Source organism: Lathyrus oleraceus, chromosome 5 (genome assembly GCF_024323335.1).
Source record: "Lathyrus oleraceus cultivar Zhongwan6 chromosome 5, CAAS_Psat_ZW6_1.0, whole genome shotgun sequence".
Lineage (NCBI taxonomy): Eukaryota > Viridiplantae > Streptophyta > Magnoliopsida > Fabales > Fabaceae > Lathyrus > Lathyrus oleraceus.
Genome location: NC_066583.1, coordinates 490,970,941 through 491,043,029, shown reverse-complemented (window position 1 = coordinate 491,043,029; position 72,089 = coordinate 490,970,941).

The window sequence follows — 72,089 nt, the reverse complement described above, 5'->3', positions numbered from 1 at the left end:
AAAAATTAATGAGAAATGAGGTGTATGACCAAAATGGTAAATGCACTCTTGCATGGCAAAAATGCACGTGAACAGTGCCTATGCAAGGTTCAAAATCACTTCAAATTATCTCATAAGCATCATGGAATTGGAATTAAGTTTCATGCACACTTAGTGATCATTTGCTCATAACTTCTCAACCCTTCATCAGATGCTCATGATCTTGGACTTTTTGAAAAGGGGAGAGAAAAATCTTCAACTTTCATGCTGATCACAATTTCATTGGAAGCTTCTTTGATGTTGGAAAGTCAAGTTGAATGTGGTCCAAAAACATGCCATTTTTGGAAACTTGGAATTACAGGTCACTTTCCATTTTTGGAAACTTTTTGTCTGACTTCAAAATCTTCAAGGTATCTGTTTGACATGATGAATAGACCTCTTATGTACATGAATGAAGTGTCTCAAACCATTTCTCCACCTCATAGCCCTCAGTTGATTGTACAGTTGACTTGTATGGGCCTTAGATGACCTGGAAATGCACTGATGACTTTGTGCCTCTACCACTTGGCAAAGTTGCTTCGAAATGACCCTTGGCTCATATAAGCTCTTTAGAACAACCATGTGGCCTTCATATCAAGGAAAGACTTGCTCTTTTGCACTGAGGAATTCTCTTGATGCCAATGCTGACTACCAAGATGCAATGCAATATGAAATGATGTATGACCTAAAGATGAAATTAATGCTTGAACGGGGGGTGCAAATTTTGAGGTGCTACAACAGTCATACTCAAAAATCTTATTTATTGAAGTACAAACATCTGAAACATCGGAATCAAGTTCAGCAAGTACATCAGAATCAAACACCATGTTTGGAATATCAGCAACATCATCAGAAAAATTAATTACATCATTGGGAATTAAAAAATCAGCAGGAACAACATTTGTAAATTCTTCAGCATCTTCAGGAAAGAGAGGATCAACATCTGCATTCTCAACAACCCCTTCAACAGACCTTTGAGCAGATAGGTCTTCAGCTTGGAGGATACCATCGTCAAGCAAGGCCTGGATACCCTGCTACTGCTTCACATAACCCCCACTCTGTGCAACACAACCCAAACAACCGCTCCCACAGCCGGGTGTAGCGGGGTATTCATTACCATTAGAGATATTGACTAAATCTAAGGTAAACCATACAAGTCGAGTCGCCACCGCACTTCTATTTATCCAAAGGAATGGTTAGAAAGCGAACAAAAACCTAAAAGTTTTAACAAAAAAAACTAGTAAAAGAATCAGAGATCTGGGTAAGGGGGTTGGTTATGTAATGGGAAGGTATTAGGCACCCAAAACATCCTAGGTACTCCTAGGGAGCCCTTTTCATATCTGTTGTAAGGTTGGTATTTTGTGAAAAATTGTTTGTGCAAACATGATTGAAGGGATGAGAAGAGAATATACAAGTTATTTACATTTTGTGTTTGGATGGATAAACCCATTGCCTACGTACCATCTTCAAAAAGATTAAGATCAAAACCTCTTAGTTCGGGGTAAAAATCTCAAAATAAGTTGGTGAATTGATTGGTCCAAAAGCCTTAACGTCTTTTGTTATCAAAGGGAGAAAACTCAACAAAAAACCACAAATCCACCATGTGAGGATAACTTTAATATACTAGTGAGGGGTTAACCCTATAATAAGCATGGAAGACTCATTGTCCATCACGAAGGATATATGTGAGTATTACATCTACCACAAGGATAACTCAAACCTAATAGCTAAAGGTTATGAGGAAATTTGATTAAGGTAGGGGCCATTGGAACCACAAAAATACATTTGAATGGGTTATGTTTACCAATTAGAAGTATGTACAAAATGGTCAAAGTTGACTTAAAGATTCAATTCAAAAGAAGTATTATGAGAAGAAAGTTTGAAAATCAAAAGCATAAGGCTTAGGTTTCTAATGTTGAAAACAAATGTTAAATGTTTGCACAAAAGTTTTGGCTTGGGTTAGAGTGGGGAGAAGAAGAAGAAGGGCTAGAGTCCTAAGCATACAAGAGGTGAGGGACAAAGAAACAAAACCACAATGGAGTTCCTCTCTTGAGATCATAGGGATGATCCAAGTAGCTCCCATCCTTTGGAATAAACAAGCATAATGATAATAGGCTCAAGCAACAATCAAAAAAGCCTCTTGAGAGATCCTCAATGTATCTTGTGTCTTTCACTTTGGATAAACATGGCAATTGTCCTTCAATTTGAGCTCTCATATAACTCCCTAGAACAAAAGCACACACATCAATAGTTCCATGAAGTAAATCAAGAATGGACAAGAGTGAGTTTAGAGATTTGGTCCTTCTAATCCATCTTCAACATTAAGGTCCTTTTACTCCAATTTTGCATATGGAAAGTCCTAGAAACTAAGTCCATTTGTCCATTTTTGCATTTGGTCCAACACAATCAAAACAAAACACAAGCACAATAGTATATACTGTAGCGGTGTATTCGTCACTTTATGATTTATTGATTAAACCAAAAGCAAAGCATACAAAGAATCGAGTCGCCACCGCACTTTTATTTATCCAAAGGACTGGCTAAAAAGCGAACAAAAGCCTAAGAAGTTTTACACATAGAAAACTAATGAAAAGATCAGAGATCGGGGTAAGGGGTAAATTACGCAATGGGAAGGTGTTAGGCACCCAAAACGTCCTAGGTACTCCTAGGGAGCCCTTTTCACACTTGTTGAATGAAAATGTTATTTGTTTATGAAATATTTATTGTGCAAACATGAATGGGATTATGAGAAAAGAATATACAAGTTATTATTTTTGTGTTTGAACGGATGAACCCGTTGCCTACGTACCTTTCCATGAAAAGGTAAAGGATCAAAACGCCGTAGTTCGGCTAAAAGATTTCCAAAGATTAGTGAATTCATTTTTAAACACAAGCCCTAAGGTTTTTCATTACCAATGGGAGAAAACTCAACCTGAATCAACAATCCACCATGCGAGGACAACTTCAACATACTAGTGAGGGGTTAACCCTATAATAAGTATGGAAGACTTACAATCAACTCACTAAGGACAAGGTAAGATTTACATCAACCACTATGATAATTGAAACCTATGGCTAATGTATGAAAACTTAACAAGAATGGCCAGAGCCATCAAAACAATTGAATGGGTGAGGTTAATTGATTATGAGTATTCACAAAAGGATGGTCAAAGTATGATTAAGATTCATTCAAAAGAAGTATTAACAAAAGTGAAGTTTGAAAATCAAGGACTTAAGGTCCAGGTTTCTAATTTGAAAAGACATGAAGATGTTTGCACAATATTTATCTCAAGTTTTGAAAACAATGTGTGAAAAGGAGTTTTGGAACAAGAAGGGATGAATGGATAATGGAGTGTAAAACTTCTCAGAAGGGTTCACCTCTTGAAATCATATAGAAGATGATTCAAGTGTGTCCTTTGGAATAGGCAAATAAGCAATAACAAATAAGCAACAAAACAGCTGGATGCCGGATGCCACTCAATGGACTTACACCAACCTCACAGACAAAGGTGGATACCGGATACCAATCAATGGATTTACACCAATCTCCTAAAACAAACAGGGATACCGGATGCCAATCACTGGACTTATTCCAATCTCCAACAGAACAAAACATGGATGTCAGATGCCAATCTATCTGGACTTATATTGACTTCCAACAGATGATCATAGGAAAAAAATGCCAACAACATGGACTTACAATTGAATCCTCACATACAACAAACCAAATGCACCAAGCAAAGAGGATATAAGTGGCCAATGAATGGTCTTATACTCAATCCCTTCCAAATCATAGGAACAATGGCCAATGAATGGACTTACAGTTGCTTCCTCAATGGGCAACCAAAAATGGATCACAAAGATATGAAATGATGATCATGCAATAATGAACAGTCAATGATGATAAATGCACAAAGGCAAACAAGCAAACATGTACAGCTGGATGAACCAACAAGCATTCAATGATTCAGTTAGCACACACTATACACAAGCAATTAGGCTCAAGCAAGGGTTAGACTTAAAAGTCAACTGGAATGGGGTAGATGTTGCTCTTAACCTTAACATTGAGAGTTAAGGTGAAGTAGATGAAAGGATGTGAGGGGTGTGCCTCATGCTCTTATCCCTGGTCAGGGAGAGCTTCAAATGATAGAAGGTGTGGGAGTTCAGAAAGTTGGAACTCTCTCCACAAGTTAATGACTCTATAGATCTTGGGTTAATATCCACAATGCTACAACATGTAATGTGAGCAAAGGGATGACACACAGACTAACAGGAGATGGATTACACATCTCTTTTATCTGTCAATTGCCTTATCAAAGGACTTTTCCTGCTTGGGGACAAAAGTAAACAATCACAAGCATTGCCTCTTAAGGAGGACTTCAGACAGTTGCCTGACCAAATAACAGGCCAGGTCTTCCAGACTACATGAAGAAGAGGATGTTATACCTCAATGCTTATGCTATCAAGCAAAGCAAAAGCAAGTTCACAAAGGAACTATATCAACTAATGTACCTGAAATCAATCCAACATAATCAGTATACAAGACACAAAGTCAAAACAAACAGATAAGAACCAACAGTCAACAGACAACCAATCAATCAATGCAATCATGTGCAAAGCACAAACTCAAATCAAATGAGCTAGAGGCATCCTACAAAACAAACCAAGTTAGTCCATAAAAAATCAAATAACCCAACTCAATCATTGTGAATTAATCTCCTTAAAGCCATGTAAGTCTTAACTTGAAAAACAAACTCAAACATGAGAAGTAGACCACTAGGACAAGGCCTAGGGTCAAAGAAGGAGAAATAAACCAAAACAGAACATGAAAATTGACCAAAATCAAGATTAATCAATCAAAAACAAGATCTAAGTGGTCTCATATCAAAAACATCAACCAATTTCATTTCATAAACAAATCATGTCAAAGCATGCAAGTTGGAATCACATTGGAGCAAACAGAATGATCACAAGCATATCAATACTAAAATGGCTCAATAAGTTCCAAGAAAAATCATGTCTAAACAGAACACATTGAATGAGCAACATACCAAAAATCATGGCAATAGGACAAGTATAAGCATGTCAACTAAATTCATCAAGTCATGGTAAGCATAAACAAGCTCAAACAAGACCACAAATGGTGCATCAACTTAAGGCAATCCTAAAACAGAAATGACATAAGATAAATGACCCAAACCAAAGCCACAACACACTTCAACATGTTAAGAAGCAATATACAAAATTTCAAGCTCATATGATAAGGCATAAGAATTTCACAAATCATCTAAGTTCAATACTCAACAAAAGTCCAATTATGACCAACCAGCAAAGAAAATCTCAAACAAATAGGAAGTGGATCCAAAATTCTACAAAAATTCATGGTTAAACTTAACATCCAGTAGTAACATCATGCAAAAATTCAGATCAATTAGCATTTAAATGACATGGTAAATAAAATCAGCAAGTTGGACAACAAATGGTGTGACACACATTGTCACACCTATATTGATCAGCTCATATCTCAACATCCAGAAAGGCTAAAAATACAAACTCAAAGCCACAAGATCAATCAAAGTGTCTAGATTAAGCATGTAAATTTTCAGAAGCATTGGATCAATCATCATCATTTCACAACCAAAATAGCAAGCAAGGTGCAAGAATGCATATGCAAACATAAACCCTAGGCAATTTAAAAATTCAACCAAGCACAAAATCTGTAAAAATAATCAAAAAAAAGAAGACTTCATGATGATCATTGTGCAAAATATTTTATGTGAATTGGACAAGTATTTTTTGAGTTATGAATTTTTTAATGAAGAAGAAAATTTAAAAAATGCATGATGAAGGCATGTGAACATGGATAGCATACAAGAGAAAAATGCAAAAGCCAAAAAAAGCAAATGCTCTGGTCCGGATTCGAACCGTGTGTGCATTCAAAAATGGCGCTCACTTAATGAAACGCGCCGTTTCATTAAGTGATGTGGCATGACGCTTAAATCTGAGCCAATCATATGGCCATGTGGAGATGATGTGGACCAATGCATGCATAGAAACAAGAAAACACATGCAAACTGAGCTTATGAAGATTAAATAGTTTCTGGAAATGCAAAACCCTAATGTTCATCGCGTGTTCATCATGTTCATCAATCACCAAGATCCAACATGCACAGAAATTCATGAAACATATATCATTGGAACCGTCCTTCAACATACATCACATATCCAGCATCAATTTCATCTAATTCAAGCTATATCGAACGGATCGAGCAAAACAAGTTCAGCATGCCAAAATTCAAATCAACATAACTAATTCAATACAACATGAAAATTCACGATCTAAAGTTCATTATAATCAGCAATGGAGGATCTACAAGATGCACCTAACAATTTCAAGAATTATGAGTATCGAATTCTAACCTCAATGATGCAACAGAAATGAAATCGTGCTTCTCAGGCTTGGAAAGGTTGAAACAGAAGTTCCACAACACTTGAATGAATGAATGGATGAAGGATTTCAGCTCAACAATGCTTGATACGACTGGAATCTTCAACTGCCATGAGAGAGCACAAGCTTCACAGTCCAAGATTCATGCAGAATTCTTCACAATCTTGCTTCAATAAACTTCAATTATGCTTAGAAATGATGAACAGAACAAGAAGCATGCAAAAGATATGAAGAAACTCGATGGAAAAGTTGAGAGAAATTTGAGAGCAAAAGTTTAGATCTGAAATTTTGAAGTTGTTGTTGTGATTTTCTGTTAGGATTATGCTTAAATATCATCTGCTAATGAAGCTGCTTAATCAAGATTAGGATAATGCAAAAGGATTAGTGAAATGGAATGGTTCATGCAAATTGCCAAAATCACCCTTATGCTCATACGCCAATGGAACAGTGCTCGTGCTAGCTTGGAAATGCATTTCAAAATATGTTTTGAAGCAAATGTGATGGGTTGAAAATGAAGGCAATGTACAATTTTCAAATTCACACTTTCCCTCCAAAATTCAAATTAAGTTCAAGTGAAAAATGCAATAATTTTATGATGAGAATTGATGAAATGTGATGCATGATTATGATAGTAGAGATCAAGAGTGAAATGTCCCAAAAAGAACCACTTCAATTGGCCATTTGATGCAAAAGTTATGCCTTCTTGAAGTTCAAATTCCAATGACAATGATTTGATCATATCTCTTCAACCACACATGAGAAATGGATGTTCTTGGACTTTTTGGAAAGGTGAGAGCAAGATCTTCAACTTTCATGTTTGACAAAATTTCATTTGAAGCTTCCTTGGACATGTAATCTTGAGGAGAAAACCTTTCCATTTTTTGCAATTCCAAATTACAGGTCACTTACTATTTTTGGAAAGTTTTCATTTGACTTCAAATCCTTCAATGTTGATGTTTGAAATGTCAAATGAGACTTGTATGGACATGAATGAGGCCTTTCTAACCATCTCACACCTTCACATCCATGATTAAATGCATAGTTGACTTGTGTTGACTTTTTCGAGGGTTTCAGTTGACCTAGCTGGGCTCAGATGAATTTCAAGCCTCTACCACTTGAGATCTTGATTCAAAATGATGTTATGGTTCATATGAACTTCTTATGAATGATCATGGTGCCCAAATTCTCAAGAATGGCCACCATGTATTGCTCAATGGCTGCCTTTGACTGGTTTGACCTAATGTTGCTTCATCTGCAAGTAACAAGGTTAGATGACATATTTTTGTACTTTTGGTTAGTAAACAAATGAAAAGCAATGATATACAAATGCAAAACATGTTTGGTGATCAAGAACCACACTCAAAATATATCCCACCCACAAGGAAGGAGGTAAAGTGTACAATGATCCTTGAGGCAATGATATGATATGATATGATGCCATGAGGGATCTTAGGGACAAAATTGGGGTCTTACAGATGCCCCTATTTAAGGTCATTCTAGCCGGAGAAGTAAAGTTTAGAAATCTTCATCTCGGCGCGGTAGAATGGGCTTAAATAACAGTAATGAGACAAATTTTGGTCCCTAAGAGACCTCATGATGCAGATGTATGCATGCAAAAGACAAACTCTGTGAGGATATGGTTCACACAGAAGAAAAGACGATCCATCGGAGTAATACACTCACCAGGAACAGAGACTCTAACAAGACTCTTAGGGGGACTCTTATTGGGGATAAAAAGAGAAAAGAATGCGTGAGCAGGACACGACTCTGAGTTGGGAAGACAAAACTGACACAACGCGAACAAGACACGACTGAACTGGAGACCTCAACGAGAAACAAAGGACTCACACTGGGGATTAGAAGATTTCCAAAGGAAGATACATCCATTGGAAAGACACAAGTTGACTCCAACTATCCATAAAGGATACTTCGGATAAAAATCCGGACTCGGACCAGGAAAAGATTCACAAAGAATCTCTCTGCCGGGGAAACTGCATATATTGGGGAACACGCCAATACAGCAAAAGGGTAAAAATCACCACAAGCAACTTCCACTGGAGAAAATGTCTAACAAAGAGACTCTCCTGGGGAAAAGCAACAAGAATGAGGTGTTACCGGTATAAGGGTAACAAACTCAGGAAGAATGAATATCTAAGACCGGTATAAGGGTGAGAGATATCAATCAACCAAACATCTGAGAAAGACCTGAAAAGGTATAGCGACTCAGGAAAATCTGACTCCACAGGGGACCAAGGTCATAATAGGGAGCAGAAAGGAAGGAGCACCAGGGATACCGAAGTATATAATAGGCGACCGACCAAAGCGTGAATTGGTATATATGCCAAAACACTCATCATCCGAAAGGAGGGCTTGAAAAAGCGAATCGACTTACAGGATGGACATTCGAATCCACAACAGGAAAACGAATCTTACTCAACTGGGGACACAAACCCAAAGAGTGCATGAGATATAATATCCATTACCGTCAGAACGTGGATAGAATACTCGCATGAGATATATTATCTATTACCGTCAGAACATAGATAATAAACTCGCATGGTAAGAAACACCAGAGATACCAAGATATATAATAGGTGATCTACCGAAAACGTGAATTGGTATATATGCCAAAACACACATCATCCGAAACACAAACTGGTTAAAGGATGGATATTCGATTCTACAAAGAATACGAATCTTACTCTACTGGGGAATATCAACAAAGGACTCCAACCAAAGAGCGCACGAGACATATTATTCATTACCGTCAAAACGTGAATAATATACTCGAAATGAAAAGACACCAGAGATACCGAAGTATATAATAGGTGACCAACCAAAAAGAGAGACAATCGATACCAAGCATACAGGTAAACGAAAGACAACTCAAAGGGATAAATTGCAAGCATCCGGCAATTATCCAACAACAAAGAAATATTCGGTTCCACAAAGGAATAACGAATCTTAATCGACTAGGGAAACACAGAAGGCTTCAACTGAAGAGTGCATGAGATATATTATCCATTACCGTCAGAACGTGGATAACACACTCGCATGGAAGATTATCCACAACCGGTATAAAGGTTAACAAAGGATAAATCAACCGAAAAGAAAGGCATCGGGATACCAACACTAGGTATATAATGATGACCAATCAAAGGGAGCAACAACATTACCAACAAAAAGGTAAATGAAAGAAGACCCGCTGGGGATGAATTGCAAGCATCCGGCAATTACCCACAAAGACTAGCTGGGGACGCATTGATAAACAATCAATGATCCGGGGAACAAATCACTAGCATACGGTGAAAAGACCCACTAGCGACTTCAAAAGGGAAAACATTGCGAGCATATGGCAATGATCCAGAAGATAGCTGGGGATAAAATTGCTAGCAACCGGCAATTATCCACCTGTACCACAAGGCACAAACTCCGCTGAGGAGAAAATCACAGCAAAAGGATTTACAACTACCGAATACGGGGTAGTAGACCACAGACTCCACTGGGAATGGGGTGAATGAAGGCCAAATACTGAGCACTTATTCAACTTATTCCGCAGGGAAACGCAGACTCCGTTGGGGATGAACCACAACAGCACAAAATCCACCATCAATCAGAACGAACCACAAAGGTTACCTCTGATAGGGGAAAGGAGATAGGACTTATAACTACCGAATACGGGGTAGTAGCTATACTCTGGTGAGGATAAAAAAGATTAGGGTTTACATCCACCGAATACTGGGTAGAAAACCAACAACTCCGCATGGGGAATGAAAGAAACCACAAATCCGCACGGGAAACACAAATAGGGTATATAACAAACCACTAACTCTTGCCGAGGAATAAAAGGTATATAACCACCAATTCCATCAAAAGGGCAAGGAAAATAGGACTTACAACTACCGGTATAAGGGTAGAGGCCCGAAAAGATTCCACTGGGGGTAAAAGAATTATTGCCGGTTACTGGGCACTTCATTCATTTATTCCTCAGGGAAACACAAGAAACAGTTGACAAACGCCAACTTGGGAATAATCCGAAAAGACAGACTGAATCAAGACACGTCCTAATGAGGATATAACTCAAAAGGACTATCCATCCCAATATATGTTGGGAGGAAACGGAAGAAACCGTCGTCCGCGAGGATATATCTCAGTGGGGAACTGCAGAAGGAAAGACAGACACTTTCTGCTTATGGGGCTGACTCTATATAGAGAGATTAAACGCCCGACATCTGCTTAAGGAGATCTATAAAGAGATCTATATCACCCTTAGCAGGGAACAACAAAAGATATATGGCAAAATATGCAACATGAATATCTGAATGTTTTATGAATGTATGAATATGCGTGATTTATGTTTGATGAATGCTGACAAAACAGACATATCTAACACAAACAGGTCCAGGAATCAAACGCCCGGTATTATACTTCCAGGGGAAAACCAACTGGAAAGCCAATCTGCTGGAGATCCACATGCTAAAAAGCAAAGATCTGTGGGGAGGCAAAAGATCAGAGATATCAAGAAAAATATCACAAAAAATCTCTGAGTGATGGATCGTCAAACAACCCAGCCAGGGCACAGAAAGTCACAACAGGCCAAAACTGCCACAAAGATAAATCTGTTGGGGAAGAGGAGCAATCCCAAGGTATCTGCATGGGATTCCAGTATCAACTGGGAAACCAGAGCCCACTGTACAAACGAGAACTGCTACGAGAGCAAACCCGAAATGACTCCACTGGGGAACAACCCACTAAGGGAGAAAAGATCACACAAGTAGATTCCGCAACAAGCCACCCTACTTGGGGAGAACACACGTAACCAACCAATCACACAAGTAGATTCTGCCACATAAGCCACTCTACTTGGGATCAAAAGCGTCAGGAAATCAACCAAATCTCTAGATGATAGACCACCAACCGACCCTTCTGGGGAAACGGAGCTTTCAACAGGCAAAACTGCCACAACAACCATCCTGCAGACCAAGCTGAGGAAAATGGATGAAATACTGGGATATCAACCCAAACAACCACTAAATCTTCCGAAGAAACCCTGCTCTGCGGAAGGGAGTAAGCACTCTGATGGAGAGAAAACAACAACTCCGCAGACGACTTTGCCGGGGAGAAGGGTAAAGTACCGGGTGTCAACCCACCGACTTACCGAGTCTTCCAAAAGGAAAGCGACTGTGCTGAGGATAGAGACAACTCCGCTGGCGACTGCACTAGGGAGTGACGGGGTACCGGGGCTTCAAACCACTGACCACAAATCTTCCGAAAAGGAAGGCACCCATGCTGAGGAGAGACTACTGCTGGAGAAGAAACTGAGTCTTCAACAAACACTCTGCTCTGGGAATCAAAATCTCAACAGAAGCTCTGCTTAGGGAACAACCCTAACAATCTTTGCTTGGGGAGCAACCCCAACAACAAAATCTGGAGAAAAGGACACAGCCAAGCCAGGAATATGAACAAATGTCTTACCTGTTAGAAATCATGCCACCCTTGGGAGAGCACTGAGAAATTCTTAGGTATCCTTTTATCGTTGTGAATAGTCACTTTGTTTAAAACAACCATTTTGAAAAATTCTTTGTTTTAAAACAATGACATTTTATCAATTAAACATGCAAAACATTTGTTGAATCGAAACAAATAAGAGTGTAAGTAATTGGATAAAAAGCTCAAATTTATTTGATGGAATGATAGCCTGCAAATGGCAAGACTCCATAGATCTGTACAAATTTGAAATCAGTGATATATATTGGAAGAGGGCTACATTGAACATAATGATCCTTTCTCTACCAATTTGAATCTTGATGTATTCGAAGCTTCAGTTGACGACGAATCGAGAATCTCTGACGAACAGACAGCTGTGGAACAGAAAGTCTTGTCCGGATGCAGTTACTTGCCAAATCCCTAATTTTTGCCTAGATTTCCCCAGGGTGAGGTACTCAATCTAGCGGGATACAAATATTCTTTTTTCAAGTCTCTAATTTTCGCCTGGATTACCCTTGCAGGTTCTCCACCGAGACGCTCATTTTTGCCTAAGCCGCCCTTTCGGGTTTTCAACTTAGCGAGCTATTCTGTTTTTCTTTTGCATATACCTTTTTTTTTAGGCAAAGTATTTCTTGACTGCATCTGAATTCACAGGACGAGTGAAATCCTCCCCATCCATTGTTGTTAGAATAAAAGCACCGCCTGAAAAGGCTCTCTTAACAACATATGGACCCTCGTAGTTTGGAGTCCACTTGCCCCTGGAATCGGGCACGAAAGACAAGACTTTCTTGAGCACGAGGTCACCTTCTCGGAACACACGAGGCTTGACCTTCTTATCGAATGCTTTCTTCATTCTCTGCTGATATAACTGACCATGACACATGGCAGTCAACCTCTTCTCTTCACTCAAATTCAGCTGGTCGTAACGACTTTGAACCCATTCAGCCTCAACCAACTTGGCTTCCATCAAGACTCGCATTGATGGGATCTCCACCTCTACTGGGAGAACGACCTCCATGCCATAAACAAGAGAGAAAGGGGTTGCCCCTGTTGAAGTGCGTACAGACGTACGATATCCATGCAAAGCAAATGGCAGCATCTCATGCCAATCTTTGTATGTCACTGTCATCTTCTAGATAATCTTCTTGATATTTTTATTAGCAGCTTCAACAGCCCCATTCATCTTAGGTCTGTAGGGAGAGCAATTATGGTGTGCAATCTTGAACTCAGTGCACAACTCATCCATCATCTTATTATTCAGATTAGATCCATTATCAGTAATGATCTTATCTGGCACACCATAACGGAAAATCAGCTGGTTCTTGATAAACTTCATAACCACCTGTCTAGTCACATTCGCATACGAAGCGGCTTCGACCCATTTGGTGAAGTAATCAATTGCTACGACAATAAACCTATGTCCATTGGACGTTTTCGGCTCAATCATGTCGATCATGTCAATTCCCCACATAGAGAAAGGCCATGGTGATGAAATCACATTCAGAAGTGTCGGAGGAATATGAATCTTATCCGCATAAATCTGACATTTGTGACATTTCTTCACATATTTGCAGCAATCAGACTCCATTGTCAGCCAGTAGTAGCCTGCTCTCAACATCTTTCTAGCCATGGCATGTCCATTGGAATGAGTACCAAATGAACCCTCATGGACTTCAGTCATCAACAGGTTTGCTTCGTGTCTATCCACGCATCTGAGCAAAACCATATCAAAATTCCTCTTATACAGCACTTCACCACTGAGGTAGAAACTGCCTGACAACCTTCTAAAAGTTTTCCTATCTTTCACAGATGCCCCAGGCGGGTAGACCTGGTTCTGGAGGAAATTCTTGATATCAAAATACCAAGGCTTGTCATCTTTCACTTCTTCAATTGCAAATATGTGAGCTGGTCTATCCAAGCGCATCACAGTAATATTGAGGACATCATTCCACCGTCTGACTACAATCATGGAAGCCAGTGTAGCAAGAGCATCTGCCATCCGATTATCCTCTCGCGGAATATGATAAAATTAAACTTCTGTAAAGAACGTTGAAATCCTTCTTGCATAATCTCTGTACGGAATGAGACCAGGCTGATTCGTCTCCCATTCACCCTTGATCTGATTAACAACGAGGGCCGAATCACCATACACATCAAGATGCTTGATTCTCAAATCAATGCATTCTTCAAGTCCCATAATACAGGCCTCATACTCAGCCATATTATTCGTGCATTTGAAAGTTAGCCTTGCTGTAAACGGAATATGAGAACCTTGAGGAGTAATGATCACTGCCCCAATTCCATTTCCATACTGATTAACAGCGCCATCAAACACCATCGTCCATCTGGAACCAGGTTCCGGACCTTCATCAAGTGTAGGCTCATCACAATCTTTCATTTTCAAATACAGAATCTCCTCATCAGGGAAGTCATACTGAACAGACTGATGATCTTCAATCGGCTGGTGTGCTAAATGGTCAGCCAAGATACTACCTTTGATAGCTTTCTGAGCTCGATACTCGATATCATACTCAGACAACAACATCTGCCAACGGGCAATCCTCCCAGTTAAAGCAGGCTTCTCGAAGATATACTTAATTGGATCCATTCTAGATATCAACCAAGTTGTATGATTTATCATGTACTGGCGCAAACGCTTTGCAGCCCAAGCCAAAGCACAGCACGTCTTCTCAAGCATAGAGTACCGAGACTCACAATCAGTAAACTTCTTACTGAGGTAGTATATGGCAGATTCTCTCTTCCCTGATTCATCTTGCTGACCGAGGACCCAACCCATCGAGTCTTCAAGAACAGTCAGATACATAATCAGAGGTCTTCCTTCCACAGGCGGAGACAAGATCGGAGGTTCAGACAGATACTCTTTGATACTGTCAAAAGCTTTCTGGCAATCCTCGGTCCAATCATGAGACTGATCTTTCCGAAGGAGCTTGAATATCGGCGCACATGTGGCAGTCATGTGGGATATAAATCTGGAAATGTAGTTCAAGCGGCCAAGAAAACCTCGGACTTGCTTCTCAGTTTTGGGTGCAGGCATCTCTTGTATTGCTTTGACCTTTGCAGGATCAACCTCAATACCCTTCTCGCTGACAACAAAACCCAACAACTTGCCGGAACGGACTCCGAATGTACATTTGTTCGGATTCAGGCGAAGTCTAAACTTCCTCAGACGCTGAAAAAGCTTCAACAAATGCTCAATATGCTCAACTTCCGTTCGGGACTTAGCAATCATATCATCAACATAGACCTCTATCTCCTTGTGCATCATATCATGAAACAAGGTAGTCATAGCTCGTTGATACGTGGCTCCGGCGTTCTTCAAACCGAAGGGCATCACTCGATAACAGAATGTTCCCCAAGGTGTGATGAATGTTGTCTTCTCCATATCCTCTGGTGCCATCTTGATTTGATTATAACCGGAAAATCCGTCCATAAACGAAAAGACTTTGAATTTAGCTGTATTGTCTACCAACATATCAATGTGTGGTAGAGGAAAATCATCTTTCGGACTAGCTTTATTCAAATCTCTGTAATCAACACACATACGGACTTTTCCGTCCTTCTTAGGAACAGGCACAATATTGGCCACCCATTGAGGATATGTAGAAGTCACCAGAAACCCCGCATCAATTTGCTTCTGAACTTCCTCTTTGATCTTCACTGCCATATCTGGATGAGTTCTTCTGAGCTTCTGCTTCACAGGCACGCACTCAGGTTTCAAAGGCAGGAAATGTTGCACAATATCTGTATCTAGACCCGACATGTCTTCATATGACCAAGCAAAGATATCGGAATATTCTCGTAGCAAACTGATCAACTCTTTCTTGACAGACTCTTCAAGAAGTGCCCCAATCTTCACCATACGAACACAATCCTCAGACCCCAAGTTGACTGTTTCCAGATCTTCAAGGTGCGGCTGAATGACCTTCTTCTCGTGCTCAAGGAGACGGGTAATCTCATCAGGAATCTCTTCAACATCATCTTCCTCTGCCTCAAATACAGGGAATTCAAAATTGGGAGATGGCGTTGGATCATTATGTTCAATGGGTTTTAGGATCAACCTGCATAATGATTTTGGTTAATGAAAAAACTTTAGAATTTAAACAAGCAAACCATTATGCAGATGAAAAAGGATTGCTTTTATTCTTGTTTTTATGGGTTTTTTGTGATCACTGATTTCATGCAAAAAGCAAAAAGTGAAAACAAGTGGAAAAACAAATGTTTAACAATGCATTAATTGAATGAAATATCATTGTATATATGCTGCCAACAATGTCATCACTTCTCTTTTTGGCATGGGAGAGGGTTTCAAACAAAGTGAACAATTACTCTGATCTATGGATGACTGTAGGAACATCTACAGCGACCCAATTGTGGCAGACCCCACCAGGTATGATGAAGTTGCTCAAATCCTCTGCATCCTCTTCCAAGATAGCAGCAGCTTCTTCAGGTTGATCATCATGGATGAAACCTCCACTCTTGAACAAACCTTGCTCATTATATGCCCCAGAACAATAGCCAATGCCAGCCCAGGATTTATTGTCTTCAAGCTCGATCATCTTTCCTAAACCAGCAACTGCACCACATTCAATGGCCAGTTTTGCATCACGATAGGAAGCAAATGAAGGAGACTTCTTCTCAATTGGTTCATCAATAGATAAAGCTTGGAACGGCGTTCCAACTTCATCCTCAGCGTCAACATATGAGAAAGAAGACAAGTGGCTAACCAGGAGAGCCTTTTCTCCCCCTACCACAACCAGTTTCTTGTTCTTGACAAATTTCAGCTTCTGGTGTAGGGTGGATGTCATGGCGCCAGCCTCGTGAATCCATGGTCTGCCAAGGAGACAGCTGTATGATGGGTGGATATCCATAACCTGGAAGGTAACCTGGAAATCACTTGGTCCAATTTTGATTGGGAGGTCAACTTCCCCAATCACGGTCTTGCGCGACCCATCAAAAGCTTTCATAACAACACCACTCTACCTCATAGGAGGCCCCTGATACGACAATCTGGAGAGTGTGGTCTTGGGCAATACATTCAGAGATGATCCAGTGTCCACCAGCACATTGGACATGGCATCAGACTTGCAATTCATGGATATATGTAAAGCCATGTTGTGGTCTCTTCCCTCCTCAGGGAGATCAGCGTCACTGAAACTCAAAGTGTTGCAAGCAGTAATGTTTGCAATTATACTATCAAATTGTTCAATGGTGACGTCATGATCAACATACGCCAAATCCAAAACCTTCTGCAGAGCCTCCCTATGGGGTTCTGAATTCAACAGCAGAGATAAGACGAAAATCTTGGATGGCGTTTGTAGAAGCTGGTCTACAACGTTGTACTCACTCTTCTTGATGAGCCTCAACATCTCATCAGATTCTTCATTCATAATGCCACTAGGGCCAACTGAAGAAGCAGGAGTCTTTTGTACAAAGGGGGGTTTGGCAACAGCAAGTGCCGGGTTCTGAACATTCACAGCCGTCCCAACTGGACGCTCAACAGAATCAGAAACGACATGAGGCTTCGGGGGTGCAGAAAACACACGACCACTACGGTCAACCCGCTCACATCAGCAATATTAGTCACAGAGATTGAAGGTAACGACACTTCTTTCCCATCTTCCACAGCAACGGGATTGTACCTGAATGGAACTGCTCTGTCCGAAGAATAAGGCACAGGGCCTGCAGGCTTAATCACTAGAGACGGAGAGACCTTCGGCTTGCTGCTATCATATCGGATAACAACAGGCTCAGGCAGCTTGAACATAGGAGATATAACATTAACTTCTGGTTCATCTTCATCAACATTGCGATTTTGAAGAATCTCAATGGTTCCCTCATCTAGCAACTCTTGAAGTTCTCTACGCACTTGGTTACACCCCAAACGATTAATCGAACAGATGCGGCACTTGTCATGGTCATGCTCCATGTAGCCGTACTGACACAGCAACCGATGTAATTCGACCAATGACCGTCTGATATGGCTTACATATTTGACTTTGTACTTCCCAGGGCACCCCTGGACCATATTCACAGACTTCCCATGCGCGGGCAATGGGTTCTTGGTAACATTCGGGCCTGAGTCCTCAAAGCTCAAGATACCATATCTCATAAGGTCTTGCACCTTAGTCTTCAATGGATAACAATTCTCTATGTTATGACCCGGAGCACCGGAGTGATAAACACAGTGTTGGTCTGGTTTATACCACCATTGAGGATTTGCAGGAATAGTAGGAGGATCCCTGGGAGTAATCAACTTCCTCTCCAACAAGGAAGGATACAGCTCGGCATATGACATAGGAATTGGATCGAAACTGATCTCTATCATAATTCAAATTAGCCTGGTTGGTGGTACTACCACGAGGCTGGTAAGCCTGTTGCTGTGGACGTTGTTGCTGCTGATACTGAGGTTGTTGCTGCTGATGCTGAGAATTATCTCGGAAAACAGGCGCTATGTGAGCCACCTGGTACTGATTACCGGCACGACGTGCGAGCTTCCTCTGAATAGAGGGTCTTCTTGGCTTTGCATGGGACTGCACCGCATGTGCTTCCCCATCCTTCTTCTTAAACGCCCCATAACGTTTAGAAGAGCTCTCATCTTTAGCCAAACGTCCTTCACGGACTCCTTCCTCCAGTCGCATCCCCATGTTCACCATCTCGGTAAAATCAGAGGGAGCACTTGCTACCATCCGCTCATAATAGAATGAGCTAAGAGTCTTCAAAAAGATCTTAGTCATCTCTTTCTCTTCCAGCGGAGGAGTAATCTGAGCAGCCAGCTCTCGCCACCTCTGGGCGTACTCCTTAAATGTCTCCTTATCCTTCTGAGACATGGCCCTGAGCTGATCACGGTCAGGCGCCATATCAACATTGTATTTATATTGCTTGACGAAGGCTTCGCCAAGATCGTTGAAGGACCGGATGTTTGCACTATCAAGGCTCATATACCAGCGAAGAGCCGCACCGGACAAACTATCCTGGAAATAATGAATCAGCAACTGATCATTATCGGTTTGAGTAGACATCTTTCTGGCGTACATGACCAGATGAGCAAGAGGGCAGGTGTTCCCCTTATACTTTTCAAAGTCAGGCACTTTGAATTTGATCGGAATCTTGACACCGAGAACAAGGCAAAGCTCAGCAGCAGACTTGCCAAATAAATCTTTCCCCCTGAGAGTCTTCAACTCCTTCCTCAGCTCTAGGAATTTATCATTCATTGCTTCCATCTTCTCATTGACATCTGGGCCCTCAGACGGCTCAGAATGATAGATGGTGTCGTCTACCCTGGGAATGGTATGCACGACAGGAGGAGCAGCAGCAGGGACCGGGCTAGATGTCGGCATATGAGCAAAAGTTGGAGCAGGGATATCAGGCATGAAACCTGGAGGCATACCCCAAGGAAACCCGACTGGCATGGCATTGGGTACAAAATAAGCACTGGCAGCTGGCACAGTCGGCGCGACGACCTCTGAGATAACCGTCCTCTGGGGAGGAGTTGCAGGAGGTGGAGAAGGTTGATTCTGAGCAGACAGAAACTGCTCCATCAAAGCGCTCAGTCGGGCGACCTCTTCCTTCAATTCTCTGTTCTCTTGTTCCAACTGATCCATCACTCTTGCAGAATTAGCTCTGGTATAATACCGGTGAGTCGGCTTGTCTTCAAAATAAATGAAGAGCACAGAGTTAGGCCACAAACAAGAAACAAGGTACCTGCTTATGCAGAATGATGCATGAAATGCTTGTGCAGATGCTTTATTTTATTTTCAAGGAACCCTTAGGGTATTATTTGCAATTATGAATATTTAAAGCATTTAATAGCATATGGAAAATATCTCATCAAATATATTTTGAAACAAAGAAGTACAACATTTTTGATCATTACATAGAGAAAAGGAAAATAAACATCTTATGGATCCCTAGAAGCTCGGGATGCTGGAAGACGAGAAACACAAAGCTTCTTGATCTCTCTCTCATAGGCTGCTTCCATGTCCGCTTTCTCCTTCACAAGTCGATCATACTTCCTTTTCAAGAACATGGAAGACTGAGGAAGCAGAGAAGTCCAAGTATCGTTCGGATCGTCGATCACTTGATGCTCGAGAAACTCTATCAGAGCGTCCTTCTCCTTAAGCTGCTGCAGCAATTCCTCTCTTTCACGGATCCAAGCACGTGAAAGGTCTTCTTCTCTCAACTCCTCTACACCTTGGATAGGGAGGGTTGAAGGCCCAGCCACATCCAATGGTGTAGGTCTCGGATGATCATATGGCATGAGGTACACGACAGCTCTCTGTCTGACCCACGAGGTGTATGGCTCCAAAGCAATGCAATTCTTCAGACCCAATTCATTCCTACCCTTCTTGTGAATATTGCGCCAAGCGCGGACGAATCTGGCTTTCAGACCTTGGGGATCTTTACCCTCCTGAAAGAACACACCTTCTAACAGAATGTTATGAGGTTTATCCTTTAGGGGGAACCCAAGCTGACGACGTGCTAGAATAGGACTGTAGCTGATCCCACCACATGTACCAAGAAGAGGCACATTAGGGAATTCACCACAATAGTCAATAATCTGCACAGTATCATACACGCGATCATACCAAGAGATATCATCATTAGTGAGAGACATAAGTCTCTGAGACCACCGTAGACATCCCTTGTTCTCCTTGAAAGCAACTGTTTGCGGCAAGTGAGAAATAAACCACTTATACAACAAAGGCAAACAGCATACAATAACTCCTCCACCCTTTGCATTCCTCAGATGCAAAGAGACATAGGCATCACCCAACAGAGTAGGAACAGGATTAAGAACTGAGAAGATCCTAATGGCGTTCACGTCCACGAACTTGTCGAAGTTGGGAAATAACACCGGTCCATAGATGAGCAGCACAAATAAAGCCTCAAAGGCATCTTCACTCCTGGCCTTCCCATAAAAGGTAGCTTGAGCGATGAGGAACTCGGAAGGAAAACCCTGAATTCCGCCTTTGGTAGTCAGATTAGCTTTAATCAAGTCTTCATCTACGTGCAACAAACTTGCAATCTCTCGAGCAGTCGGAATACTCTCCAAGCCACTGAACGGCACCTGATCCAGAATAGGAATCCCAATAAGGTGAGAATACTCCTCCAAGGTAGGCAGCAACTGGAAGTCCGGAAAAGAGAAGCAGTGATACAGAGGATCATAAAACTGAGCCAGAGTGCTCATCAGTCCCTCATCAACCTGAGTAGTCAGCAGAGACAGAAGCTTCCCATATCGAGCTTTGAAACCCAAGGGATCTAATACATAAGATGTCAGATTCCTTAACTCTTTCACATCGGGCAGTCTAAAGTTGTACTTCTTTGTATGCCTTTTCGGTCTTTCCATGTCTGAAAATTTTGCAAATAAACCCTTTTCAGTTCCTTGAAAATTTTCTTATTTTTTCGGATGACATGAAATGCAGATGAATGCATGAATGCATGAATGCAACAATCACACTCAAGGATCAAGCAAAGCACACCAGACAAAGGTCATGGGAAAGTTCATTGCATCCTTAATATCAATCATCCATTTTGGTGGATTTAGGTTTTCACCTTATCAACACCCAAGTTCCATTGATATTAACGGTACATGAACCGGCTCGAACATCCTTAATATCAACCATCCGTTTTGGTGGATTTAGGTTTTCACCAGATCAACACCCAGGTTCCATTGATATTAAGGTGGTCTGAACGACTCAACCATGAATCACGGGTTTGCTGAGGGTCACGAGCATGGAGTCTCGGTTAACAACCACCCAAAGGGAGTGTACTAGGGTTTAAACCTGCCAGACATGTTCTACCAGAGGTTCCCATAATCATCGTCCCATCTTTCGGATATTATCGGAGGAACGAATACTCGTATTCCAAAAATATTCTCAAGAGAAACTCTTATGAGTGTAGTATCGCGTAACAATCGCATCAGATCTTACATCTGAACGACCTCCGCACTACATCCTAAAAATAGGCCAAGATGGGCTTGGTAAACTAAGGTCCTTGGCTTCTACGGCACATGATTGAAAGAATAATGCCTAACCACAAATAACTTGTGTGACATTATTAATCCAACATGACCTCCCCCAAGTGAATGGACTCGCAAGTCAACTGGCTAAGGAATACTCCACACCAGTCAACAAGACTATGCCATTCTCCTATCCTAAAGTGCACTCGAGTTCGGGTATAGAACTCATCTCATAGAGATCACCAAAGCAAACAGCAATTGTATATCAAGCAATTCAATCATTACAATCAATACAGTTATCCCAAATTATACAAAAATATGTCATATAACAAATAACAAATATATCACACAACAAGGGTGAAAAGTAAGTGTAAGACCCCAATTTTGGGCCCTAAGATCCCTCATGGCCCATATCATTCATATCATAACCTCAAGGATCATTGCATGCCTTTGTCCCCTCCTAGTGGGTAGATTGCCTTGTGGTTTGTTTCTTGATCACCAAGCATACTTTGCATTTGTATATTCTTGCTTTTCATGTGATTATCATTCAAAAAGTACAAAAATATTGTCAGTCTAACCTTGTTGCTTGCAGTTGAAGCAATCATCAGCAATTAGGTCAAAGTCAGCCATTGATCAGTCAAAGCAATGGATGGTGGCCATTCTTGCAGAATTTGGGCACCATGATCAATAATCAAAGGTTCATACATCTTGAGACATCACTTGAAGTCAAGTTCTCAAGAAATTAGGGTTTGGAATTCATCAAAAGTGGTCCAGTCACTCAAAACCCTAGAAAAGTCAAACCTTGGTCAACTGTTGATTTAATCAGGATTTGATGAATAGAATTGATTTGGAGGAACTCATTCATGCTTGTATAAGTCTCATATATCATGTTCAACCTCATCATGGAAGAAAATCAAGTGAAATCAGAAATTTTCCAGAAATAGAAAGTGGACCTGTAATTTCAACTGCCAAAAATGGAAACTTCTTGATCCTCAACTTACATCATGATACAAGCTTCAAATGAATTTTTGCCCAACATGAAAGTTGAAGATCTTGTTCTCCCATTTTCAAAAAGTCCAAGAACTCCCAAATCCCATGTGTGGTTGTCAAGATATGATCAAATCATTTTCACCAATTTTTGAACTTCACAGAGCCATATCTCTCAAACCATAAGGCCAAATTTGGTGGGGTTTTTTCCTACAAACCACATTTTTCCTCCTCTTTCCAAAAATATAAACTTCATGACCTAAAACCTTACCATTCGAAATGGCATTTTTTGGACCTTTTCATTTAAATTCAAAGTTTGACCAAACTTTGACTTTTTGATTCTTTGACTTTTTCTTGATTTGGCCAATTGGGAAATGTTCCATATATCATTTATGATTTGTTCCAAGCCTAAAATCATCATCATACCACCATTATGCTACTATTTTGGACCAAATTGCAAAATGGACAAAATGTGCAAGATGACTTCAAAAAGCAAGGCAAAGTGCAGCATTCTGGTACAGACCAACAAACAGCAATTATGCAAGCCACTAGCAGCCAATTTTCAGGCCCATAATCGTACAACCATCACACCTCCACTTCACTTGTACACAATTAGCAACTTTGCAAATGGGAGCATTAACACTAAACCAATTTACAACATGGATTAAGGACCTAAAACAGATCACATATAAGCCTTCATTTTCTGAATCCAACCCTAGTTTTTACAGCCTACATCACAGAAAAATACACTTTCTCTCCTCCCTTGCAACTTGGTATTCTTGCTCAATTCGAAAAACCCTCAAAGACCATAAAGAATCCTTGCATCCTTCATCATGTGGATCACATTGTAAAGCATTTTGAGCCTTTAAATTCCAACTGGAAGCTCCTCTCCTCGGTCTGTTTTCACCAAGGTCCTACCATGGCAGATCGTGGTTCACTCAACTCCAAGCATTCTTGAGCCAAAAGACTTCAAGAATCCTCTATTCCAAAGCATAAGGAAGGGCTGTTTCAGACTGCAACATCAAAACAAGCACTGCATCTTGGTTTTCTTCACAACCAAGTAAAAAACTCGAATCCCTTTCTTCTCTTAACCATGCTATATTTTTGGTAATCCTTGCCTTGCTGATTGTTGTAAGCTTTATATTATTTGATTTAGTTAACAATGTTGGAAGAAATCTGGAATTTCATTTTCATGAACAAGATTGTTTTCCTTCGATTTGGCTTGTTTAGTTTGTTTTATTGGAAATGAACACCATATCTGTAATGCTTGAAGTATGTTGGTGCTATTGGTACTCTTGATTTAAATTTCTGGGCACATTAAAATTTCGATGCCTTATGATGAAGAATGTATGTGGCTGTTGCTAAACCTACTCTGTCCAGGATGTTTCCCATGTTTATGTGTGTTTTGCTGTTGATGACATTTCTTGGCCATGATTTTTTGGTTGATGCTGTTGTTCATGTGTTGGTGATTTAAGTGATGAACATGGATGGTGAATATGAGGATGCTGCTAAAACCTTGCTGCTGTTAAGCCATAAATTGTCCAGAAATTTTTCATGCTTGTGTTTGTGTATTGCTGAATAATGTGTTTGTTTGTGTGCTGGTCAAACTTGATTTTTGATGCTGGTGATATGATGAATGCTGTTACATTGAAACCTCATGACCATGCCTAGAAAATCCATGTGAATCATGTTTGAGTGCTGTTTGTTTGGTTGTTTGTTTGTTGGAATTTCAATTGATGATGATTGATGAATACATGAATGCCCTGCTGCTGTGTTACAACCCTTATACTGTTCCCAGAAATCCCAGCTTCATACATGTGTGTGTGTTGGTTATTTTTGCTACATGATATCACCAAAGCCATTGCCATGATGTTGATGCACTTTATTTGAAATTGTTTTTTTTGTTAATGCTGATGTTTGAATCATGAGGATTTTCTTCCATGCTGTTTATGTGCTGTTGTGTGGATTGGTCGAACCATGATGTTTGATGTTGTTGATACCATGAACTTGATGCATAAACAAGCTGCTGTTTAAACCCTAGTCTTCCAGAAGTTTACATGAATATAGTGGCTTACTATTGTTTTAGTTGTGTGAGAGCCAATACCATGCTGTGGTGTGATTTGCTGTTGTTCTTGTTGTTCGAAACTGGTTTTATAATGTTCAAACCCTGCTGCTGTTTTGAGCCTTATGAACATTGTCCTAAAAATCCATTTGATTGTGCTGTATGCTGTTGATTGCCTGCTGCTACACATTGCCAAATGCTATGCTGCTATGTGCTGTTGTTTGTTTTGCTTGATTTGGTGATGGACATTGGATGATGAATGCATTTTACTGCTGTTTAAACCTTGGCTCTATCCGGAAATTCATGTGATGCGTGTTTGGTTTATTGTGTTTGGTGGCATAATTGCTATTTGCCATGCTGTATGTGGAATGCTGTCGGATTTTATTTTGATGATTTCATGAAGATGCATGTTGGTTGCTGTTAGAAATCCATTGGTTTGTGACTGTTATGTGTGGTTTGGTCGAATCATGATGTTACATGTTGATTGACACCATTGCTGTTGTTTATTTCGTTTGGTTACATGATGATGAATGTTACTGCTATGCTGTTGAACTTTGCTATTTTCCAGCTAAAACAGAAATTCCACATGCTTTGTGTTGATTATGATTGGTTATGTTTGCATGTTGATTGCATGATGATTGTTGTATGCTGGTCGAATTGTGTATGAACTTGGAAATGCCAATACCATGTTTAGTTGTTGCTGTGCATTTGTTGTTGGTTTTGATTGATTGATGAAGCTGAACATGATACCATGAGAAGATGCTGTTAGAAACCCTAAGGGTTTATGTGAAAACTCATAATTTTGAACCATTGGCCAAATTACTGTTCTATTGGCTGGGAGCCAATCAGAACATTTCGTTTTGCCTTGCCAAAACGCAGAGTTTTAATTAGTGAGTTCGGAATTACAAGACTGCCACCGTTGACTTCATGTTGACTCCATATGCCATGCATTTTGTTCATGCTTGCCTCCATATTTCATCCAACTTCAATAAATTATTTCTCATTCAATTTAATTCAAAAAAATCCTGAAATTTTTTCCATCATGATCACAATTGAGTCTAGTATTTTATGGTGAATTTTAATTAATTTTTCAGTGGCTGGATTTTAAATGATAATTATTTTCTTCACATGTGTGCATAAATGATACATTGTGCCATTTCAATTGTGAAATACTCATGTCATATCCTTTGAGCCTGAAATTTTTTGTGGTGAAACTAGACACATTGACCTTCATTTCCATATAAAGTTTGTGCATTTATCATTGGTGGATTGAGAGTTATGATTTTCTGAAGTTATGTGTTGAATTTGGTGCTACACCATGATCATGTATTTTCCCAATTTTTGTTCACATGCTACCTTTTATTCAATTGACCCCAAATTTTGCATGAATGATCTATCACATGTCTAGTTTATGTATGAATTTTCTTGGAATTAATCTTGCTGTTTTCCATTTGATTGAGAATTTTCTTCCATACTTGGTCATTTGTTGACTTTTTGTGCTATACATTGCCAAATCTTTTGTGAAATTCTCATATCTTATTGTATGACCATGAAATTTCATATGTGATAACTAGACATCTCAAGCTTTGTATTGGTGTTAATCTCATTCATTTCTCTTCTGTTTTCAAATTGATATGATTTTTTGAAGTTGACCTATGCTTGTTGACTTTCACCATGCTTACTTGAATTTGGTTTGACCTCATGATTTTACTTGACTGCCTTCCTCTCATCCAAATGCCATGAAATTTGACATGTATACCATGTTAGATGTTAGGATTGAGTGTGATTTATTTCATAATTTTTGAGATTGTTTGAGTTGACTTTTGAATGAAGTCTTTGCTGTTGACTTTTGTATGCTTCTCTTGCCATGCTTTGCATCCTTTTGCATATGAAATGACCATGATGCATGATATAATTATGAATCCAATTGAGAATGCTTCTTGAATGTTTAAACTTGGTTTGGGTTGACTTTTCCTTGCTGTCTTGACTTTTTCTTTCATCTTTGACCCTAGGCTAGTCCTAGTGGTCTTCTAAGCTTATGTTGAGTTCATCTGTTTCAGGTTGAGCACCAATGCCCCAAAGACCTTTCAATTTTGATTGAGTTGGTTTGTTTATCATGTGCTAACACTTGTTTTGTAGGTTGACTCATATGCTTGAGTCTTTGTGCCTTGCACAATTGATCCCTCTGTGGTTGACTTTTGTTTATCCATTTGCTTTTGATTTTGACTGTTGAGCTGTTTGCTAATAAGTTTGACTTTTTCAGGTGCTTTAGTTGCTTAAGTTCTTTGAACTTGCTTGCTTGCTTTGCTATTTAGCATTTGCTTTGAGGTATAATTACTTCTTCTTCATGTAGTCTGGAGACCCGGTCTGTTATTTGACCGGGCAAACTGTCTGAAGTCCTCCTTAAGAGGCAATGCCTGTGTGTGTTTAAAATTGTCCCAAGCAGGAAAAGTCCTTCAAGTAAGGCAATTGGTGGAAGGTAGGGATAAGCAATCTATCCCCCACTATTCAGTGTGTCCTCTCTTTGCTCCCATTACATGGTTGAAGCATTGAGATAAATACCCAAGATCTATCGAGTCAATAATGTGGAGAGAGTTCCTACTTTCTGAACTCCCACACTTTCTTTGATGCTCTCTCTGATCTGAGATAGAAGCAATGAGGCACACCCCTCATCTCCTTTTCATCTGCTTCACCTGAGCCCCTCAATGGCCAGGTTAAGAGCGACCTTTACCCATTACAGTAGACTTTCAAAGTCAAACCCTCTTGTGTGAGCCCCCATTGTTTGGCTATAGGGTGTGCTGTTTGATATTCATTGATTGATTGATTGCTTCATATGCACTTGCTTGCTTGTATGCTATGCATTCATCATCATCATCAATTGCCATTAATGCATGATCATCTCATTTGCTTTTGTGATGCTATCATTATTGTTTGCCCATGGAGGACAATTGTAAGTCCATTGCTTCTGGCCTTTTGCTCCTATGATATGGAAGGATAGAGTGTAAGACCTCATTGGTCACTCATATCTTCTGTTATTTGTTTGTATGTGAGGATACAGTTATAAGTCCCTGTAAGTTGGCATCTGTTGTCCTGTGATCATAATTTGATCTGTTTGTGTGTGAGGTTGCAGTTATAAGTCCCTGTAAGTTGGCATCTGCTTTCCTGTGATCATAGTTTGTTTCATCTGTTTGTATGAGAGGTTGCAATTATAAGTCCCTGTAAGTTGGCATTTGCATACCTGTGATCATATTGTTGCTTTTGTTCCTGTATGTGAGGATCCATTGTAAGTCCCAGTAATGTGGCATTGGATTTCCTGTGAGCATACTGTGAAGTTAACCTAAGTCCAGACAGATTGGCAGTTGACTTCCCTGTTTCATCTTTGTTTTTCTTTTGAGGAGATTAGTGTAAGACCATTGAGTGGCATCTGATATCCTGTTCTGTTTTAGGAGACTGGTGTAAATCCATTTATTGATATCCGGTATCCGCTTTTTATTCCTTTGCCTGTGGAGATTAGTGTAAGACCATTGAGTGGCCTCTGATATCCCGTTTTGTTTTAGGAGACTGGTATAAGACCATTGATTGGCATCCGGTATCCGTCTTTCTTTGTTTTGTTTGTTTATTATATCCATTGCTATTCCAAAGGACACACTTGAATCATTTGCGATATGATTTCAAGAAGTGAACCTTCTAAGAAGTTTTACTATCCATCCTTCATCCATTCATCATTCATTATGTCCTAAACCTTTTCACACTTTATCTTTTAAACTTGACATAAGTGTTGTGCAAACATTCTCATTGTTTTCTAACTAAAAACCTGGACTCAAGTCCTTGACCTTTTTTTCAAAATTCCATTTCATAATACTTATTTGAATTAACCTTAATCATACCTTGACTCCATTTTCATAATCATAATCAGTAACTCCACCCATTCACTTGTTTTGGCTTTGTCCATTAATGCTTTCATACATGAGCTATAGGTTTGATTTATCTTAGTGGTTGATGTTAATCTCACCTTCTGTCTTTAGTGATTGAATTGTAAGCCTTCCTTGCCTATTATAGGGTTAACCCCTCCCTGGCAAGTTGAAGCCGTTCTCACATGGTAGACGTTGTTGTTTATATAAGGTTGAGTTTTCTCCCGTGGATAACGTAAGACCTAGGGTTTGTGTTTAAAATTGAACCTAACCCACCTTTGGAAATCTTTTAGCCGAACTACGGCGTTCTGATCCTTACCTTTGATGGAAGGTACGTAGGCAACGGGTTCATCCGTTCGAACCCAATAATCCAATAAAATTTGTATATTCTTTCCTCACCATCCCAATCATGTTTGCACAATCTTTATGTCATAACAAATATCAATTTAGCATAACAAGTGTGAAAAGGGCTCCCTAGGAGTACCTAGGACGTGATGGGTGCCTAACACCTTCCCATTGCGTAATTTACCCCTTACCCAGACTCTCTGATCTTTTTATTAGTTTTCTACGTGTAAAACTTCTTAGGCTTTTGTTCGCTTTTTAGCCAATCCTTTGGATAAATAAAAGTGCGGTGGCGACTCGAAAAATTTCAATGTATCTCATAGCTTATGATTTAATCGATAAATCATATAGCGACGAATACACCGCTACAGAAAAGTGGCGACTCTGCTGGGGAATTCACACCAGAATCCCTGGTTGTATTGCCTACTTTTCACCCTTGTTGTGCTATATTGTTATTCTTTATCTGACATATTTTTGTACAATTTGGGATAACTGTATTGATTGTAATGTGTGAATTGCTTGATATACATTTGCTGTTTGCTTTGGTGATCTGTGAGATGAGTTCTGTACCCGAACTCGAGTGCTCTCTAGGATAGGAGAATGGCATAGTCTCGTCGACTGGTGTGGAGTAGTCCTTAGCCAGTTGACTTGCGAGTCCATTCACTTGGTGGAGGTCATGTTGAACTAATAATGTCACACAAGTTATTTGTGGTTAGGCATTATTCTTTCAATCATGTTCCGCAGAAGCCAAGGACCTTAGTTTACCAAACCCATCTTGGCCTATTTTTAGGACCGTAGTGCGGAGGTTGTTCAAATGTCAGTTCTGATACGATTGTCACGCGATACTACACTCATAAGAGTTTCTCTTTAGAATATTCTTGGAATACGAGTATTCGTTCCTCTGATAATATTCGAAAGATGGAACGATGATTATGGGAACCTCTGATAGAACATGTCTGGCAGGTTTAAACCCTAGTACACTCCCTTTGGGTGGTTCTTAACCGAGACTCCATGCTCGTGACTCTCAACAAACCCGTGATTCGTGGTTGAGTCGTTCAAACATTGTTAATATCAATGGATCCCGGATCAGGTGTAAAAACCTACAATCCATCAAAGCGGCTGGTTGATATTAGGAATGTTTGAACCGGTTCATGTACCGTTAATATCAATGGAACTTGGGTGTCGATAAGGTGAAAACCTAAATCCACCAAAATGGATGATTGATATTAGGGATACATAGAGCTTTCCCACGACCTTTGTTTGGTGTGCTTTGCTTGATCCTTGAGTGTGTTTGTTGCATTCATGCATTCACGCATTTCATCCGCATTCATGTCATCAAAAGAGAGAATTTTCAAGGAACTTAAAGGGTTTATTTGCAAAATTTTCAGACATGGAAAGACCGAAAAGGCATACAAAGAAGTACAGCTTTAAGCAGCCCGATGTAAAAGAGTTAAGGAATCTGACATCGTATGTATTAGATCCCTTGGGTTTCAAGGCTCGATATGGGAAGCTTCTGCCGCTGTTGACTACTCAGGTTGATGAGGGATTGATGAGCACTCTTGCTCAGTTCTATGATCCGCTCTATCATTGCTTCTTATTTCCGGACTTCCAGCTGTTGCCGACTTTGGAAGAATACTCTCACCTTATTGGGATTCCTATTCTGGATCAAGTGCCGTTCAGTGGCTTAGAGAGTATTCCATCTGCTCGAGAGATTTCCAGCTTGTTGCACATAGATGAAGATCTGATTAGAGCTAATCTGACTACCAAAGGCGGAATTCAAGGTTTTCCTTCCGAGTTCCTCATTGCCCAAACTACCTTTTATGGGAAGGCCATGGGTGAGGATGCCTTTGAGGCTCTATTCGTATTGCTTATCTATGGATTGGTGCTGTTTCCCAACTTCGACAAGTTCGTGGATATGAACGCCATTAGGATTTTTTCAGTCCTTAATCCAGTTCCGACCTTGTTGGGTGATGCATATGTCTCCATGCATTTGAGGAATATGAAGAATGGAGGAGGCATTGTCTGCTGTCTACCCCTGCTGTACAAGTGGTTTATTTCGCACTTGCCGCAGACAGTTGCTTTCAAAGAGAACAAGGGATGTCTACGGTGGTCTCAGAGACTCATGTCTCTCACCAATGATGATATCACCTGGTATGATCGCGTGTATGATACCGTTCAGATCATCAACTCTTGTGGGGAATTCCCCAATGTGCCTCTTCTTGGTACATGTGGTGGGATTACCTACAATCCTACGCTTGCACGTCGTCAGCTTGGGTTCCCCCTAAAGGATAAACCCCATAACATTCTGTTAGAAGGTGTATTCTTTCAGGAGGGTAAAGATCCCCAAGGCCTGAAAGCCAGATTTGTCCGCGCTTGGCGCAATATTCGCATAAAGAGTAGGAACGAATTGGGTCCAAAGAATTGCATTGCTTTGGAGCCCTACACCTCTTGGGTCAGACAGAGGGCTGCTACCTACCTGATGCCATATGATCATCCGAGACCTACACCGTTGGATGTGGCTGGGCCTTCAACCCTCCCTACCCAACGTGTAGAGGAGTTGAGAGAAGAAGACCTTTCGCGTGCCTGGATCCGCGAGAGAGAGGAATTGCTGCAGCAGCTCAAGGAGAAGGATGCTATGATTGAATTTCTCGAGCACCGAGTGATCGATGATCCGAACGACACTTGGACTTCTCTGCTTCCTCAGTCTTCCAAATTCTGGAAAAGGAAGTATGATCAACTTGCAAAGGAGAAAGCTGATATGGAGGCTGCCTATGAGAGAGAGATCAAGAAGTTGTGCACTTCTCGTCTTCCAGCATCCCGAGCTAATAGGGATCCATAGGATGTCATCTACCTTTTCTCTTTGTAATATTTAAAAAGAATGTTGTACTTCTTTGGCTTGATATATATTTGAATGAAATATTTTCCATGAGCAAATAAAATGTTTAAATATTCAAAATATCGCAAACAAATACCCTGAGGGTTCCTTGAAAATCAAAGCATTTGCACAAGCATTTCATGCATCATTCCTGCATAAACAGGTACCCATTTTTCTGGTCTTCCGGTTCTAACATCTGCTCTTCATTTATTTTGAAGACAAGCTGACTCACCGGTATTACACGAGAGTCAACTCTGCTAGAATCATGGAGCAGTTGGAACAAGAGAACCAGAGTTTGAGAGATGAAGTCGCCAGACTTGGCGCTCTGATGGAGCAACTTCTTGCTGCCCAGAATCAGCCTGCTCCTCAGCCAGCAACTCCTGTGCAGAGGACAGTCATATCAGAAATAGCTACATCAACGGTGCCTGTCAGTGCCCAGCAGCCCAACGCCATGCCTCCCGGTTTTCCTTGGGGGATGCCTCCAGGCTTCATGCCTGATCTGCCAGCTCCTACCTTTGCTCAAATGCCGGCATCTAGCCCGGTCCCTATTCCTGTTCCTCCTGTCGTGCATACCATGCCGAGGGTAGACGACACCATCTATCACTCTGAAGCTTCTGAAGGCTCAGATGTTCACGAGAAGATGGACGCAATGAACGATCAATTCCTCGAGCTGAGAAAGGAATTGAGAACTCTTAGAGGCAAAGATCTCTTCGGCAAGTCAGCAGCCGAACTTTGTCTAGTTCCCGGTGTGAAGATACCAGTCAAATTCAAGGTCCCAGACTTTGAAAAATATAAAGGGAACACTTGTCCTTTGGCACACTTGGTCATGTATGCCAGAAAGATGTCCATGCAGACCGACAACGATCAACTCTTGATCCACTATTTCCAAGACAGTTTGTCTGGTGCTGCTCTACGTTGGTACATGAGTTTAGACAGCGTCAACATCCGCTCTTTCAACGATCTTGGCGAAGCTTTCGTCAAGCAATACAAATACAATGTTGATATGGCGCCTGACAGAGATCAACTCAGGTCTATGTCACAAAAGGACAAAGAGACGTTCAAGGAGTACGCCCAGAGATGGCGTGAGCTGGCAGCTCAAATCACTCCACCGTTAGAAGAGAAAGAGATGACCAAGATCTTTCTGAAGACTCTTGGGTCATTTTATTACGAGAGAATGGTGGCCAGCGCTCCCTCTGATTTCACCGAGATGGTGAACATGGGGATGCGTCTTGAAGAAGGCGTCCGCGAAGGACGATTGGCTAAAGATGACAGCTCTTCCTCTAAACGGTATGGGGCGTTTAAGAGGAAAGAAGGTGAAGCGCATGTTGTGCAGTCTCAGCCAAAACATAGAAGACCCTCTGTTCAGAGGAAGCCTGCACGTCATTCCAGACATCAACACCAGGTGGCTAGTGTGGCACCTGTATTCAAGGATAATTCTCAACAGTATCAGCATCAGCAGCAATATCCACAACCGCAATATCAACAGCAACAGCAGCGTCCACAGCAACAGGCTTACCAGCCTCGTGGAAGTACAACCAATCAGGCTAATGTGAACTATGATAGGAAGAAGGTCAGCTTCGACCCTATTCCGATGTCATATGCCGAGCTTTATCCCTCCTTGTTGGAGAGGAAGTTGGTTTCTCCCAGGGATCCTCCTGCTATTCCTGCAAACCCGCAATGGTGGTACAAACCAGACCAGCATTGTGTCTACCATTCCGGTGCTCCGGGCCACAACGTTGAGAACTGTTTCCCGCTGAAGAATAAGGTTCAAGACCTTATGAGAAGCGGAATTCTGAGTTTTGAAGACTCCAATCCGAATGTCACCAGAAACCCATTGCCTTCGCATGGGAAGTCTGTGAATATGATCCAGGAGGACCTTGGGAAGTACAAAGTGAAATATGTCAGCCATATCCGGCAATCGTTGGTTGATTTACATAAAATGCTGTGTCAGCACAGTCATTTGAAGCATAACCATGACCAGTGCCGCGTCTGTTCTGTAAACCGCTTGGGTTGTGATCAGGTCCGCCGTGAACTTCAGAAGATGTTGAATGAGGGTACCATTGAGATTCTCCAGAATCGCAATGTGGATACAGTTGAGCCCGAGGTGAGTGTCATCTCCCCGGTGTTCAAATTGCCTGAGCCAGTTGTTATTCGCTATAATAGCAACAAGCCTAAGGCTTCACCTTCTTTGATTATCAAGCCTGCAGGCCCTGTGCCGTATTCATCCGACAAAGCCGTACCTTTCCGGTACAATCCTGTTGCTGTCCAGGATGGGGTTGAGGTACCTCTGTCGTCTACTTCTGTGACCACTGTTGCTGATGTTAGTGGGTTGACCCGCAGCGGTCGTGTGTTTTCCGCACCTGCTAAAGCTCCTGCTGTTTCTTCTGAATCTGTTGAGCGCCCTGTGGGGAATGCTGTGAATGTTCAGAATCCGGCACTTGATGTTGCCAAACCCTCCTCATCTGTACCAAAGACTCCCATTTCTTCAGCTGTTGGCCCGAGTGGCATTGTTGATGAAGAATCTGATGAGATGCTGAGGCTCATCAGAAAGAGTGAGTACAATATTGTAGACCAGCTTCTACATACGCCTTCCAAGATTTCTATCCTTTCTCTACTGCTGAATTCAGAGCCTCATCGGGAATCTCTTCAGAAAGTCTTGGACCTGGCGTACGTTGATCACGACGTCACCCTGGAACAATTTGATAGCATTGTTGCAAACATTACCGCTTGCAACACTCTGAGCTTTTGTGACGCTGATCTCCCTGAGGAGGGAAGAGACCACAACATGGCTTTACACATCTCAATGAATTGCAAATCTGATGCAATGTCCAATGTACTGGTGGACACTGGATCGTCCCTTAATGTATTGCCAAAATCCACACTCTCTCGTCTGTCGTATCAAGGTCCTCCTATGAGGCAGAGTGGGGTTGTTGTTAAAGCTTTTGATGGGTCGCGCAAGACCGTGATTGGGGAAGTGGATCTCCCGATCAAAATTGGACCAAGTGATTTCCAGATCACTTTTCAAGTAATGGATATTCACCCATCATACAGCTGTCTCTTAGGCAAACCATGGATTCACGAGGCTGGCGCCGTGACATCCACCCTACACCAAAAGTTGAAGTTTGTGAAAAACAAGAAATTGGTTGTAGTAGGGGGAGAAAAGGCTCTCCTGGTCAGTAATCTGTCTTCTTTCTCGTATATTGATGCAGAGGATGAAGTTGGAACTCAGTTTCAAGCTTTATCTATTGATAAACCAATCGAGAAGAAGTCTCCTTCATTCACTTCCTACCGTGATGCTAAACTGGCCATTGAATGTGGTGCAGTCGCTGGTTTAGGGAAAGTGCTTGAACTTGAAGATAATCGATCCCGGGCTGGCATTGGCTATGGTTCTGGGGCATGCAACGAGCAAGGTCTGTTCACCAGTGGAGGATTCATCCATGCTGATCAACCTGCAGAAGAGGAAGCTGCTGCTGTCATTGAAGAAGAAGATGCAGAAGACTTGAACAATTTTATTATTCCTGGTGGTGTCTGCCACAATTGGGTCGCTGTGGATGTTCCTACAGTTATCCATAGATCAGAGTAATTGTTCATTTTGTTTAAAACCCTTCTCCCATGCCAAAAGGAGAAGTGATGACATTGTTGGCAAAGCATATATACAATGATATTTTCATTCAATTTTTGCATTGTCAAAACATTTGTTTTTCCTTTGTTTTCACTTTTTGCTTTTCTTTATGAAATCAGTGATCACAAAAAACCATAAAAAACAAAAATAAAAGCTGTAAAAGCAACATTCTTTCATCTGCATAATGATTTGCTTGTTTGAATTCTGAAGTTTTTCTTAACCAAAATCATTATGCAGGTTGATCCTAAAACCCATTGAACATAATGATCCAACGCCATCTCCCAATTTTGAATTCCCTGTATTTGAGGCAGAAGAAGATGACGTTGAAGAGATTCCTGATGAGATCACCCGTCTCCTTGAGCACGAAGAGAAGATCATTCAGCCGCATCTCGAAGACTTGGAAACAGTCAACTTGGGATCTGAAGATTGTGTTCGCCTGGTGAAGATTGGGGCACTTCTTGAAGAGTCTGTTAAGGAAGATTTGATCAGCTTGCTACGAGAATATTCAGATATCTTTGCTTGGTCTTATGAAGACATGCCGGGTTTAGATACAGATATTGTGCAACATTTCCTGCCTTTGAAGCCTGAGTGCGTGCCTGTGAAGCAGAAGCTCAGAAGAACTCATCCAGATATGGCAGTAAAGATCAAAGAGGAAGTTCAGAAGCAAATTGATGCGGGGTTTCTGGTGACTTCGACATATCCTCTATGGGTGGCCAATATTGTGCCTGTTCCTAAGAAGGACGGAAAAGTCCGTATGTGCGTTGATTATAGAGATTTGAATAAAGCTAGCCCTAAAGATGATTTTCCTCTACCACACATTGACATGTTGGTAGACAATACAGCTAAATTCAAAGTCTTTTCCTTTATGGACGGATTTTCCGGATATAATCAAATCAAGATGGCACCAGAGGATATGGAGAAGACAACATTCATCACACCTTGGGGAACATTCTGTTATCGAGTGATGCCCTTCGGTTTGAAGAACGCCGGAGCCACGTATCAACGAGCTATGACTACCTTGTTTCATGATATGATGCACAAGGAGATAGAAGTCTATGTTGATGATATGATTGCTAAGTCCCGAACGGAAGTTGAGCATGTTGAACATTTGTTGAAGCTTTTTCAGCGTTTGAGGAAGTTCAAACTTCGTCTGAATCCGAACAAATGTACCTTTGGAGTCCGTTCCGGCAAGTTGTTGGGTTTTGTGGTAAGTGAAAGAGGTATTGAGGTTGATCCTGCCAAGGTCAAAGCAATACAAGAGATGCCCGCACCCAAAACTGAGAAGCAAGTCCGAGGTTTTCTTGGCCGCTTGAATTACATTTCCAGATTTATATCCCACATGACTGCCACATGTGCGCCGATATTCAAGCTCCTCCGAAAGATCAGTCTCATGATTGGACCGAGGATTGCCAGAAAGCTTTCGACAGTATCAAAGATTATCTGTCTGAACCTCCGATTTTGTCTCCGCCTGTGGAAGGAAGACCTCTGATTATGTACTTAACAGTTCTTGAAGACTCGATGGGTTGTGTACTCGGTCAACAAGATGAATCAGGGAAGAAGGAGTTTGCTATATACTACCTCAGTAAGAAGTTTACTGATTGTGAGTCTCGGTACTCAATGCTTGAGAAGACGTGCTGTGCTTTAGCTTGGGCAGCTAAGCGTTTGCGCCAGTACATGATAAATCATACAACTTGGTTGATATCCAGAATGGATCCGATTAAGTATATCTTCGAGAAGCCTGCTTTAACTGGGAGGATTGCCCGTTGGCAGATGTTGTTGTCTGAGTATGATATTGAGTATCGAGCTCAGAAAGCTATCAAAGGTAGTATCTTGGCTGACCACTTAGCGCACCAGCCGATTGAGGATCATCAGTCTGTTCAGTATGACTTCCCTGATGAGGAAATTCTGTATTTGAAGATGAAAGATTGCGATGAGCCTACACTTGATGAAGGTCCAGAACCTGGTTCCAGATGGACGATGGTGTTTGATGGCGCTGTTAATCAGTATGGAAATGGAATTGGGGCAGTAATTGTTAATCCCCAGGGATCGCACATTCCATTTACAGCAAGGCTAACTTTCAAATGCACGAATAACATGGCGGAGTACGAAGCCTGTATTATGGGACTTGAAGAATGCATTGATTTGAGGATCAAATATCTTGATGTCTATGGTGATTCAGCTTTGGTTGTCAATCAGATCAAAGGTGAATGGGAGACAAATCAGCCAGGTCTCATCCCATACAGAGATTATGCAAGGAGAATTTCGACTTTCTTTACAGAAGTTGAATTTTATCATATTCCTCGAGAGGATAATCGGATGGCAGATGCCCTTGCTACGCTTGCTTCTATGATTGTTGTCAGATGGTGGAATGATGTTCCCAATATTACTGTGATGCGCTTGGACAGACCCGCTCACATATTTGCAATTGAAGAAGCGAAAGATGACAAGCCTTGGTATTTTGATATCAAGAATTTCCTCCAGAACCAGGTCTACCCGCCTGGGGCATCTGTGAAAGATAGGAAAACTTTGAGAAGGTTGTCAGGCAGTTTCTACCTCAGTGGAGAAGTGCTGTACAAGAGAAATTTTGATATGGTTTTGCTCAGATGCGTGGATAGACACGAAGCAAACCTATTGATGACTGAGGTCCATGAGGGTTCATTTGGTACTCATTCCAATGGACATGCCATGGCTAAGAAAATGTTGAGAGCAGGCTACTATTGGCTGACAATGGAGTCTGACTGTTGCAAGTATGTGAAGAAATGTCACAAGTGTCAAATTTATGCGGATAAGATTCATATTCCTCCGACACTCCTGAATGTGATTTCATCACCATGGCCTTTCTCTATGTGGGGAATCGACATGATCGGTATGATTGAGCCGAAAGCGTCCAATGGACATCGGTTTATTTTCGTAGCAATTGATTACTTCACTAAATGGGTTGAAGCCGCGTCATACGCGAATGTAACCAGACAGGTGGTTGTGAAGTTTATCAAGAACCAACTGATTTGCCGTTATGGTGTGCCAGAGAGGATCATTACTGACAATGGATCCAATCTGAACAATAAGATGATGAATGAGTTGTGCGCTGAATTCAAGATTGCACACCATAATTCCTCTCCTTACAGACCCAAGATGAATGGGGCTGTTGAAGCTGCTAACAAGAATATCAAGAGGATTATCCAGAAGATGACTGTCACTTACAAAGATTGGCATGAGATGCTGCCATTTGCTTTGCATGGATATCGTACGTCTGTACGCACTTCAACAGGGGCAACCCCTTTCTCTCTTGTTTATGGCATGGAAGCCGTTCTCCCAGTAGAGGTGGAGATCCCATCAATGCGAGTCTTGATGGAAGCCAAGTTGACTGATGCTGAATGGATTCAGAGTCGTTACGACCAACTGAATTTGATCGAAGAGAAGCGTTTAACTGCCATGTGCCATGGTCAGTTATATCAGCAGAGAATGAAGAAAGCATTCGACAAGAAGGTCAAGCCTCGTGTGTTCAGAGAAGGTGACCTTGTGCTCAAGAAAGTTTTGTCTTTCGCACCCGATTCCAGGGGCAAGTGGACTCCAAACTACGAGGGTCCATATGTTGTTAAGAGAGCCTTTTCAGGCGGTGCTTTGATGCTTACAACAATGGATGGGGAGGATTTCACTCGTCCTGTGAATTCAGATGCAGTTAAGAGATACTTTGCCTAAAAAAAAAAAAGAAAAAAAAAAAGTATATGCAAATGAAAAAATAATGAAAAACAGAATAGCTCGCTAAGTTGAAAACCCGAAAGGGCGGCTTAGGCAAAAATGAGCGTCTCGGTGGAGAATCCGCAAGGATAATCCAGGCAAAAATTAGAGATTTGAAAAAAAAAAAAAAAAAAAAAGAAGATATATTTGCATCCCGCTAGATTGAGTACCCTACTCTGGGGCAATCTAGGCAAAAATTAGGGATTTGGCAAGTAACTGCATCCTGACAAGACTTTCTGGTTCATCAGTCGTCTTTTCGTCAGAAGATTCTCGATTCGTCGTCAACTGAAACTTCGGATACATCGAGATTCAAATTGGTAGAGAAAGGATCATTATGTTCAATGTAGCCCTCTTCCAATATATATCACTGATTTCAAATTTGTACAGATCTATGGAGTCTTGCCATTTGCAGACTACCATTCTATCAAATCAATTTGAGCTTTTCATCCAATTTATTTGCACTCTTATTTGTTTCAATTCAACAAATGTTTTGCATGTTTTAAATTGATAAAAATGTCATTGTTTTAAACAAATCAAATTTTTCAAAATTTTTGTTTTAAACAAAGTGAACGTTCACAAGATTGAAAAGATACTCAAGAATATCTCAGTGCTCTCCCGAGGGTGGCATGATTCCCAACAGGTAAGACATTTGTTCATACTCCTGGTTTGGTGGTATCTTCTTTCTTCAGATCTTTGTTGAGGTTGTTCCTCAGACAGAGGTGTTGTTGGGGTTGTTCCCCAGTACAGTCGCAAGCGATGTGTTGTTGAAGACTTCGTTCTCTCCAGCAGCAGTTTTCCCTAGCATGGGTATTTTCTTGAGAAGTTTCGGCGGTTGATGGTTTATCATCTTGGTGCCCCGTCACTTTCTCCAGTGGGTCGTATACCCCAGACTGTATTTGTCTCTTCAGCACAGTCATGAGTATAGCTGATTGATTGATTACTCCCCTCGGAGTCGCGAGTAGAGCTGTTATTAATATCCTCACCAGGGTTGCAAGTGGAGTTGTTACCGCTTTTTCCCCATGAAGTGTGCCAGCAGGATTTGTCTGTTTCCTCAGCACGGTTGTTTTCTTTTGAAGACTCGGTAAGTCAGTGGTTTGATACCCGGTGCTTTACCTTTTCCCCGGCGAAGTCTTCTGCGGAATTGTTGCTATCTCTCCATCAGAGTTATTCTCTCCAGCAGAGCAGGATTTATTTTCCTGAGTAGTTTTGATTTGGGTTGATATCCCAGTATTACAACCATCTTTTCCTCAGCTTAGTCAGCAGAGTATTTGTTGTGGCAGTTTCGCCCGTTGATTACTCCTTCAATCCCCCGATATGGTCGGATGATGGCTCTAGCCTCCAGTGAACGGATTGATTCCTGACTGTTTGTGATCCCCGGTAGAGTGGCTTATATTGCAGAATCTACTTGTTGTGATCAGTTTGCTGTATATTCTCCCCAAGTGGAGTGGTTCGTTGCAGAATCTACTTGTTTGATCTGTCCTCCCTCAGTGGTTTATTCCCCAAGAGGGTAGCCGACAGTTTTCCCCAGTAGAATTGCTTATGCAGTTAGCTTCTATTTGGATGATTTCACTCTCCCTCAGTGGATTTTCCCCCCAGTGGAGTTTTGTGGAGTTTGCTTCTACAGCAGTTCGTGCTACGCACCTTTTGTTTCTCAGTTAACACTGGGATTCCCTGCAGATATACTTTGGGATTTCTCTTGTTCCCCTGCAGATTTGTCTTGGTGGCTGTCTTGCCCGTTGTGACTTTCAGTATCTTAATTGGATTGTTTCCCGATATCTCTAATTCTCTGCTTCTTCAGCAGTGCCTGCAGATCTTTGCTTTTCAGCATGTAGATCTCCGCAGATTGGCTCTCCAGTTGGTTTTTCCCCTGGAAGTATAATACCGGACGTTTGGTTCCTGAACCTGTTTGTGTTAGAATTGTCTGTTTTGTCAGCATTCATCAAACATAAATCACGCATATTCATGCATATTCATAAACATTCAGATATTCATGTCGCATTTCTCGCCATATATATTTTGTTTGTCGTGTCTCCTGCTATGGTGATATAGATCTCTTTACAGATCTCCCCAAGCAGATATCGGGTGTTTTAAAATCTCTCCATATAGAGTCAGCCCATAAGCAGAAAATACGTCTGTCTTTCCTTCTGCAGTTCCCCACTGAGATATATCCTCGTGGATGACGGTTTCTTCCGTTTCCTCCCAACACATATATTGGGATGGATTCTCCTATTTGAGTTATATCCTCATTAGGACGTGTCTTTATTCAGTATGCTTTTCGGATTATTCCCGAATTGGCTATTTGTCAGATATCTTGTGCTTCCCAGTGGGTTGCTCCCCAGCGGAATGTTTTTGGGCCTCTACCCTGTCGCATCGCGCGAAAAACCGGCGGGAAAACAAGAACAACAGAGCCGCCACCGTGCGTTATTTATCCCAAAAGAGGGAAAGGAAACGCTCAGAGTAAACCTGGGAAAGACATGGTCTCGCGACCAAAGAGGATGGGTTCGGGAGTCGGTTATGCGAAGGGAAGGTATTAGCACCCCTACGCATCCGTAGTACTCTACGGGATCCACGCACACTAGAAAGGAAAATTGGTTGCTAAACACTGCTCACACTCACACACACTGGCTGAAAGAAACGCAAGAGACTGACTGAAACTGACTCGGCAGGATATCGCATCCTGGGCCTACTTAGTCTATCAGGCATAGACATCAGAGTCGAAGTAGTTCGGACTGGGGAAACGACACATGCTCGCTAGGATATCGCATCCTATGCATACGTATCTTCTCGGACGAGAGAAGAATCAGAGCATTCGTAGCTCGGCTGACACACACAGAAACAAACACAAAGGCAAACGTGGAGCCCGACTGCCAATCACTGGACTTATGTCAGCATCCGAACCAAACACACACAAGAAGGCAAACATGGAGCCCAAATGCCAATCACTGGACTTACATTGACATCCGAACCTAAACACACACAACAGATAGATAGGGAGTCGGGGACTCAGCCTATAACTGTCAAGCACACACTCACAAGACAGACAACAAATGCTAAGGAGTCACAGACTCGAGCCTAGCAAAGGTCAGACAACACACACAAACAAGGAAAAAAGGCGCCCGGAGAGATCAGCTTAATCTCCTGCCTACATACTTCATCTGGTGTGAAGATCAGGGCGATGTAGTTCCCCTACGCAGGGATAAAGGACTAGCCTAACCAGATAACAGAGGGAGACACAACTAGGGAGACTACGACTCGAGCCTAGATGTCGTCATGCAAAATCATCCCTAAGTTAAGGTTTCTAGCTAAATGGCACGAGGGCCAACCAATCCTAAGTATGGCTCACACAGGAAGCAAGCCACACACACTTAACTTGCACAGGAAGCAAGCCAAGCAAAACCTAACTTGCACAGGAAGCAAGTCTAAACTAAACCTAACTTGCACAGGAAGCAAGTCTAAACTAAACCTAACTTGCACAGGAAGCAAGTCAAACTATCCTAACTTGCACAGGAAGCAAGTCAAACTATCCTAACTTGCACAGGAAGCAAGTCAAACTATCCTAACTTGCACAGGAAGCAAGTCAAACTATCCTATCTTGCACAGGAAGCAAGTCAAACAATCCTACAAGCACAGATAGCACACGCTATACACAAACAAGTGGCTCAAACAAGGGTTAGGTTTGTGTTATTTTGGGCAGAAAGAGTGAGATGCACCTAGCAGGGTAAGTGAAGGTTTGAAGGAGGTTTTTGTTCTGCTGTTGGCCATTGGCGGGATTTCATTCTCTTTTTTTTTGAAGTTTTTGACAGCTCTTGGTTAAAATGTCTAAAAATGATCAATTCCTACAGCATGAAGTTTGTCATGCAGCCCCTAATCTTTCAAAATGACCAAAAACCCTCATCCCTAAAACCTGCTATGTGACAGCGTATCAGCATGGTTCATAGAGGTATGGTCTCTTATGACAGATGAAATGGGACTAAGTCATTGCCCTATTGTTTTTTTGAAAATGCACTGGCCAAGGTTTTTGTTTCTTCTTCTGCAGTATGGTCACAGACCCCTTTTTAGAAGAGCCAAATGCCGAGGGTTTTGTGGTTGGAAAAATATGAGTCAAGTTGTGGTTTTTGCTCCTTGCTTCCAATGCTGCTATTAGTGACTGAAAATCATGTCATGCCCTGCTGTTGGATAGTACAAATTAAGGTGTGGAAACATGGATCAATGGTTGCTTTGTACTCATTTTCCAAAATTCAAGTAAACAAACATGGCCATATGTACTATTGTTTATTTTGCTGCATAATGAGGCTCTAAGGACAGAAGAAATGCTGCATAATTGCTGTCCTTTTGAGGTACAAGGCAAGGCATGGACAAGTATGGTGCAAGTATGGTTAAATGGTACTTTTCTTACAATTCAAGCAACCAAGCAAAATTCACATGTGCTGCATATTTTGACTTTGCAAACACCTTCTAAATGACATTTATGAGCTGTTCCAATTGGCCAAATGTTGAAAAAACGTTTGAGTCAAAAAGTCAACTCTTGGTCAAACTTACATTTAAATGAAAAAGGTCAAAATATGCCATTTTGATTGGTGAAGTTTTGGGTCATGAAATTTATATTTTTGGAAAGAGGATGAAAAATGTGGTTTGTAGGAAAAAACCCCACCAAATTTGGCCAAACGGTTTGGGAGATATGGCCCTTTGAAGTTCAAGATTTTCTGAAATCGATTCGATCATAACTTGCCAACCACACATGGGAATTGAGAGTTCTAGGACTTTTTGGAAATGGGAGAACAAGATCTTCAACTTTCATGTTGGGCAAAAATTCATTTGAGGCTTGTATCATGATGTAAGTTTGAGGATCAAAACTTTCCATTTTTGGTAAGTTTCAGTTACAGGCCCAGTTTCCATTTTGGGAAATTCATGATCTGGCTTCAAATTCTTCCATGATGGTGTTTGGCATGATGTATGAAGACTATTTGGACATGAATGAACTCCCACAAACCAATTCCCATCATCCAATCACTGATTAAATGGACAGTTGACCAACAGTTGACTTTTAGGGTTTCTGTCTGATTGTGCATTGACTGATGACTTCCAAACCCTAATTCCTTGAGGACTTGACTTCAAATGATGTCCCAAGTTGTATGAACTCTTGATTATTGACCATGGTGCCCAAATTCCCAAGAATGACCACCATCCACTGCTTTGATTGACAGTTGACTTTTTAGGTTTTTTGACTGTCTGTGTATGAACTGGTGACCTCTGAGCCTTCAATCCTTGACCAAAATACTTCAAATAGACCTCTAAGCCATGTGAACTTGTTGGACAAACCCCAAGGCCTTGATTCAATGAGAAATTCCTTTGCTTGCTTGGTTGACTGATCAGGAGATTAGTTTGACCTAATTTCTGATTGCTTGCTCTTGAGGCAACTGAGGGACAATGCAAATGCTATGCAATGGATCATGATATGCTATGACCTAATATGAAAATGTATGTATAATGGTAGGTGCAAATTTGAGGTGCTACAGCTGCCCCTATTCAATCAGCTGGGAACCCGAATGGATGAGAGCGACGGCTGTCAGACTTTCAGGGTAAACAGGGATTGAATACCAAGAACCGTAGAATTTGCACAATACAGGGATCCACCAATGGAAACGTCCACTGGGATTTGATATTTATTACTGGGTATTTTGTTTTTTTGGTTTTGTTTTCAAAGGGTACAGCCATATCCAGACATCGCAACGACGATGAATGGGGGAAAGAAATCACAACTAGATGCCAACGGGCAACTAGGAAAAACTCGACGTTTACCAAGACCAACGGAGAGGTAACCAGACATTAATGAATGACCGGAAGGGATACAACCATACGTCAACGGACGAAATGGGAAAAACTCAACGTTTACCAAGACCAACGGAGAGGTAACCAACTGGGGACGACCAGGAAAAACTCGACGTTTATCGAAACCAACGGAGAGGTAACCAGACATTTATGAATGACTGGGGGGACTCGACCAGACATCAACGGATGAATGGGAGAAAACTCGACGTTTACAGACATCGGAAGATGATGTTTACAGACACCAAAAAGATCGACCAGACATTTACAGATGAATGGGAAAACTCGACGTTTACAGACATCGAAAGATGATGTTTACAGACACCAAAAGGATCGACCAGACATTTACAGATGAATGGGAATACTCGACGTTTACAGACATCGAAAGATGATGTTTACAGACACCAAAAGGATCGACCAGACATTTACAGATGAATGGGAATACTCGACGTTTACAGACATCGAAAGATGATGTTTACAGACACCAAAAGGATCGACCAGACATTTACAGATGAATGGGAATACTCGACGTTTACAGACATCGAAAGATGATGTTTACAGACACCAAAAGGATCGACCAGACATTTACAGATGAATGGGAATACTCGACGTTTACAGACATCGAAAGATGATGTTTACAGACACCAAAAGGATCGACCAGACATTTACAGATGAATGGGAATAAGAGAAACACAACCAGACGTCGACGGACGACTGGGAAAAACTCGTCGTTTATCGAAACCAACGGAGAGGTAAATCCACATGAGAGGGGTACAACTAGACGTCATCGGATAACTAGGAAAAACTCGACGTTTATCGAAACCAACGGAGAGGTAACTCTGCATGGAGAGGGGTACAACTAGACATCATCGGATAACTAGGAAAAACTCGACGTTTATCGACACCAACGGAGAGGAGTAATCTTCACTAGGGAAGGGATAGCGACGTTATGAACATCGAAAGAGGATGTTTACCGACATCAAAAGAAGACCAGACACTTACGCATGACTGGAAATCACCGAAAGATGGTGTTTACCGACACCAAAGAATACCAGACACGGGTGCTGACAGGGTATACTGACATTCTCAAGATGACAGGGCTAGGCTGAACACTTGCAGGGGGCCTTACTAGGGAGAAACGAACTTTCTGTCACCAACGGGTGAGGAAATAAACCTCTGTGGGGATTATAAACACCAAATGTTGACTGGAGTAATTGTAGCCAATGCGTTGTACAGGTTGAACAAAAATCCGTCTCTGCAGGGAATACGGTTTGATGGGGTTTCGAACACATGAATGCATATGTTTGAATTTTTCTATGGCGTAATGCCCCATTTAGGAATGGAAATGCTACGCGATTTTTGAAGATGCAATGATTACTACATGCAAAATGCAAATGAACCCTGGCCAGGGAGCCAAAATGATCAGATACTCTGACTCCGTGGGGAGACTCCTCTTGGGGATATATTCTGCGGGGAGCTCTGCTTGAGGAATGGTAAAGCAACTTCACACTCATGAAGAATAGCACTGCTGCTGGGAAAAGGTAAACTCCGCTGGGGATACAGATATCAGTCTACTACAGAAACCCGTCCAATCCACTGGTAGGATGAACTCTGCTGGAGAAATAAATGCTACTCCATTAGGGACGACCCAACCAATCCATATGTAAGAGAATCACTGCTGGAGGTGTATTTCATGAGACCCGCTCCACTCGGGGAACTTGCTGAGGAAAACCACACCATTCAGCTGTGGAGAACAATCCTAGTGGAGAGAACAACCATAGTGGCGAGAGTAACAACTCTGTCGAGGGTGATAGCACGTCATATCATACTGGAGATGAATTCCCACGAGTGTCCATCATCCACCCATGGTGTTGACCTTTCCACTTCTAAGAACTCCCAGACCCTTCTGGACTTTTCTGCTCCATCATCTTGTATTCCAAATCTCGTCCGTACTCCACGGAGGTTGAACTCTTGGGATTCATACATACTTTCCACTCATCAGACTTTGAAGAGTCTTCTTGATTAACTTTCCAGGACCGTTGTCGTAATCCTTCACCGTCTTTTCACGGTTCATCTATCCCTTGCCCCTGGTTGGACTCTGAGGGGATCTCTTGTTAAAAAGGTTCATATTACCACCGACAAGTGAATGAAGATGTCTAACAGCACCTGCACAAGAGATCGTCAGATAAAAACGTGCCCCAGGTATGCCCCAGGTGTTCTGATATTTCAACACTTAGGTCACTCAGACTTCCAAGTAAGATTTCCAGATTTCAATCTCACAAGCATGCATCAGAAGGGACCTCTATGTTTCAAAATGCAAATATTCTTATCAAAATGAATAGATGTTTCCGTAATCAAAACAGTAATGTCACAAAAACAAAATTTATTTGATCGAACACACGCTTTATTTGACTGTAATAATAGATGGCTCACAATTGAGCAACACACGGGAAGCAAAACCCTGGAAAGAGGTGATTGCACATAAAAGAAAAAAAAATCTATCCTAATGGCAACGTGAAACTGTGATCTCATCGGGTTCCAACTCAGTTATACCCCATATGTCCTCAGGACTTTCCGTACCTTCTGTCTTCTGAACAAGACGCTTCTGATCGGTCTCTGTCGGAGATTATCCAAGTCATCATGAGCACAAATGATCATGCTGGACGCAGTTGTTCGTTTCAATCCCTCTTTTGCCTGGACCGCCCTTTCGGGTTTCAGTCCACCGGGATACCCTTTCTTGCCCAAGTCGCCCTTGCGGGTTTTCAACTTGCCGGGTGTACAGTTCTTTTCTTTTATTTTTATCCCTAATTTTTGCCCGAACCTTTTCTTTCTGTTTTTTGGTTCGCCGGGATGCCCTTTTTTGCCTGGACTCTTTTATTCTTTTTATCCAGCGGGTTTCTTTCACGAAGTATTTTCTAACTGCGTCCGCATTCACAAGGGATGGAAAATCGTCATCATCCGTGGTCGTCAGTAACAAGGTTCTGTCAGATGGGACCCTCTTGACCACGGACGGACATTCATAACTGTTTGTCCATTTGCCCCACGATCGTCTTGAGGAGGAAGGATCCTTTTCAATACCAACTCTTCCACGTGGTACACGCGAGGTCACACTTCTCGGTTAACAACACACTTCGTTCACTGGGTACAACTGCCCCATGCCAAGTAATTGTCAACCCTTTCCCTCAGTTGGACTCAACGTGTCATTCTGAGTCTTTATCCATTTAGTCTTCTCTGATTTCTCACACATCTGTGAGGGAGACACTGCCCCAGGTAGATGCACATCCCTAGGTTCAATATCCAGGATGCAGACTTTATGTTCAGCCACCAATGTTGGTGCAACCAACTGTGATCCGGGAAGCACTAACTTATTCACCTCATCTCCTCCCCCTCAGACATCGGAATCCGTTCGGATTCGGGGTCAAGCCCCTCCTCCGGGATCAGTCACTCTCAATCTTTCGATTTGAGTACCTCGAGATGTTCTCATCAGGGACCTCAAACTTCCTTGGTTGATAACCTTTCCATGGGTTGTTACTAGCTCCTCAAACACATATGTGATCAGATCCATTTTGGACATCCACAAAATGGCATGAATTAGCATACACTGTCTCAGTCGGCGAGCAGCCTATGCCAAAGTACATCAAGTTTTTTCGAACAGTGAGTGTATTGTTTCACAGTCGATAAACTTTTTGCTTAGGTAAATTGCATACTCTTTTCGACAAGACTAGTCATGCTGACTCAATACGCACCTCGTAGACCCCTCGAGGGTTATCAAGTACCGGATTAACAGTTATCTCTTTTACTGAGGTATCAGAATCAGAGGTTCCTGCAATTTATCTTTTTTTTTTTTTTTTTTTTTTTTTTTTTTTTTTTAGCAGGATTGACCTCGATTCCTCTGATTTGCTCACAACAAGCCTCGGTAGCTTGACGGACAACACTCCATAAGTGCACTGCTTCAGACTCAACAGTATGAGTTGTCTCAAACGGTCAAACAACTTGCCCCAAGTCTACTGGATGCCCCTGTTCTGCTTGGGACTTTGCCATCATGTCATCAACATGGCATTTGCTTTCACGATGAATCATATCATGAAACAAAATCACCGTAGACCTCTGATACGTGGCACCGGCCTCATGTGACGGAACGACATCAATCTTAGGACAAGAAGGTGCCCCTTGTGTGATGGACTTGGTTTACTTCACATCATCTGGCGACAATTCAATCCGGTCTTGGCCAAGAGGCCATCCATGAAGATAAACACCGAGACCTGAGCCATATAATCAACCAATACCTCATTGTGATGTACCGGGAATTCATCTTTCAGATTAGCTCTACTCACATCTTGGTGGTCTATACACCTTCTCATCTTTCTTATCCTTTGTCGGCCTCAGCTTTTGCTTCCTAACCTCGGCGGAGCTTGGAGTAACAATCTTGAATCGCTCCTCGTGCGGTTGAATCACCTTCTCCTCTTGTTTCAATGACCTGGCTAATTCCAGCAAATCACAATCTTCTTCGCCTTTTTCCTCTGGCATGATAGGTCGAATTGTCGAAGTCATACAGAGGTGTAACCAAATCGTTATCGGTGAGATCAGGAGAGTAATCACTTTGGAACGAGACAAAATCAAAAGGAAAGAGACTGAAAAAAAACGTTGCCATTTTTATTTTATTTTTTTTAAAAACTGCAAAAAGTGAAAAACAGGGAACGCCGCTTTTAATTACAAAAAACATCCATTCATTACTGATGCAAAATGTTGCAAAATGAAACACATGAGGTGGCCCTTACAATGGACCATTACGTTTCGGGCAAAACGTATGGCTTTCATGCAAACAAAAATTGAAAAACAGAAATACTACTCTTCAGAATGAGTGACAGTGACGCTCTTGGAGGCCTTCCAATTGCCTGGTACGCATGACTTTATCCACGCCTCAAGCTCGCGGTCGTTGTCAACATCTTCACCCACTGAACGGGCATGACCAGGATCCAACATTCCTGCGCTGACGAAGGCGTACAGTGGACGACATCCTCTGTCTGGTCTAGACGACTCTAAATCCGGATGATAACCGACTCCAAACATGTCTGCTTTTGCCACGATGTCAATGATCCTTCCCCAGCCTTGGGCCTCTCTGTTTTTCACCACTTCCAGAGCTTGCTTATAAGAGGAAATGGACAGCTTCTTCTTTTTCTCAGCGACAAAGGTATTCTCCACCTGGACGGTTTCAACTGCCAGACTGGGTGCTTTACATCTTACACTGTCCATTTCTACTTTCTTCATCTTCTGGATCGTGTCTTTTATCAACGTACACTCTTCTGTAGTGACAGTTGCACAAGTATTATCAGCAGCAGGTAAGGCTCTATCCTGTAGCAGAAGCTTTGGAAACATAGCCTTTGGACCTTTTAGCTGACCCTCTTCAAACACTTCCACTCCTTTCCTAGCTTTCTTCACCATTTTTACCTTTACTGGACCCTGCCTCAGTACAGGGTTGACAACCTCATTCATTATCTGGGCCAAACTGATAGCCTTGGAGTCCACCAGGTCTTGGACAATATGCTTAAAAGCTCTGCAACCTTCAATGTTGTGTCCGGGTGCTCCAGAGTGGAATTCGCACTTGGCACTCTCATCGTAGTTGGCAGGCCTCCGCTGCTGTTCTATAGGAATCAAAATCCTCGGCCGAACTAATCCCAGATCCCTCAACCTTTGGAAAAGAAAGGCATAAGTCACCGGTGGTTCCTCAAACTGACGATCCTCATTCTTCTTCTTCACCTGGTTCTTAGCTCCCGGTGTCTTCTGTTGAGGTGGCAGTTGTTGCTGTTGAGCAGGTGGGTTGCTGATAGGAATGGTTACAGTGGCAGCATAAGGATGATAACGATCTTTGCTACGTTCTTTCTTTGCGGGCACACCAACTGGCTTAACCTTTTTCTGGAATGGACCACTGTCAGAAGGTTTCTTTGTTGCAGTACCAGAAGGTTCGTTCACTTCGGAGGACGGAGCCTTCTCCTGAACTTTCTCCACTATCAACCGTTTCTCAATCCTTTCCAGTCTTTCGGACATGGCTTTCTGCCCCGAGGCAAGCCCTTGCACAACACTGAACAACTCCCTCATCATCTCTTTCAGTTCAAGGACATCGGCGTTGAGAAGATCCATCAGCTTGGATTTGTTGACCCTCAGCGGGCTATCTGAACAGACGAGCTTATGCGTACCGGTTGAATACTGAAACCTACAAAACAGCAGATGGGTTAGTATGACTCACACATGCAATGTTTGTCCGTACCAGGAATATTCAGTCCTCTTTTTTTTGGTTTCATTGAGACAGATAAAATTTCATCAACAAAAATTTTTTAACATCCGAATGTCTCTCACCCTGAGTCTTAGTTAAAAATAATGGACCCTGAGTACGGACAGACATGAGTTGAATGCGGATGAATGCGAGATGATATGATGCAAATGCATGAATGCAGGCCCTTTGTGCCACCAAGTCAACTGTAGACCCTCTGCTTTTCTGAATCAGTCAATCTGTGGGATCCAGTCACCATGAATCCAACTTGGGGGGTTCTGAAATAAACGGAACCGGAGATTATGTCACTATCTTCACAGGAACAATCACTGAACGGATGACAAACAGATCCTCTGAACAGATACTCTCGAATCAACCCGGGAATCCGAAATAAACGGAACCTGCTGATAAACCACGGACAGAACTCTGGCGTCCCAGAAATAAATGCCCATAATCCATAGTCACCATCAGTACCAAGAGTCACCAACAAGTCACCAACAATCAGCAACTGTACCTGTAATGATCAAACCCTTCCCCACTCACGGGTGTCGTCTAGGCCAGGGTAAGGTCGAGAGAAACGCAGCATAAATAGCCTTTCGCAGAATATCATCCTGTGCGCACCCGATGTGTGCACCGATAATATCCCACCAGGGTCTGAACTGCTCGTGATATCAATGTTCCGCTAAGTGGCGCCATACCACCCGCTTCCCATGAATCACTCTATTCCTAGGTTTCCTAGATTTCACTCATAGCCTGGGTATTGGGCCTTTTACCTCAAGTAACTCCCACCCCCAAACAGAGAAACACAGACAGCACAGCAGATGAATATGAATGAAATGCAAACATTAATGCAAGTAATAAATGCAAACAGTAAGTGCACATATATACAATGAATGCAATAAATATAACAGCAGAAAGCAACCAAAACCCTAATCCTAGAGAGCGCTAGGAGAGACTCGCTCAGGGAAGATGGACCAGCACAGGTCAACTTCTCTATAGTCCCCAGCAGAGTCGCCAGCTGTCGCATCGCGCGAAAAACCGGCGGGAAAACAAGAACAACAGAGCCGCCACCGTGCGTTATTTATCCCAAAAGAGGGAAAGGAAACGCTCAGAGTAAACCTGGGAAAGACATGGTCTCGCGACCAAAGAGGATGGGTTCGGGAGTCGGTTATGCGAAGGGAAGGTATTAGCACCCCTACGCATCCGTAGTACTCTGCGGGATCCACGCACACTAGAAAGGAAAATTGGTTGCTAAACACTGCTCACACTCACACACACTGGCTGAAAGAAACGCAAGAGACTGACTGAAACTGACTCGGCAGGATATCGCATCCTGGGCCTACTTAGTCTATCAGGCATAGACATCAGAGTCGAAGTAGTTCGGACTGGGGAAACGACACATGCTCGCTAGGATATCGCATCCTATGCATACGTATCTTCTCGGACGAGAGAAGAATCAGAGCATTCGTAGCTCGGCTGACACACACAGAAACAAACACAAAGGCAAACGTGGAGCCCGACTGCCAATCACTGGACTTATGTCAGCATCCGAACCAAAACACACACAAGAAGGCAAACATGGAGCCCAAATGCCAATCACTGGACTTACATTGACATCCGAACCTAAACACACACAACAGATAGATAGGGAGTCGGGGACTCAGCCTATAACTGTCAAGCACACACTCACAAGACAGACAACAAATGCTAAGGAGTCACAGACTCGAGCCTAGCAAAGGTCAGACAACACACACAAACAAGGAAAAAAGGCGCCCGGAGAGATCAGCTTAATCTCCTGCCTACATACTTCATCTGGTGTGAAGATCAGGGCGATGTAGTTCCCCTACGCAGGGATAAAGGACTAGCCTAACCAGATAACAGAGGGAGACACAACTAGGGAGACTACGACTCGAGCCTAGATGTCGTCATGCAAAATCATCCCTAAGTTAAGGTTTCTAGCTAAATGGCACGAGGGCCAACCAATCCTAAGTATGGCTCACACAGGAAGCAAGCCACACACACTTAACTTGCACAGGAAGCAAGCCAAGCAAAACCTAACTTGCACAGGAAGCAAGTCTAAACTAAACCTAACTTGCACAGGAAGCAAGTCTAAACTAAACCTAACTTGCACAGGAAGCAAGTCAAACTATCCTAACTTGCACAGGAAGCAAGTCAAACTATCCTAACTTGCACAGGAAGCAAGTCAAACTATCCTAACTTGCACAGGAAGCAAGTCAAACTATCCTATCTTGCACAGGAAGCAAGTCAAACAATCCTACAAGCACAGATAGCACACGCTATACACAAACAAGTGGCTCAAACAAGGGTTAGGTTTGTGTTATTTTGGGCAGAAAGAGTGAGATGCACCTAGCAGGGTAAGTGAAGGTTTGAAGGAGGTTTTTGTTCTGCTGTTGGCCATTGGCGGGATTTCATTCTCTTTTTTTTTGAAGTTTTTGACAGCTCTTGGTTAAAATGTCTAAAAATGATCAATTCCTACAGCATGAAGTTTGTCATGCAGCCCCTAATCTTTCAAAATGACCAAAAACCCTCATCCCTAAAACCTGCTATGTGACAGCGTATCAGCATGGTTCATAGAGGTATGGTCTCTTATGACAGATGAAATGGGACTAAGTCATTGCCCTATTGTTTTTTTGAAAATGCACTGGCCAAGGTTTTGTTTCTTCTTCTGCAGTATGGTCACAGACCCCTTTTTAGAAGAGCCAAATGCCGAGGGTTTTGTGGTTGGAAAAATATGAGTCAAGTTGTGGTTTTTGCTCCTTGCTTCCAATGCTGCTATTAGTGACTGAAAATCATGTCATGCCCTGCTGTTGGATAGTACAAATTAAGGTGTGGAAACATGGATCAATGGTTGCTTTGTACTCATTTTCCAAAATTCAAGTAAACAAACATGGCCATATGTACTATTGTTTATTTTGCTGCATAATGAGGCTCTAAGGACAGAAGAAATGCTGCATAATTGCTGTCCTTTTGAGGTACAAGGCAAGGCATGGACAAGTATGGTGCAAGTATGGTTAAATGGTACTTTTCTTACAATTCAAGCAACCAAGCAAAATTCACATGTGCTGCATATTTTGACTTTGCAAACACCTTCTAAATGACATTTATGAGCTGTTCCAATTGGCCAAATGTTGAAAAAACGTTTGAGTCAAAAAGTCAACTCTTGGTCAAACTTACATTTAAATGAAAAAGGTCAAAATATGCCATTTTGATTGGTGAAGTTTTGGGTCATGAAATTTATATTTTTGGAAAGAGGATGAAAAATGTGGTTTGTAGGAAAAAACCCCACCAAATTTGGCCAAACGGTTTGGGAGATATGGCCCTTTGAAGTTCAAGATTTTCTGAAATCGATTCGATCATAACTTGCCAACCACACATGGGAATTGAGAGTTCTAGGACTTTTTGGAAATGGTAGAACAAGATCTTCAACTTTCATGTTGGGCAAAAATTCATTTGAGGCTTGTATCATGATGTAAGTTTGAGGATCAAAACTTTCCATTTTTGGTAAGTTTCAGTTACAGGCCCAGTTTCCATTTTGGGAAATTCATGATCTGGCTTCAAATTCTTCCATGATGGTGTTTGGCATGATGTATGAAGACTATTTGGACATGAATGAACTCCCACAAACCAATTCCCATCATCCAATCACTGATTAAATGGACAGTTGACCAACAGTTGACTTTTAGGGTTTCTGTCTGATTGTGCATTGACTGATGACTTCCAAACCCTAATTCCTTGAGGACTTGACTTCAAATGATGTCCCAAGTTGTATGAACTCTTGATTATTGACCATGGTGCCCAAATTCCCAAGAATGACCACCATCCACTGCTTTGATTGACAGTTGACTTTTTAGGTTTTTTGACTGTCTGTGTATGAACTGGTGACCTCTGAGCCTTCAATCCTTGACCAAAATACTTCAAATAGACCTCTAAGCCATGTGAACTTGTTGGACAAACCCCAAGGCCTTGATTCAATGAGAAATTCCTTTGCTTGCTTGGTTGACTGATCAGGAGATTAGTTTGACCTAATTTCTGATTGCTTGCTCTTGAGGCAACTGAGGGACAATGCAAATGCTATGCAATGGATCATGATATGCTATGACCTAATATGAAAATGTATGTATAATGGTAGGTGCAAATTTGAGGTGCTACATACCCTCATAACCGGTAGTTGTAAGTCCTATCTTTCCTGGCTTTCTTGACAGAATTTGTGGTTATACACCTTTTATTCTCCAGCCAGAGTTTTTGGTTTTCTACCTCATACCCGGTAGTTGTAAAATCCTATTTTTCCTGCTCTTTAGCAGTTTGTGGTTTGTTATAAACCCTATTTTGGTTTCCCGTGCGGATTTGTGATTTGTTCTATCCCCACGCGGAGTTTTTGGTCTTCTACCCCGTATTCGGTAGATGTAAACCCTAATCTTGTGGTTATCTTCATTCAATATTCTTGATGTTGATTTTCCTTTGCTTGTATAAGTTGCTCATATTAGCACTTATATCCTCAGCAAGTTTTTTGTGGATAATTGCCGTATGCTAGCAATTTTATCCCCAGTGGGTCTTTTCACCGTATGCTAGTGATTTGTTCCCCGGATCATTGGTTGTTTACCAGTGCATCCCCAGCTAGTCCTTGTCGATAATTGCCGGATGCTTGCAAATTATCCTCAGCAGTTCACCTTTCATTTACCCTTTTGTTGGTAATGTCTGTTGCTCCTTTCGATTGGTTATCATTATATACCTGATTTGGTATCCCGATGCCTTTCTGTCCGGTTGATTTATCCTTTGTTAACCCAGTAACCGGTTGTGGATAATCTTCCATGCGAGTATATTATTCACGGTCTGCCGGTAATGAATAGTATATCTCATGCACTCTTCAGTCGAAGCCTTTTGTGTTTCCCCAGTCGAGTAAGATTCGTTATTTCCCTTTGCGGAGTCGAATATTTTCTTGTTGTTGGATAATTGCCGGATGCTTGCAATTTATCCCTTTGAGGTGTCTTTCGTTTACCCGTATGCTTGGTATCGATTGTCTCTCTTTTTGGATAGTCACCTGTTGTATACCCAGTAACCGGTATCTCTGGTGTCTTTTCCTTTCGAGTGTATTATTCACGGTCTGCCGGTAATGAATAATATTTCTCATGCGCTCTTTAGTTGGAATCCTTTGTTGATTTTCCCCAACTGAGCAAGATTCGTATTCTTTGTAGAATCGAATAGCCATCCTTTAACCAGTTTGCGTTTTGGATGATGAGTGTTTTGGAAGTGAAAACCAATTCACGTTTTCGGTAGATCACCTATTATATACCCAGTAACCGGTATCTCTGGTGTTTCTTACCATGCGAGTATCTTATCCACGGTCTGCCGGTAATGGATATTATATCTCATGCACTCTTTGGGTTTGTGTCCCCAGTTGAGTAAGATTCGTTTTCCCGTTGTGGATTCGAATGTCCATCCTGTAAGTTGTTTTGCTTTTTCAAGCCCTCCTTTCGGATGATGAGTGTTTTGGAAGTGAAAACCAATTCACGTCTTCGGATTTTATCCCATAAACAACCCAGTAACCGGTTCAGGATAATTTTCCTTTCGAGTATATTATTCACGGTCTGCCGGTAATGAATAATATGTCTCATCTGAGTATCCTATCCACGTTCTGACGGTAATGGGTATTATATCTCGTACGCTCTTGAGTCAATCTTTTGATTGTTTTCCCCTCAGAGTAAGATTCATTTTCCTTGTGGAATTGAACGTCCATCCTATAAACAAGTTTGCTTTTCTAGCTCTCTTCAGGATGATGAGTGTTTTGGAAGTGAAATCCAATTCACGCTTTGGTCGGTCACCTATTATATACCCAATAACCGGTATCCTTGGTGTTCCCTCTTTTCTGCTCCCTATTATGACCTCGGTCCCCCTGTGGAGTCAGATTTTCCTGAGTTTGTTACCCGTATGCTCGGTAACATCTCATTCCTTTGTTACTTCCCCAGTGAAGTTTTCTGTTGCTTCTCCTCCAGGAGTCAGCTTGTGTCTCTCCAATGGATTTATTTTCCTTTGGAATTCTTTCCCTGTGTGAGTCCTTCACTCCCCCAGTGAGTTCTCCTGTCTGTTTTCTGTTTTTCTTAATCAGAGTCGTGTTTTGTTCACGTGTGTCAGTTTTATTTTTTCCCCAGTTTAGAGTCGTGTCTTGTTCACACATTTCTTCTTCTTTTATTATCCCCATAGAGTCTTGTCAGAGTCTCTGTTCCTGATGAGTGTACTACTCCGATGGATCGTCTTTTCTTCTGTGTGAATCATATTCCCCACAGAATTTGTGTCTTTTGCACGCGTACATCTGCATCATGAGGTCTCTTAGGGACCAAAATTTGTCTCATTACTGTTATTTAAGCCCATTCTACCGCGTCGAGATGAAGATTTCTAAACTTCACTTCTCCGGCTAGAATGACCTTAAATAGGGGCATCTGTAAGACCCCAATTTTGGGCCCTAAGATCCCTCATGGCCCATATCATTCATATCATAACCTCAAGGATCATTGCATGCCTTTGTCCCCTCCTAGTGGGTAGATTGCCTTGTGGTTTGTTTCTTGATCACCAAGCATACTTTGCATTTGTATATTCTTGCTTTTCATGTGATTATCATTCAAAAAGTACAAAAATATTGTCAGTCTAACCTTGTTGCTTGCAGTTGAAGCAATCATCAGCAATTAGGTCAAAGTCAGCCATTGATCAGTCAAAGCAATGGATGGTGGCCATTCTTGCAGAATTTGGGCACCATGATCAATAATCAAAGGTTCATACATCTTGAGACATCACTTGAAGTCAAGTTCTCAAGAAATTAGGGTTTGGAATTCATCAGAAGTGGTCCAGTCACTCAAAACCCTAGAAAAGTCAAACCTTGGTCAACTGTTGATTTAATCAGGATTTGATGAATAGAATTGATTTGGAGGAACTCATTCATGCTTGTATAAGTCTCATATATCATGTTCAACCTCATCATGGAAGAAAATCAAGTGAAATCAGAAATTTTCCAGAAATAGAAAGTGGACCTGTAATTTCATCTGCCAAAAATGGAAACTTCTTGATCCTCAACTTATATCATGATACAAGCTTCAAATGAATTTTTGCCCAACATGAAAGTTGAAGATCTTGTTCTCCCATTTTCAAAAAGTCCAAGAACTCCCAAATCCCATGTGTGGTTGTCAAGATATGATCAAATCATTTTCACCAATTTTTGAACTTCACATAGCCATATCTCTCAAACCATAAGGCCAAATTTGGTGGGGTTTTTTCCTACAAACCACATTTTTCCTCCTCTTTCCAAAAATATAAACTTCATGACCTAAAACCTTACCATTCAAAATGGCATTTTTTGGACCTTTTCATTTAAATTCAAAGTTTGACCAAACTTTGACTTTTTGATTCTTTGACTTTTTCTTGATTTGGCCAATTGGGAAATGTTCCATATATCATTTATGATTTGTTCCAAGCCTAAAATCATCATCATACCACCATTATGCTACTATTTTGGACCAAATTGCAAAATGGACAAAATGTGCAAGATGACTTCAAAAAGCAAGGCAAAGTGCAGCATTCTGGTACAGACCAACAAACAGCAATTGTGCAAGCCACTAGCAGCCAATTTTCAGGCCCATAATCGTACAACCATCACACCTCCACTTCACTTGTACACAATTAGCAACTTTGCAAATGGGAGCATTAACACTAAACCAATTTACAACATGGATTAAGGACCTAAAACAGATCACATATAAGCCTTCATTTTCTGAATCCAACCCTAGTTTTTACAGCCTACATCACAGAAAAATACACTTTCTCTCCTCCCTTGCAACTTGGTATTCTTGCTCAATTCGAAAAACCCTCAAAGACCATAAAGAATCCTTGCATCCTTCATCATGTGGATCACATTGTAAAGCATTTTGAGCCTTTAAATTCCAACTGGAAGCTCCTCTCCTCGGTCTGTTTTCACCAAGGTCCTACCATGGCAGATCGTGGTTCACTCAACTCCAAGCATTCTTGAGCCAAAAGACTTCAAGAATCCTCTATTCCAAAGCATAAGGAAGGGCTGTTTCAGACTGCAACATCAAAACAAGCACTGCATCTTGGTTTTCTTCACAACCAAGTAAAAAACTCGAATCCCTTTCTTCTCTTAACCATGCTATATTTTTGGTAATCCTTGCCTTGCTGATTGTTGTAAGCTTTATATTATTTGATTTAGTTAACAATGTTGGAAGAAATCTGGAATTTCATTTTCATGAACAAGATTGTTTTCCTTCGATTTGGCTTGTTTAGTTTGTTTTATTGGAAATGAACACCATATCTGTAATGCTTGAAGTATGTTGGTGCTATTGGTACTCTTGATTTAAATTTCTGGGCACATTAAAATTTCGATGCCTTATGATGAAGAATGTATGTGGCTGTTGCTAAACCTACTCTGTCCAGGATGTTTCCCATGTTTATGTGTGTTTTGCTGTTGATGACATTTCTTGGCCATGATTTTTTGGTTGATGTTGTTGTTCATGTGTTGGTGATTTAAGTGATGAACATGGATGGTGAATATGAGGATGCTGCTAAAACCTTGCTGCTGTTAAGCCATAAATTGTCCAGAAATTTTTCATGCTTGTGTTTGTGTATTGCTGAATAATGTGTTTGTTTGTGTGCTGGTCAAACTTGATTTTTGATGCTGGTGATATGATGAATGCTGTTACATTGAAACCTCATGACCATGCCTAGAAAATCCATGTGAATCATGTTTGAATGCTGTTTGTTTGGTTGTTTGTTTGTTGGAATTTCAATTGATGATGATTGATGAATACATGAATGCCCTGCTGCTGTGTTACAACCCTTATACTGTTCCCAGAAATCCCAGCTTCATACATGTGTGTGTGTGTTGGTTATTTTTGCTACATGATATCACCAAAGCCATTGCCATGATGTTGATGCACTTTATTTGAAATTGTTTTTTTTGTTAATGCTGATGTTTGAATCATGAGGATTTTCTTCCATGCTGTTTATGTGCTGTTGTGTGGATTGGTCGAACCATGATGTTTGATGTTGTTGATACCATGAACTTGATGCATAAACAAGCTGCTGTTTAAACCCTAGTCTTCCAGAAGTTTACATGAATATAGTGGCTTACTATTGTTTTAGTTGTGTGAGAGCCAATACCATGCTGTGGTGTGATTTGCTGTTGTTCTTGTTGTTCGAAACTGGTTTTATAATGTTCAAACCCTGCTGCTGTTTTGAGCCTTATGAACATTGTCCTAAAAATCCATTTGATTGTGCTGTATGCTGTTGATTGCCTGCTGCTACACATTGCCAAATGCTATGCTGCTATGTGCTGTTGTTTGTTTTGCTTGATTTGGTGATGGACATTGGATGATGAATGCATTTTACTGCTGTTTAAACCTTGGCTCTATCCGGAAATTCATGTGATGCGTGTTTGGTTTATTGTGTTTGGTGGCATAATTGCTATTTGCCATGCTGTATGTGGAATGCTGTCGGATTTTATTTTGATGATTTCATGAAGATGCATGTTGGTTGCTGTTAGAAATCCATTGGTTTGTGACTGTTATGTGTGGTTTGGTCGAATCATGATGTTACATGTTGATTGACACCATTGCTGTTGTTTATTTCGTTTGGTTACATGATGATGAATGTTACTGCTATGCTGTTGAACTTTGCTATTTTCCAGCTAAAACAGAAATTCCACATGCTTTGTGTTGATTATGATTGGTTATGTTTGCATGTTGATTGCATGATGATTGTTGTATGCTGGTCGAATTGTGTATGAACTTGGAAATGCCAATACCATGTTTAGTTGTTGCTGTGCATTTGTTGTTGGTTTTGATTGATTGATGAAGCTGAACATGATACCATGAGAAGATGCTGTTAGAAACCCTAAGGGTTTATGTGAAAACTCATAATTTTGAACCATTGGCCAAATTACTGTTCTATTGGCTGGGAGCCAATCAGAACATTTCGTTTTGCCTTGCCAAAACGCAGAGTTTTAATTAGTGAGTTCGGAATTACAAGACTGCCACCGTTGACTTCATGTTGACTCCATATGCCATGCATTTTGTTCATGCTTGCCTCCATATTTCATCCAACTTCAATAAATTATTTCTCATTCAATTTAATTCAAAAAAATCCTGAAATTTTTTCCATCATGATCACAATTGAGTCAAGTATTTTATGGTGAATTTTAATTAATTTTTCAGTGGCTGGATTTTAAATGATAATTATTTTCTTCACATGTGTGCATAAATGATACATTGTGCCATTTCAATTGTGAAATACTCATGTCATATCCTTTGAGCCTGAAATTTTTTGTGGTGAAACTAGACACATTGACCTTCATTTCCATATAAAGTTTGTGCATTTATCATTGGTGGATTGAGAGTTATGATTTTCTGAAGTTATGTGTTGAATTTGGTGCTACACCATGATCATGTATTTTCCCAATTTTTGTTCACATGCTACCTTTTATCCAATTGACCCCAAATTTTGCATGAATGATCTATCACATGTCTAGTTTATGTATGAATTTTCTTGGAATTAATCTTGCTGTTTTCCATTTGATTGAGAATTTTCTTCCATACTTGGTCATTTGTTGACTTTTTGTGCTATACATTGCCAAATCTTTTGTGAAATTCTCATATCTTATTGTATGACCATGAAATTTCATATGTGATAACTAGACATCTCAAGCTTTGTATTGGTGTTAATCTCATTCATTTCTCTTCTGTTTTCAAATTGATATGATTTTTTGAAGTTGACCTATGCTTGTTGACTTTCACCATGCTTACTTGAATTTGGTTTGACCTCATGATTTTACTTGACTGCCTTCCTCTCATCCAAATGCCATGAAATTTGACATGTATACCATGTTAGATGTTAGGATTGAGTGTGATTTATTTCATAATTTTTGAGATTGTTTGAGTTGACTTTTGAATGAAGTCTTTGCTGTTGACTTTTGTATGCTTCTCTTGCCATGCTTTGCATCCTTTTGCATATGAAATGACCATGATGCATGATATAATTATGAATCCAATTGAGAATGCTTCTTGAATGTTTAAACTTGGTTTGGGTTGACTTTTCCTTGCTGTCTTGACTTTTTCTTTCATCTTTGACCCTAGGCTAGTCCTAGTGGTCTTCTAAGCTTATGTTGAGTTCATCTGTTTCAGGTTGAGCACCAATGCCCCAAAGACCTTTCAATTTTGATTGAGTTGGTTTGTTTATCATGTGCTAACACTTGTTTTGTAGGTTGACTCATATGCTTGAGTCTTTGTGCCTTGCACAATTGATCCCTCTGTGGTTGACTTTTGTTTATCCATTTGCTTTTGATTTTGACTGTTGAGCTGTTTGCTAATAAGTTTGACTTTTTCAGGTGCTTTAGTTGCTTAAGTTCTTTGAACTTGCTTGCTTGCTTTGCTATTTAGCATTTGCTTTGAGGTATAATTACTTCTTCTTCATGTAGTCTGGAGACCCGGTCTGTTATTTGACCGGGCAAACTGTCTGAAGTCCTCCTTAAGAGGCAATGCCTGTGTGTGTTTAAAATTGTCCCAAGCAGGAAAAGTCCTTCAAGTAAGGCAATTGGTGGAAGGTAGGGATAAGCAATCTATCCCCCACTATTCAGTGTGTCCTCTCTTTGCTCCCATTACATGGTTGAAGCATTGAGATAAATACCCAAGATCTATCGAGTCAATAATGTGGAGAGAGTTCCTACTTTCTGAACTCCCACACTTTCTTTGATGCTCTCTCTGATCTGAGATAGAAGCAATGAGGCACACCCCTCATCTCCTTTTCATCTGCTTCACCTGAGCCCCTCAATGGCCAGGTTAAGAGCGACCTTTACCCATTACAGTAGACTTTCAAAGTCAAACCCTCTTGTGTGAGCCCCCATTGTTTGGCTATAGGGTGTGCTGTTTGATATTCATTGATTGATTGATTGCTTCATATGCACTTGCTTGCTTGTATGCTATGCATTCATCATCATCATCAATTGCCATTAATGCATGATCATCTCATTTGCTTTTGTGATGCTATCATTATTGTTTGCCCATGGAGGACAATTGTAAGTCCATTGCTTTTGGCCTTTTGCTCCTATGATATGGAAGGATAGAGTGTAAGACCTCATTGGTCACTCATATCTTCTGTTATTTGTTTGTATGTGAGGATACAGTTATAAGTCCCTGTAAGTTGGCATCTGTTGTCCTGTGATCATAATTTGATCTGTTTGTGTGTGAGGTTGCAGTTATAAGTCCCTGTAAGTTGGCATCTGCTTTCCTGTGATCATAGTTTGTTTCATCTGTTTGTATGAGAGGTTGCAATTATAAGTCCCTGTAAGTTGGCATTTGCATACCTGTGATCATATTGTTGCTTTTGTTCCTGTATGTGAGGATCCATTGTAAGTCCCAGTAATGTGGCATTGGATTTCCTGTGAGCATACTGTGAAGTTAACCTAAGTCCAGACAGATTGGCAGTTGACTTCCCTGTTTCATCTTTGTTTTTCTTTTGAGGAGATTAGTGTAAGACCATTGAGTGGCATCTGATATCCTGTTCTGTTTTAGGAGACTGGTGTAAATCCATTTATTGGTATCCGGTATCCGCTTTTTATTCCTTTGCCTGTGGAGATTAGTGTAAGACCATTGAGTGGCCTCTGATATCCCGTTTTGTTTTAGGAGACTGGTATAAGACCATTGATTGGCATCCGGTATCCGTCTTTCTTTGTTTTGTTTGTTTATTATATCCATTGCTATTCCAAAGGACACACTTGAATCATTTGCGATATGATTTCAAGAAGTGAACCTTCTAAGAAGTTTTACTATCCATCCTTCATCCATTCATCATTCATTATGTCCTAAACCTTTTCACACTTTATCTTTTAAACTTGACATAAGTGTTGTGCAAACATTCTCATTGTTTTCTAACTAAAAACCTGGACTCAAGTCCTTGACCTTTTTTTTCAAAATTCCATTTCATAATACTTATTTGAATTAACCTTAATCATACCTTGACTCCATTTTCATAATCATAATCAGTAACTCCACCCATTCACTTGTTTTGGCTTTGTCCATTAATGCTTTCATACATGAGCTATAGGTTTGATTTATCTTAGTGGTTGATGTTAATCTCACCTTCTGTCTTTAGTGATTGAATTGTAAGCCTTCCTTGCCTATTATAGGGTTAACCCCTCCCTGGCAAGTTGAAGCCGTTCTCACATGGTAGACGTTGTTGTTTATATAAGGTTGAGTTTTCTCCCGTGGATAACGTAAGACCTAGGGTTTGTGTTTAAAATTGAACCTAACCCACCTTTGGAAATCTTTTAGCCGAACTACGGCGTTCGGATCCTTACCTTTGATGGAAGGTACGTAGGCAACGGGTTCATCCGTTCGAACCCAATAATCCAATAAAATTTGTATATTCTTTCCTCACCATCCCAATCATGTTTGCACAATCTTTATGTCATAACAAATATCAATTTAGCATAACAAGTGTGAAAAGGGCTCCCTAGGAGTACCTAGGACGTGATGGGTGCCTAACACCTTCCCATTGCGTAATTTACCCCTTACCCAGACTCTCTGATCTTTTTATTAGTTTTCTACGTGTAAAACTTCTTAGGCTTTTGTTCGCTTTTTAGCCAATCCTTTGGATAAATAAAAGTGCGGTGGCGACTCGAAAAATTTCAATGTATCTCATAGCTTATGATTTAATCGATAAATCATATAGCGACGAATACACCGCTACAGTAAGCAATACCACCAAGGATTTCTCCCCAGCAGAGTCGTCACTTTTCTGTAGCGGTGTATTCGTCACTTTATGATTTATTGATTAAACCAAAAGCAAAGCATACAAAGAATCGAGTCGCCACCGCACTTTTATTTATCCAAAGGACTGGCTAAAAAGCGAACAAAAGCCTAAGAAGTTTTACACATAGAAAACTAATGAAAAGATCAGAGATCGGGGTAAGGGGTAAATTACGCAATGGGAAGGTGTTAGGCACCCAAAACGTCCTAGGTACTCCTAGGGAGCCCTTTTCACACTTGTTGAATGAAAATGTTATTTGTTTATGAAATATTTATTGTGCAAACATGAATGGGATGATGAGAAAAGAATATACAAGTTATTATTTTTGTGTTTGAACGGATGAACCCGTTGCCTACGTACCTTTCCATGAAAAGGTAAAGGATCAAAACCGTAGTTCGGCTAAAAGATTTCCAAAGATTAGTGAATTCATTTTTAAACACAAGCCCTAAGGTTTTTCATTACCAATGGGAGAAAACTCAACCTGAATCAACAATCCACCATGCGAGGACAACTTCAACATACTAGTGAGGGGTTAACCCTATAATAAGTATGGAAGACTTACAATCAACTCACTAAGGACAAGGTAAGATTTACATCAACCACTATGATAATTGAAACCTATGGCTAATATATGAAAACTTAACAAGAATGGCCAGAGCCATCAAAACAATTGAATGGGTGAGGTTAATTGATTATGAGTATTCACAAAAGGATGGTCAAAGTATGATTAAGATTCATTCAAAAGAAGTATTAACAAAAGTGAAGTTTGAAAATCAAGGACTTAAGGTCCAGATTTCTAATTTGAAAAGACATGAAGATATTTTGCACAATATTTATCTCAAGTTTTGAAAACAATGTGTGAAAAGGAGTTTTGGAACAAAAAGGGATGAATGGATAATGGAGTGTAAAACTTCTGAGAAGGGTTCACCTCTTGAAATCATATAGCTCCTTTGGAATAGGCAAATGAGCAATAACAAATAAGCAACAAAACAGCTGGATACCGGATGCCACTCAATGGACTTACACCAATCTCACAGACAAAGGTGGATACCGGATACCAATCAATGGATTTACACCAATCTCCTAAAAGAAACAGGGATATCGGATGCCAATCATTGGACTTATACTAATCTCCAACAGAACAAAACATGGATGTCAGATGCCAATCTATCTAGACTTATACTGACTTCCAACAGATGATCATAGGAAAACAAATGCCAACAACATGGACTTACAATTGAATCCTCACATACAACAAACCAAATGCATCAAGCAAAGAGGATATAAGTGGCCAATGAATGGTCTTATACTCAATCCCTTCCAAATTATAGGAACAATGGCCAATGAATGGACTTACAGTTGCTTCCTCAATGGGCAACCAAAAATGGATCACAAAGATATTAAATGATGATCATGCAATAATGAACAGTCAATGATGATAAATGCACAAAGGCAAACAAGCAAACATGTACAGCTGGATGAACCAACAAGCATTCAATGATTCAGTTAGCACACACTATACACAAGCAATTAGGCTCAAGCAAGGGTTAGACTTAAAAGTCAACTGGAATGGGGTAGATGTTGCTCTTAACCTTAACATTGAGAGTTAAGGTGAAGCAGGTGAAAGGATGTGAGGGGTGTGCCTCATGCTCTTATCCCTGGCCAGGGAGAGCTTTAAATGATAGAAGGTGTGGGAGTTCAGAAAGTTGGAACTCTCTCCACAAGTTAATGACTCTATAGATCTTGGGTTAATATCCACAATGCTACAACATGTAATGTGAGCAAAGGGATGACACACAGACTAACAGGAGATGGATTACACATCTCTTTTATCTGTCAATTGCCTTATCAAAGGACTTTTCCTGCTTGGGGACAAAAGTAAACAATCACAAGCATTGCCTCTTAAGGAGGACTTCAAACAGTTGCCTGACCAAATAACAGGCCAGGTCTTCCAGACTACATGAAGAAGAGGATGTTATACCTCAATGCTTATGCTATCAAGCAAAGCAAAAGCAAGTTCACAAAGGAACTATAGCAACTAATGTACCTGAAATCAATCCAACATAATAAGTATACAAGACACAAAGTCAAAACAAACAGATAAGAACCAACAGTCAACAGACAACCAATCAATCAATGCAATCATGTGCAAAGCACAAACTCAAATCAAATGAGCTAGAGGCATCCTACAAAACAAACCAAGTTAGTCCATAACAAATCAAATAACCCAACTCAATCATTGTGAATTAATCTCCTTAAAGCCATGTAAGTCTTAACCTGAAAAACAAACTCAAACATGAGAAGTAGACCACTAGGACAAGGCCTAGGGTCAAAGAAGGAGAAATAAACCAAAACAGAACATGAAAATTGACCAAAATCAAGATTAATCAATCAAAAACAAGATCCAAGTGGTCTCATATCAAAAACATCAACCAATTTCATTTCATAAACAAATCATGTCAAAGCATGCAAGTTGGAATCACATTGGAGCAAACAGAATTATCACAAGCATTTCAATACTAAAATGGCTCAATAAATTCCAAGAAAAATCATGTCTAAATAGAACACATTGAATGAGCAACGTACCAAAAATCATGGCAATAGGACAAGTATAAGCATGTCAACTAAATTCATCAAGTCATGGTAAGCATAAACAAGCTCAAACAAGACCACAAATGTTGCATCAACTTAAGGCAATCCTAAAACAGAAATGACATAAGATAAATGACCCAAACTAAAGCCACAACACACTTCAACATGTTAAAAATCAATATACAAAATTTCAAGCTCATATGATAAGGCATAAGAATTTCACAAATCATCTAAGTTCAACACTCAACAAAAGTCCAATTATGACCAACCAGCAAAGAAAATCTCAACCAAATAGGAAGTGGATCCAAAAATTCTACAAAAATTCATGGTCAAACTTAACATCCAGAAGTAACATCTTGCAAAAATTCAGATCAATTAGCATTTAAATGGCATGGTAAATAAAATCAGCAACTTGGACAAAAAATGGTGTGACACACATTGTCACACCTATATTGATCAGCTCATATCTCAACATCCAGAAAGGCTAAAAATACAAACTCAAAGCCACAAGATCAATCAAAGTGTCTAAATTAAGCATGTAAATTTTCAGAAGCATTGGATCAATCATCATCATTTCACAACCAAAATAGCAAGTAAGGTGCAAGAATGCATATGCAAACATAAACCCTAGGCAATTTAAAAATTCAACCGAGCACAAAATCTGTAAAAATAATAAAAAAAAAAGAAGACTTCATGATGATCATTGTGCAAAAAAATTTATGTGAATTGGACAAGTATTTTTTGAGTTATGAATTTTTTAATGAAGAAGAAAATTAAAAAAATGCATGATGAAGGCATGTGAACATGGATAGCATACAAGAGAAAAATGCAAAAGCCAAAAAAAGCAAATGCTCTGGTCCGGATTCGAACCGTGTGTGCATTCAAAAATGGCGCTCACTTAATGAAACGCGCCGTTTCATTAAGTGATGTGGCACGACGCTTAAATCTGAGCCAATCATATGGCCATGTGGAGATGATGTGGACCAATGCATGCATAGAAATAAGAAACACATGCAAACTGAACTTATGAAGATCAAATAGTTTCTGGAAATGCAAAACCCTAATGTTCATCGCGTGTTCATCATGTTCATCAATCACCTAGATCCAACATGCACAGAAATTCGTGAAACATATATCATTGGAACCGTCCTTCAACATACATCACATATCCAGCATCAATTTCATTTAATTCAAGCTATATCAAACGGATCGAGCAAAACAAGTTCAGCATGCCAAAATTCAAATCAACATAACTAATTCAATACAACATGAAAATTCACGATCTAAAGTTCATTATAATCAGCAATGGAGGATCTACAAGATGCACCTAACAATTTCAAGAATTATGAGTATCGAATTCTAACCTCAATGATGCAACAAAAATGAAATCGTGCTTCTCAGGCTTGGAAAGGTTGAAACAGAAGTTCCACAACACTTGAATAAATGAATGGATGAAGGATTTCTGCTCAACAATGCTTGATACGACTGGAATCTTCAACTGCCATGAGAGAGCACAAGCTTCACAGTCCAAGATTCATGCAGAATTCTTCACAGTCTTGCTTCAATAAACTTCAATTATGCTTAGAAATGATGAACAGAACAAGAAGCATGCAAAAGATATGAAGAAACGCGATGGAAAAGTTGAGAGAAATTTGAGAGAAAAAGTTTAGATATGAAATTCTGAAGTTGTTGTTGTGATTTTCTGTTAGGATTATGCTTAAATATCATCTGCTAATGAAGCTGCTTAATCAAGATTAGGATAATGCAAAAGGATTAGTGAAATGGAATGGTTCATGCAAATTGCCAAAATCACCCTTATGCTCATATGCCAATGGAACAGTGCTCGTGCTAGCTTGGAAATGCATTTCAAAATATGTTTTGAAGCAAATGTGATGGGTTGGAGATGAAGGCAATGTACAATTTTCAAATTCACACTTTCCCTCCAAAATTCAAATTAAGTTCAAGTGAAAAATGCAATAATTTTGTGATGAGAATTGATGAAATGTGATGCATGATTATGATAGTAGAGATCAAGAGTGAAATGTCCCAAAAAGAACCACTTCAATTGGCCATTTGATGCAAAAGTTATGCCTTCTTGAAGTTCAAATTCCAATGACAATGATTTGATCATATCTCTTCAACCACACATGAGAAATGGATGTTCTTGGACTTTTTGGAAAGGTAAGAGAAAGATCTTCAACTTTCATGTTGGACAAAATTTCATTTGAAGCTTCCTTGGACATGTAATCTTGAGGAGAAAACCTTTCCATTTTTTGCAATTCCAAATTACAGGTCACTTACTATTTTTGGAAAGTTTTCATTTGACTTCAAATCCTTCAATGTTGATGTTTGAAATGTCAAATGAGACTTGCATGGACATGGATGAGGCCTTTCTAACCATCTCCCACCTTCACATCCATGATTAAATGCACAGTTGACTTGTGTTGACTTTTTCTAGGGTTTCAGTTGACCTAGCTGGGCTCAGATGAATTTCAAGCCTCTACCACTTGAGATCTTGATTCAAAATGATGTCATGGTTCATATGAACTTCTTATGAATGATCATGGTGCCCAAATTCTCAAGAATGGCCACCATGTATTGCTCAATGGCTGCCTTTGACTGGTTTGACCTAATGTTGCTTCATCTGCAAGTAACAAGGTTAGATGACATATTTTTGTACTTTTGTTTAGTAAACAAATGAAAAGCAATGATATACAAATGCAAAACATGTTTGATGATCAAGAACCACACTCAAAATATATCCCACCCACAAGGAAGGAGGCAAAGTGTACAATGATCCTTGAGGCAATAATATGATATGATATGATGCCATGAGGGATCTTAGGGACAAAATTGGGATCTTACATATACATAATTATATGCTCAAGTGAGCAAAAGGAAAATGGCATTAACATAAACATGTGCTCAAGTGAGCAAAGGGAAAAGCAAATGGATAATATGTACAAGAATAGTAAATTGCATAAAAGTAAAGAGCAAAAAGTAAATGTTAATTGTTAATGGTTAGTGTTAGTAGTTAGTGTGCCATAAGGCAAATTTAGCGCTATGTTAAGCAATCGTAATTGGACTTATGTAGAAGTCACAACTATATGAGGCCGGTCAATAATAATGTAGGTAACAACACAAGTTAGAAGTCTTGATTAGAGAACCAAGTTCCAACAACTTGTCATGCCAAAAGAAAAAAGAGAATTGATCTTGTATTGGTTTAAGCATTTTGCATGATTTAGAAGACAATCTATCCTTAATGCAAAGCCATTCACTTGATCATTTGATCAAGATGAATTAGATTTGAATCAAGGAAGATTAAACCTCCCTAATCAATGCTAACTTATCGACCTTCAACTCATTGATCAAAAAGAAAAAAGGAGAAGAAGAAGAAAGAGATGAATTATGTAATGGAAAGAATAAAGTGCATAAGGTGAAATAAAAATGTACCAATCCATGTGTATTGACCAAATGACATTGAAAGCCAAAGTCAAACAATGAGATATCAGAAATGAGATGAAGATTGGAGGTCAAACAATAAGCAAAATATTTTTGCCATTTTTAATATTAAAATAAACTTGAATTAAAAATAAAAGAAAGATCAAACTTCAAAATCACTTCAAATCAACCTTAAAAGGTCCAAGTGATTTATCCCAAGTTCAACAAGGTCAAACAAAGTATGGCAAAAAATTTCAGCATTTTTAAAATTCAGAAACTATTTTTAATCAATTAAAAATGAATAAAAATAACCTAATTGAACTAAAATCTCAAATAAATCTTAAATCAATTAAAAAATTGATGAGAACATTTTTCAAAGATCCATCATCATTCAAATAGGTTAGGAAAATATTTTTGTATTTTTTGAATATCAAAAACTATTTAAATGAATTAAAAACAACCAGAAAAGAGAAAATTCACAAAAAATATCAAATGATAAAATAAAAAATGTTAAAAATCAAAATTAGAAACTGGAAATTATTTGGAGAAGAATGCAATTGGTCCCATAATTATTGGATTTAAAATGAAGAAGATGAATTTTTGAAAATAATGGAAATAAAAGAAATAAAATCAGAAAATAAAAAAATTCAAAAAAATAAGGAGCGTTAGATC